At 37.8% G+C, this 72,089-nt stretch overlaps 1 protein-coding gene and 1 pseudogene across 2 annotated transcripts; one reads left to right on the top strand and one right to left on the bottom strand.

Moving 5' to 3' along the window:
* Window positions 1-34,433: 34,433 nt before the first annotated feature.
* On the bottom strand, window positions 34,434-35,301 carry LOC149218766 (uncharacterized). The gene has a single exon (XM_089386632.1). It carries the CDS (start codon window positions 35,247-35,249, stop codon window positions 34,434-34,436), a length of 816 nt encoding a protein of 271 aa, XP_089242758.1. The 5' UTR covers window positions 35,250-35,301.
* Window positions 35,302-37,957: 2,656 nt separating this feature from the next.
* LOC149218765 (ubiquitin C-terminal hydrolase 13 pseudogene) lies at window positions 37,958-38,597 on the top strand (annotated as a pseudogene). Its single transcript, XR_016249582.1, has 3 exons — window positions 37,958-38,103; window positions 38,212-38,320; window positions 38,529-38,597. The product of XR_016249582.1 is annotated as a ubiquitin C-terminal hydrolase 13 pseudogene (transcript).
* The last annotated feature ends 33,492 nt before the right edge of the window (window positions 38,598-72,089 follow it).

Genomic DNA, 72,089 nt, shown 5'->3' with positions numbered 1-72,089 from the left:
CATGGCACAATCTATGCCAGGAACAACAGGGCATACTAGGTGTATTCCAATTTTTTCTGTCAAAAATGCATCTACCTCAACTTCATATTTGGTGGCAATTTCACCACTTGCTGTAATTACCTTGGGACAAGTTGTAGGTCTTCTGAGATGCATGCTAACAACAGTATCACTTACTATGTTCAACCTTGAACCAGTATCCATAAGGACTTTCCAGTATTCATACTGGCTTCCAACTCTTACCTTCATTTTGATGCAATACATAACGTCTCTTTTTAAGCTATTGCATCCAAAATCTGTCCTTACTGGTTCTTCTTCCTCTTCATCTGAACTTTCTGACTTTGACATCATAGGATTTGTATGAGATGTCCAATTTTTTGTTTTCCGCGATATAGGATCTTGTGATGTGGAAGCTTTTGCATTCATTATCCTCAAGCTCAGATCATTGTGGTTTTCTATGCACAATCTCCGGTTTTCCTTTATTGTCTTTCTCAAGTCTTTAATTGCCTGATGGACAACAGGCAATGTCTGCGGCAAATCTTCACCAAAGTCTTCATTTCTGAATTGCCGAGTCAATGCTTCTACTGAAAATAGAGAAGCAGGAGGCACATACCCTTTATTAGTGGCCTTCTTTGAATCAGACGGTGCTTGCTTCAAATGTTCTGTCAACAATGATTTATACATGTTCTTTATCTGTGGATCATTGGCTGCCATCATTTGTGAAAAAATATTTTTGCTGGTTTCATCATAGTCAGATTTCATCATTCTGACTGCATTACATCTGCAAACATCTGGGTCACTGCAATCACAATCTCTACATTCTGTGCAATGAGGATCATTACAAAATTCATCTTCAGATGTTTCATCTGAATCCACAAAATTCAAATCATTTTCGGATTCTGAATCAGAAGATATAAGTTCATCACAGCTGCTTGGTAAATCAAAGAAATTAATTTTTCCTTTCTTGTTTCTATACTGTACTTTCTTCTTTGACTTATCTTTTTTCTTGTCTGGACAGTTTGGAGCTGTATGACCTTTCTGGTTGCAATTGTAGCAAATGATTTCTTTTTCTTTAGAAAACATTTTTGTATGTTTGTAAGGCTTTGTCTTGGAATGTTTTCTTCTTGGTTTTTCTTGGAAAGACTGGGAATTCTTCTTTTTGAAGTGTTTTTTCTTCCTCCTATGCCCCTCAAAATTACCAGCCTTGCCAAGGTGCCATTGTTTACAGAGCTGCTGGTAACCGTGCGGCTTTTTTTATGAGAAAGCCACTTTTTAATATGCCCGAATCTTGCTTTCGGCGATTTAATCAAATCCTGATCAGCACCTTTCTTTGGAGTCATAAGTTTGTACACTCTGCTTTCGGCTGAACACGAATGTTTGTCCCCTTTTCTAGTTCTATAAATATTTGGAACTATGAAGTAAGGCTCATTCGGGGAATTCAGGGATTGAGAGTTTAGAGGTCTAAGTCGAATTCTCTCCTACTCTGCATCTACGGACTACTAGTCTGATCTGCTTGCACCACGAGATAAATTCTAGTCTATAAATGATTTGAGAAGCCTGCGCATTAGTACTTGTTGCTAGTGTGAACCTAAAGTGGCCGAATCATAAGTCTGTAAGTCTGTTTTAATCTTGAGACTCAGTCTGCTTGTTGGCCAGGTAGCCAGTAGATCTGTTATGCTTCAGCTAACTCATATCTACTAAAAGCCACAACAGTCAATCTGAGGAAGAGATTTCCCTCTGTTTGTATTGCATCCTTATGAATAAATAAATTCCTGTTCAATATTCCACAAACTTGCTGTTTTAATAATATATGTGTGAAAGGTCCTGTAAGGATCATATCAGAGCCAAGTATTGTTTGAGTGGATTTTGTCTGTGAGATATTGTTTGAGTGGATCGCGAATTCGCTTGAGTCCTGAATAGCGTTTGTAGCTTGTTGTTTCCGTGTGTTGGCGTTGAAGGTGTTGAAGACGTTGGATGAGAATTCGTACTTCGGTACGCGAGGAAGCAACAATTTCTCCTACAAAAGAAAGTCGCATTTCTGTTTGTTATCATTCTGCAAGTTTTCACGGGTATTTATCTTACATCTATCATTGTCTAAAATGGATGCATCAGGTAGAAATTCTTCTGAGTCCATGGGAATGTTTGGATCAAAACATTTACTGAAAACAGATTGCAAAGGCATTGTTTGCAGTGTTTCGACCCAATCCAATATAAATTGGCTCAATTAATGGACAAAATATTTACCTTATGAAATCTCTCATTTTTTAATTAAATTTTGAAAGTTAATATAAATATATCTACTCCCGATCAAAAATTTTGTGGTGAAAAGCCCATCAACTACTGTAATTTTGAAAGTTAATATAAATATATCTACTTCCAATCAAAATTTTGTGGTGAAAAGCCCATCAACTACTGTATATCATTAGAAATTACATATTTATAATTACTGAAAACAGATTACAAACTCATTGTTTGCAGCGTTACGACCCAATCCAATATAAATAGCCTCAATTAATGGACAAAATAGAAATTACATATTTATAATTACAGAAAACAGATTACAAACTCATTGTTTGCAGTGTTACGACCCAATCCAATATAAATAGCCTCAATTAATGGACAAAATATCTACGTTATGAAATCTCTCATTTTTTAATTAAATTTTGAAAGTTAATATAAATATATCTTCTTCCGATGAAAAAAAACATCAACCATGGTAGATTTCTCTAGTAATTACTTATTTAGAATACTCTAGATAGATTTCTCTAATAATTACCTATTTAGAATACTCGCTGTTTACATCTTTTGAGAGAATGCAATATAAATAGTCCCAGTTAATGAACAAAGTTAATAAGTATGGACATTTTTTTCCCTAAGTTAAATGTGTGAAAATTTGTAACCTATGGGAAATATTTTTATCATTTTTTTGTGAAGGATTAGTTTACTATTAAAAAAATCACTTTTGAAGAGCGAAATTTGAACACAACTTTACTCCACGAGGAGTATAAAGATCCAGAAGGTCATAAAAATATTCTCCGACTGGAAAAGAGGAATCGAAAGCAGGAAAGTTGCACAAAATGTGCAATAAAGATACAGAAGGTCAAAAAAAAATTCTCTGACTGGAAAAGAGGAATCCAAAGCAGGAAAGTTGCACAAAATGTGCGACTTTTATCGCATTCCCATTCATAGTCCAAGGCCGCATTTGGAAAATTGCAACCATTCGATGGAGTGGGATAAGAAGGCTACCAAAGGCTTTAAAAGTTATAAATAAGAAGGCAAGTTCAAGTTCTTGGAAATGCAATGCATGTTCCTGGAAAGAGTCCAAGTCAGACGCGTTCAATTTCCATCTCCAACGGACGAAAGCAACTTTTATTGTACTGAGAGGGAAAAAAATCTGCAACTTTTATTGCATTCCTATTCATAGTCCAAGGGCACTTTGAAATTTGCAGCTTTTATTACATTCCTATTGATAGTGCAAGGCACTTTTAGAAAAGAGAACCACAGGTCAGGCGTGTTAAAATTTTGGATCACTGCGGCTGCCAAGCAACTGTTCTTCTAGCAGCTACCCGGATTACTTGTTCTCCTCGACCCCACACACACGACCAAATGATCAGGATAAAAAGGCTAACAAGTTTCCTACCGTCATTAGTCATTACTACCACTTCAAATTTACGTTGTTGTTTTATTATTGTCAGAATGTAGAGATGTGGTGGTGTTGTTTTAATATTGTCAGAATGTAGAGATGTGGTGGTGTTGTTTTAATATTGTCAGAATGCAGCCATATGTTGATGGCAATTCTTATTTCATCGACTATAGAATAGTTAATGTGGCCTGACATGCAGGCATTTAAATTTTTCCCTTTCAGTAAAAGCACGCCCATCGAGACAGCAGCTTCGAGAGGGAGGGCGAAAGTTAAATGCCTGCATGTCAGGCCGCATTAACTATTCTATAGTCGATGAAATAGGAATTCCCTATGTGGACGATTGCAATTCTCTGTCTTCTAGAAGCTGCACCAATTACTACTCCTCACGGAGGCATCGGTCGAAACCTCAGTCGAACCACGGCCCAATATGCTCTTTTATTTTTTTATTTTTTAATTTTAATTTATATTTTCTTTTCTTTTAATTTATGTTATGTTATGTTATTTTTTTTGTATTTTAAATTTAATTTTTATTGTTATTTCAATGGTATTTTAATTTTTTTCAGCATTCTTTTTGTTATTTTACTGAATTATTATAAAAAATTAAGTTTATAAGAAAATGTTATTATTCCAAATTTTTATTCAATTTTTTATAAAAATAGTTTATTTAATGTTATTTTTAGTGAAAATGTCGTGAAATATGGTTTTTGTTATTCAGTGTTTAAAGTTATTATTTTTTAATGACAAATATTTTGTGTGTAATGAAATATTAATTAACAATATATAAATATCTAAAAGACGAGTTTGGAAAACCTTTAAAAAATAAACATCTTAGCACGAAAAATAAGAATCATCATTTCAAAAAACATTGTGCACATTTAGGACATAAAAATTTTAAAGTATTAAAAATATGCTTAAAAAATGAAAATCACCAACATTTAAAAGAAATGCTCCATACTTGATATATAAAAATATTTAAAGTGTAAAAAATAAGCCCAAAAAAAGGGGTTTATGTTGCATCAACACTTTTCAAAATTGGCATGAAAATCACTAACATTTAAAAAAAATGTGCATATTTAGTACATAAGAAAATTTAAAGTGTCCAAAATATGCTCCAAAAAGAATGTGTATTCTAAATCAACACTTTTCAAAATTGGATGACGTTTTGCAACTCTAAAAAAGTGAGAACTCGGTTGGTACAGTTCTCGTTTGATAGCTTACTTTGTTTACAACGAAAATGATATATAAATGTTCAAGGTGTGTTAATACTGCTCCACATCAATAGTGGTATTTGATCATCAATATTCTTAAATGGATAGAATACAAATTTTTTTTAATTAAATTTAGATGTTCACTCTCAAACTTCAAGTGAAATGCCACTTATGGTATTTAATTTTTTTAAATAAAGTTTTGGTTTTAATTAACTCTTGGTTCGAACTCGTGACTTTATGGAAAAGGGATTTCATCATTAATATTCTTATTTTTTAATTAAATTTTCACTTGAAAGAAGTTCAGTGACTATATTTTTTATTAAGAACAACCCATATAGTTTTCCTATTGGCCCCACTTTGTGCGAAGACCTCCATATATGTTTTCACCAGTTTTAGACCTAACAAGACTATCAAACCAGGGAGGCTTACACTCTAGCTAAATTTTGTGTGAAAGAAAGGGAGGTACGAAGCTAAACTCTATGTTGAAGTGTAGAGATAAAAGGGTAAGGTGCATTTCTTCACAAAAGGTGGCCCCAAAAGAAAATATTTATTTTATGATTATGTTGGGAGAGCATCCTAGATATTTAGGCTTGGGTGTAATGATTTCTCTAGTCACATAATTTTTTTGTGTTAATTCAAGAGAAATGAAGCTATTTTTATGCATGAAAGACAAATATAGAGTCCAAAGTTGCTACACTTGGTTGTAAATGATAAATAATAAAGTTTTCGTGAATAAATCAACAACACCTACTAAATGATTATTTATATTCTAAAGTATGTGTAGAAGTGTAGATATAAAAGGGTAAGTTCCATTGCTCTGCACAAGGTGAGCCTAGAACGAAATATTAAATCTATAATCATATTGGAAAAGTGATCCAGATATCTACACTTCGGTGTAATGATTTGAATTTTTTTCAATACATAGAGAGAAATGAAGTTACTTTGATGCTTGGAAGACATATATAAATACCAAAGTAGCTACATTAGTTGTAAATGGAAAATAATAAAGTTGTCATTAATAAATTAACAACAACTAATAAATCATTATTCGTCTTACCTGGAAATAGTAAAATAATGCAATTATAGAAAAAACGTTAATAAGTTTAGGTAATAGCTACAAAATACTGCCATTTTGCATTTGAATATTTTTGTTTAGTCATGGGCGAAGCTAAAGTTAATGCCATGGAATGTCTAATTATTTTGTTTGATTTGGACATACTCAAAGAATCATGCATTTCAAATTTATTTATTTTCCACTTGTCTAGATTCTATTAGCTCTGTGTCATAAGTCTCATGTTGTAAAAAATATTACCAAGTCTAATGAAATTACCTAAAAAGGCGTGCATTTCTAGCATACAGCAATTATAAGATACACAAACGAGGACAAAGCATAAGACATATAGTAATAATGCAATTATGGAAGAAAATTTAAAAATTTCATGTAAACATTTCAAGTTATTTCCATTTTTCATTTGAATAATTTTGTTTATTCACGGTGAGCTAAAGTTAATTCCATGGAATCTCTAATTTTCTGCTTGATTCACACATACTCAGAGAATCATGCATTCCAAATTTATTTCTTTTCCACTTGTCTAAAATAATTTAATGATTGGTATCCTCCTATTAGTTGGATATCATATGATTGGTATATTTATATATGTACATACAACAGGAGGAGTTGGCTTACTCATTTCCGCTATCCTCGGTAGGGTTATCTGAAGGTGACTAGGTCATTGTTAGCTGCTTGGTGGTCATTCCCAGAGCTACAAACAAAAGAAGAAAACATAAAATTCAAAGAGGTGAAAGGATTTTAGTTCTTGAAGCCACACATCGAGACATTTCCTTCATGTTAATTGTGATGTTAATAACAATGACAATGATCACAATTTTTGCATGTTTAATCTCCATATCCATCTTTTTCATCATCACAGTGACAATGATCACAATTTTAATGTTCTTAATCTTTACATTCAACCTTTTTTTCATCACAGCTCAACCTCTTTCACTTGCTTACACTTGACTCGGTGTGTTTATCTAAAATTGACCACGTCACTATGAGTGGTTGGATGACCATGCCCACAGCTACCAATAGAAATAGAATAAATAAAATGTAGTGAGATGAAAGGATTTTAGCCTTTAAAGTTGCACATAAAGGCATTTACTTCATCTCAATTGTGATTTTCATCATAGTGAATATGATCACAGTTTTCACATATCTAACCTTCTTATTCGTCCTTTTATTCACCACATGTTAGGCTTTTCCACTTATATATGATAGCTTTATTTAGAGGTGATCATGTCACTATGAGTTGTTTCGTGGCCATGTCTAAAACTACAAACAAAGACAAAAAATAAAATGAAAAGAGATGAAAAGGTTTTAGCTCTTAATGTGACACATCAAGGCATTGTCTTTCTCTCAATTGTGATGTTCATCAAAGTTACAACGATCATAATTTTCTCATGTCTAATCTTTGTGGTTACATTTTTTATTGGAACACTTAAATTCATCTATATTTATCCTTTTTAACATTATTATCATGAATATATTAATAAATTAGGTTGGCATACATTAATAAGTGTCAAATTTCACTTAAAGACATAACCACCATTAAAAGGGAGAATGCTGCATATCTACATTATTATGATGTCTAGTGGCTTATATTAACCACATTTATTAATGTGGTTGTGACAATTGACCACATGCTAGTATATCATTGTTGATTATGATTAACTTTGTTAAATATTTTCAAGTTATGGTTGAGGAGGGTTTATTATGATCTTCATATAGTTCATTATGGATGGCCATGGTTATCTACATATCATTATAGTTTACTATAATAGATTATGATTGACTACGGTTAACCATGTTTGATCATAGTTTACCATGTTTGGCCATAAAAGAATTCAATGGTTGTAAGTTATTATAGTGAATAGAAACTTGTAGTACTTTAACACTTTGCATGCTCAATTTACTTGACATAAAAAAAATTAAACATAAAAAATGATATTTTACTATATAATAAAATTAAAATTAATTAAATAATATTGTAAGTTATAATAAGATAAATGTCGAGTTTGAGACCACATCACTGCAATACTCATTTCTTAGGACAAATTCATAGTGCATCATTTAAAATTGTCGAGGGTCATGGACTAACAAGAGTTGCAAGGTAAGCATTTCTATGTCATTTAACATAAACGTTCACATCCCACCATGGGACTACATCTAAGGATTTATGCCTTAACAATAATAGAGTGGGGTGTGGTTAATGAGAAGCGAGAGATGGGAAGTCTTACGATACATAACAAAAAATTTGATGTCACACCGTGCGAGTTTTATAAAGTGTCCTGACATAAGTCTGCTGCTTCAATTTTTTTTACCAAGTCTAACACAATTACCTAAGAAGAAATAAATTTCTAACATATAACAACCATAAGATATATCAAGACAATGCAATAGACCTACTAGTAATGCCACTTACACTATAACTATATTGTATTGATGTTAATTGAATTGTTATTACATATTTACGCTATTGTATTATTGTTAACTAAATTTGTGCTTCCTATTTCAGGGACAAATATTGCTAAGCCAACCAAATGCATGCAACTTGAAACATAAAATATAACATAGGCATGTAACAAAGGGAACACAAAGAATGAAAAAAATAGGAAAATATGATTCAATGTGAAAAAAATTGAAATTAAATGCTTTGCAAACAAAAACACAAAGCATTTATAGCATAAAAATAGGATGTACATTTTTTTCATAAAAAAACTATGGTTTTTATTATGTAAACAATGAATAAAAGTTACATTCTATATACACACTGAGTGTTTATGCATTGCTGAGCTATAACATGCCTGATACAAAGAAAACGTTTGACAAAGAAGGGTCAAATAATGAAACCCTAAGATCAAAAAACCCCCATGCCACAAAGAATAAAGAAAAAAATATATCCAAGGCACACAGGCCTCATAAGAAGAAGCCTTGGTATGGAGGCCATAGAAAATATAAAAAAAACAAAACAAAAATAATTCAAGGCTCACAAGCCCTCTGAAATCCCAAATATGGAGAAAAATAAAAACTCTACAATCCACCAACACATAGTGATGCTGGAAAAATTACAAAACTTGGGTTAGAAACCCATGCCAAGAGGCCAAGTAATAGAGTGGCACATCCATAACCCATCCACCAGAAGCAAGCCACAAAACCCAACAAGAGGCCAAGGAAGAGACTTTCAAAAGAAAAAGAAGGCGACCGTTTGAAGAAGGATGAACTGATATGAGTCAACAATGTAGCACAATCTAGATTAGAAGAAACTAGCAACATGAGAGGAGATAAGAAATACCATTGAAAACCCAAAATCATCACAAAAAACCCATTCCAATAGACAACGTCCAAAAAACCTGGCGTGAAAAGGCACGAAATAGAAGTTTGACCAAATGGCAACCCAAAAACCCCACCTCATCAACTTTCCATAGTGGTGCTTGTCGTAATAGAGAGAAACCCAAGAAACATACCTTGGTAATAGAAGACACATCCTGCAATGCAAAAGAAACTACGAGCCAAAAAAAACTCAATGATGACAAAGGGGCAAGGAAGGAAGGAGGCATGAAGCAGGGTTAGAGGAACTAGGGCTACACACCCCAATCCCACTCCCTCAAACCCACTCCTCCATAAAAATAGGATTTACTTACCAATTTGACTCTATAGTTTTCTTTTTTAGCTAACGACTTTACAAAATTTAATCTTTGTATTTTTCTACTTCACATTTTTTTACAACTCTACTTCATAACAATTTTCATAGCTCTTCGTATGATGTTAAATGACTAATGGGTTTTATAGTTTTTTATGAGATGTTAGATAACTAATGGGTTATGCAATTGCACCTCTACTTCTCAATTTCAAGTTTTATAACATGAATCTAAAATTGCCCCCCATGCAATTGAGGGGATATACTAAATGTTCAAGGTGTGTTAATATTGTTGCAAATCAATAGTGAGATTTGATCTTCAATGTTCTTAAATGCCTAGAGAATGAGTTTTTTAATTAAATTTTGATTTTCACTTCCATACTTTAAGTGAAATGTTTCCTACTCTCTTTAGGTTTTCTTTTAACTAAATTTTAATTTTAATTAACTTTTGGCTCGAACCTACCACTTCCAGGAAGAGGGATTTTATCATCAATGTCCTTATTTTTAATTAAACTTTCACTTGAAAGAAGTCTAGTGACCATATTTTTTATTAAGAAGAATGTGTATAGTCTTGAATAAATATTTCCAAGATTTTATTTCTAAATCTTGCAAAATACAAGACATTTTCCTATTCTTTATTATTACCTTTGAATACATTTTGTCACATAAATTGTCATTCGATTGCCACAAACATTATGAAATTAGAAAGGAATATGTGGAGCTAATGTCCATGCAGAAGTAACACATGCGCGAACGTAAATCATGTGTGGAGGTAGGAGGGTAAGTTCCACTACTCCACACAAGGTGGGACCAAATTTGAAATATTTTATTTGTAATTGTTGGAAAAGACACCCAACTATTTAGACTTAGGTCTAAATGTTAAATAATAATGTTGTGATTAAATTAATAAGAGGTAATAAATAACTTATTTATCTTCTTTAAAATTCGACCCGATTATTTAAAGTGCAAATGAACTAATAAAATAATACAATTATGGAAATAGAGTAGAGAGTGAAAAGGAGTATATGTTATTGGCATTGCAGATTCTACAATTTATATAAGGAGCCCATCTTTGCAAAACCCTTCAATTATTATACATAACATAAATTTAAGAAGAAATACTGAAATTTGGGTCTGTTCTTTATACATTAATATAATTAGACACAACAACCAATAGAGCCATATTAGCAAGAACTTAATCTAGATTTAAAATCAATGTTATACGTAGAACACACATCTCAATCTCAAAAGTCATGTTGAATCTTATATTCATATTGATCAACAACATAGCATTACATATAATATACAAGCCAAGAGTAGGATTTCAAAAACTCATGCTCAATTTATACTTCTAGCCACTGTAGAAAATCCTGTGGATTCACAAGCTAATGCAATTTGCTAAAGAAGGAGACATGAATCTACTTCTACTCTTTATAGTGGAAGCCCATAAACATCGAGCAAAAAATAATCAATAGAGGAAGATAATCAAAGGCACATAACACAATAAATATCCGGGGAAAGCCACAGCTCAATACCCCACTATTTGTTTTGTATTAGTCCAGAAAATCAAGATGAAATTACAATGCTTGTTCTCTTTAGAACAATCCCAGCACTCAAAAAATTTAATCTCCAACTCATAAGCAAGATCAAGGCCAAAGCTTAGCCTCTTCACAAGATCTCCAAGTCTATATTCCAATGTGTAATTCCTATGGAGGATAAATTGTATTTAAAGGGAAATAAAGCCTCTAAAATCTGCGCAATCCCTCAAGGATCAGTTCCTGAATGCATGCACTATCAGTGCAACTAAAAAAAATATAAACAAATAGTACACTATCCCTGCACTCTAGTCTCAAATGGGTCTTTCTCTAATTCGATATGCATGAGTTTCTGATGATTAAATATTCAATTAACTAGAGTAGCACTGGTGGAGTACATTAATGTCACCACTGACTGTTAACTCACTATTAGTTCTCTCAATTAGTTTGAGAACTGATTTAACTGAACTGACTCATGAAACTGACTCTTCTATTTTACAACTCACAATTAACTCATACTAGACTCCTAGAAAGTAGGGAGAACATACACATGACTTCCAAAAGACTTCCAACTCGAATTTACTAAGTTAAGTAAGTTTAATAAACTTAATTTCACTATTTTAAGTTTCTATGAGAATAGAATTGGAATTTAATTTCCAGTTTAATTCAAGGACAAATTAAACTGGAATCTCTTGTTTTCATTTCTCAATGCTCCCTCTTAACAAGAAAGGTATTATCGGCTACCCCAATCCTTTTTTTTTTTTGCATGTGGTTCATGAGCACCTTGGTTAGTGAGTGATCGCTACGTCCACGGAAAAATCTGGGCGATAGCTAGGCTAAATCGCCCCTCGGCCTACAGCAAGACCTGGCCCCAAGGGCTTCGGGTGGATTCGACCCTGTGACCTCCCGATGGCGAGGCACAGTTTTTGACCAACTGAGCTAACCCTTGGGGCTTCGGCTACCCCAATCTTGTCTCTGTGGAACTCGAATTTACATCTTGATAATTCCTTTGTCAAGATGTCAACATCTTGTTCCTCCTTGGGAATGTAATCTAACAACATGATCCACCTCAATACACAATCTATGAGATGATGATATCATATATCAATATGTCTGGACCGATCATGAAAAACTGGATTTTCAGAGAGATTGATACAACTTTGATTATCACAATAAATCACTGTCGGATCCCTCTGTTGACCAAACAAACCAACCAAGATCTTCCTCATCCAGATAGCCTCACATGTTGCCTAACTTGTAGCCATGTAATCTATCTCTGCCGAACTCAGTGCAATTGATCTTTGTTTCCTGTTGTACCAAGAAACTGATGCTGACCCAATACTAAATATCCCTCCTAATGTGCTCTTCTTGTAAGATGGACTCCCTGCCCAATCTACATCAGTGAAGCCTTGAAGCTTCAATCCATCTGTTCGTCTATACCATAACCCAAACTGAGTAACGCCTATGAGGTATCTCAATACATGCTTTGCCGCCTTCCAATATAGCCTTGTAGGCCTAACCACCACTTTACTAAGCTGGTTAACTACATAGCACATATCCGGTTATGTGTTCACCAAGTACATGAGTGAACCCACAAGCTGCCTGTAAATAATAGCTTCCACTACTTTCCCTGAAGTAGCATCCTCCTTCCTCCAGTTACTAGCTAGAGGAGTGTCCATGGGTTTACTGCTCCATGTGGAATCTCTTGAGTATCTGGTTGGCATACCTTCCCTGAGATACAAACAACTCCCCATCTCTCTGCCATACCTCCATGCCAAGAAAGTAATGCATGAGCCCCATGTCCTTCATCTCAAACTCTATTGCAAGGTCTTCCTTGCAATATTTGATGAGCTTCTCATCACCTGTTAGTATAAGATCATCTACATACAGTAAAATGATCAACAACTTACCTTCCACCACTATGTGATATAGGTTCACATCCGCTTCACTCTTCATGAAGCCCAACCCATTGAAGTAGCTATCTATCTTGGTGTATCAAGCACAAGTTGCTTGCTTCATCCCATACAACACTCTCTTGGGTTGGCACACATGCGACTCACGGTCCAAGGTTTCAAAACCTTCGGGATGCTCTATGTACACCTCTTCCTTAATCATGCCATTGAGGAAGGTAGTATTCACATCCGTTTGATGGATCTTCCAACCCATCTATGCTGATAGTGCCAAAATAGATCTGATTGAAGAGTACCTTGCAACAGGAGAAAAGGTCTCATCATAGTCAATCCCCTCTACCTGTGAAAAGCCACGGGCCACAAATATGGCCTTATGCTTCTCCACACTACCATCTGTAGCTTACTTTACCTTGTAAAGCCAACGAGAGGTCACAACTCACTTGTCCTTTGGTCTCAGGACCATATACAAAACATTGTTATGAACTATGGAGTCATACTCCTCCACCATCGCATCAACCTAAACCAGTTGTTGCACTACTTCCTGAAAGGAATATGGCTTTGTCACAACACATGCACCCATAAGTGCCATGTATCGAGTGTACCTTTCTGGTGACGTCCTTTGTCTGTGCTGAGAAGTGGGTGCTCCCACATTCTCCCGTGCATCATCCAACAATCTATCAGCCTCTTTAGTGCGCTTTCTTCCCTCTCTGGAAGACTCTTCCTGAGTGGATGTCTCCACTCTTTGAACCTCTCCATGTGGCTGCTCCACATCAATCTAAGGCCCCTCAACCTTAGGAGCTAAAATTTCCTCATTTGTATGTAGCTCAAGCTCCCTCTCAAGGGATAATCGCATGGTCTTCTCCTCATTGAACCAGATATCACTCTAAACCACTGTCATCCGACTGGTTGGCATGTACACCCGATAGTTGTGGGTTGTATCAGTGTACCCCACAAAGATCCCCAACTCTGTTGTTGGCTCAAGCTTATTCCATGCATCTTTGGTCACATGGAAATAAACCAATGACCCAAAAATCCTGAAGTGACCAACATCTGTCCTCTTACCGGAATAAGCCTCATCTGGTTTCTTCATCTCAGGTATCTGTGGGTTACGGTTCTGAACATAACCCGTTCTATTGCATGCCTCAACCCACAAGTGTAGTGGTAGGCCTTGATCATGCAATATCGCCCTTGCTGTCCCTACTATGCTCCTGTTCTTCCTCTCAGCAACCCCATTCTGTTGAGGGTTATGGAGTGTTGTCAACTCTCGTTTAATCCCTTCCACTACACAGAAGTTCTTAAACTCATTGGAGACATACTCACCACCATTATCACTCTGTAGAGATTTAACCTTCTTTCCAGACTCTTTCTCTACTAATGCTTTGAACTCACAAAAATTTGTGAAAGTTTGATCCTTTTTCTGCATAAAAAATACCCAACATTTATGAGAATAGTCATCAACAAATAAAACATAATACCCATGTTTGGTCATGGATGCTGTCGAGAATTTTCCACACACATCTGAATGGACTCTCTCTAAAATAGACTCTACTCGAGTGTCTCTGTCTCCAAATGAAGACTTGGTGTATTTTCCCAAAGTACAACCCTTGCATGTATCAACTTGCTCAAGTATACCTTTGGGAAGACCAGTAGAGATTTGTTGTAATATCTTCAAAGCCCCATGATGCAAGTGGCCCAATCACCTGTGCCACAACTTGCCGATGTCTCGGCACAACATTTTTTACACTTTTGAACTCAAAGAATCACAATCCTCTATCTTATAGAGATTCTAAACTCGAATCCCTATTGTCTTTACTTTACCTGTGGCTATGTGTCGAAGGAACACCTTTCTTTTTGAAAAGATAACATCATATCCTCTATCCTCAAGCATGGAAATGGATACCAAGTTTTTCATCAGTTCGGGTACATGCATAACATTCTTCAAGGTGAGTGGAGCCACATGCTCCCTATAAAAAGTAATAGTTCCCACACCAGTAACACTATACTTACCATCATCACCCATTCAATATGCATCTTGAGATCTTTCTCCTCTAGTTCACTAAATAACCCTTTGTCTCCAGTCATGTGGAAAGAAGCTCCACTGTCTAAGTACCAGACACTTCCCATCATTGAAGATAGCATGCATGCAATGAGGGAAAATTCCAATTTGAATTGGGAGGCCAAAGCCTCACACTTCGCTCCTCCTAAGGACTTCTCCTTGGACTTCTTCAACGGAAAATTTACAGCAAAGTGTCCCATCTTGTGACAATGAAAGCATTTAACTTTCGTCATGTCCTTCTTCTTACCTCCATGATAAGAATATGATTTGGAATGGGAAATTTTACCTTTCCCCTTCCCCACCTTAATCATTAGGACACAATTCTCTTCATCATCAGGCTTTGATGAAGATCCATCCCTAGTGTTCCTCCTGATCTCATCCTGCACCAAATCCAACCATAGTCATTCCCAATCTGGCAACTTCTCCCGACCATTGATAGAGTCCTCGTAACTATGCCAACTATTTGGGAGTCCAAGAAGATCAAGGCTCACTATATCCTCCTCAGAAAACATGATTCCAACACTTCCAACTTCATCATGACATTGAGTAAACTTGGTCAAGTAATTTGGAATCGTCTCGCCTTTCTCCATCTTGATTTTACAAAGTTTATCCTTCAACACCAACTTTCTCTGATCATTCTTATTCTGATACAAGTTCATCAATGTTTTCCACAGAGCGTGCAGGTTTTCCTTTCCATGGAGACTTGATACAATATGATCTCGAACTCCCTCAAGGGTTATTCACCTTAGCTTCGCCATACACGTCTTCCACTCAGCCAAGTTTTGTGCATCAATAGTTGATGGCTTAGGAATTGCTTGTTCAACAAATTCTTTCAATCCATTGTCCTCTAACATAGCCTCCATCCTGTCCCTCCAAGCTATCAAATTCGAGCTGTCTTCCGACACATACTCAAGCCTCAACCCATGTAACGCCATCTGTTGATCCTGAAGTATGTATTGCAAATTCGATTTTCACCTGTAATCTAGAAACTTAAAACCTCGAAATCTCCTCTAGAGAGTTGATTTTAGATCAACGATATCTCCCTCATCCAAACTCCGATTAGGCTGATTGTTTCTTTTAATTTGGGTATATTTTCCCAAGGAATCCAGATATGCAATTTGTTTCTGAAAATTTTGCACATAAATTTTCATATATGCTCTGGAATCTATCGGCCCAAAAAACATTCTTGCTCCGATACCATTTAGAAAATCATGTAGATTCACAAGCTAATGCAATTTTCTAAAGAAAGAGACAAGCATCTACTTCTACTCTTTACAGTGGAAGCCCATAAACATCGAGGAAACAATAATCAATAGAGGAAGAGAATCAAAGGCACATAACACAATAAATATCTAGGGAAAGCCACAACTCAAAACCCCACTATCTGTTTTGTATTAATACGGAAAATCAAGATGAAATTACAATACTTGTTCTCTCTAGAAAAATCCCAGCACTCAGAAAATTCAATCTCCAACTCATAAGCAAGCTCAAGGCCAAATCTTAGCCTCTTCAAAAGATTTCCAAGTCTCTATTCCAATGTGTAATTACTATGGAGGATAACTTGTATTTAAAGGGAAATAAAGCCTCTAAAAACTGTGCAATCCCTCAAGGATCAATTTCTGAATGCATGCACTATCAGTGCAACTCAGAAAAATATAAAACAAATAGTACATTGTCCCTATACTCTAGTTTTAACTAGGTCTTTCTCTAATTCAACATGCATGAGTTTCTACTGAGTAAATATTCAGTTAACTAGAGTAGCACTGGTGGAGTTCATTAATGTCACCACTGACTGTTAACTTACTATTAGTTCTCTCAATCAGTTTGAGAACTAATTTAACTGAACTGACTCATGAAACTGAGTCTTCTATTTTACAACTCACAATTAACTCATACTAGACTCCTACAAAGTAGGGAGAACATACACATTACTTCCAAAAGACTTCCAACTCAAATTTCCTAAGTTAAGTAAGTTTAATAGACTTAATTTAACTATTTTAAGTTGCTATGAGAATATAATTCAAATTTAATTTCTAATTTAATTCAAGGACAAATTCAACTGGACTCTCTTGTTTCCATTTCTCAATAGCCACTGTCATAGCATTCAGACCCATACACGATTACATTAAAAAAAAACATTATCTTAGAATTCTTCATAGTATTCGTGAACATACTTAGAATATATAAAATAGAATAGACTATACCGGAACAAAGTAATCAACCAACAAAACAACAAACTAGGATTCCCACCAAAGCATTAAGACTAGAGTTAAAGACAAGCTATGGAAACCCTAATTTATAGTGATTAAACCTTTTATCATGGATTTTGCTGAGATATAACACTGAGAATATTTTTCCATCTCATCCTACCAACTCACCCACATGTCATTCTCGAATGTTCCCTCCTCAATTCTCTGTCACTCCATTTTAGGAAATAACTGCAAAGTAAAAATTATAAAACCTAGTTTCTAATATTCCATGATGCCTAAGGTCTAAGTAAATGATAAATAATAGAGTTGCAGTGAATAAATTAAGAATACATAATAAATTATTATTGATCTGTGGAGGCAAGGCATGTGCATAAGGGAAGGAATGTGTAGAGGAAAGGAATGTGCAGATACTTAATCGAAAAAATAAATGCATTGTTCACAAGGGGGATTGGGATTTGGCTCTCAAGAACCATAATGTAAATAAGGTACCTTCAACAAAAAATAAGTCATAGCGACAACTTTTCATGAAATGAAACAAAAAATCTGCACAGAGAAAAGGAAAAACATTACTAATTAGCAACAAAGTATGCAAAGAGAAAAAATGAAAAGAAAAATCATGTTTATTCCTTTTTTCTTTTTATTGTTAGGTGAAAATATAACTGAAATTACATTTAAATATTAAATGATGTTGACTTTTTTTTTTTATGTTAACAATGATATTGTCCATTGAAACTGTAGAGGTTCCAGTTATTCAAAATCCACATAATAGAAAGAAAATCTCTAAGATTTATCCAAACTCAAACAAGAATGCAACAAATTACAAATATAATCATAAATATAGAGGTGCAATAGAAAAACACTTCATTTCATTAATCGAAAAATACTGAACTATCCTTACAAACATAATGGAAATAAGATAGCTTGGGCGATGGTAGCTTATCTTTGAGAAGATATGTGGTGGCTACATGCCTCTGAACTATGTTACAATGAGGCTCAAGGGCCTATGTATTATTGGAAAACATGAGAAAAACCTAAACAACCAAAATCCTAACCCCAGGAGATGTAACACCAAGAGTTTGTGGGCCCTGTTGGGGTTAGTTGGGCAGCCAACATCCCGGGGTTATAACTTGGTCATATTATCTATCTTTGGTGCATACGATACCTTGTTGGAAAGGCCTCTTCGAATACTACAAGTTTCGCTACAAGCCCCTGCTTATCGCTATGAGCTTGCCACAGACCCAAAAAAAATGTCATTTAGGGGATCAAAACTACTCCGGAAGTTTAGGACCCGAAAAACTACTAAAAGTAGTAAATGATGAAATGAATAATGAAACAGATGAAACTGACTGGGGTGTCTAGGTGGAATAGGTGGGTGGTCACCAACATCCACTTGGATCATTCCTCTTCCCTTAGGAAGAAATGGTCCCCATTGAGTGTAGAGCCTCCATGGGGTGACGAAATTTCTGTTGAACCTGGTCCCTGGTGAAGGAGTTGGCCTGCTTTGACAACTCGATATAGTTGTATCCTCTATTGGTAATTTTTCTTGATCTCTGTGTCCATGATATGATTAGTTGTGGCATGTTCGATGCAGTCTAGGTTGAGCTCTATTGGTGTGAGTTGTTCTGCAATGTTATATGTGTCCAACAATGGTGGAAAGTATTGCCAAAGGTGGTCTACATTGAACACTAGGTGCAAACTAAGGAAAGGTGGGATGCTGAGCTTGAAGGCATTGTCACCGACAACCTTAGTTATGGTGTATGGTCCATATCAGAGCAAGTGAAGCTTGCGATGGGGTCTAGTAAGGTGCTCCTTCTGCAAATGTAGCCAAAATTTGTCGCCCACCTAGAACTTGTGCGGAACTCGATGTTGATCATGGCATTTCTTGTACTTAGCATTGGCTCTATCCAATATATAATAGACGTTCCAGCGGATGTGTTGAATGCACTCAATGAAATTGTTAGCCCTTTCACCTTCAGACTAAACATGAGTCGAATCTACTTGAGTGGCTGCAAATGGTATGGCCACATCAATGGGGCATAATGGCTGAAATCCCAACCCCACCTGAAAGCAGTTGTGGCCTGTTGAGTTGTGGAGAGCTCTGTTGTACCTGTGTTGGACATAGGGGAGACTTTCATCCCATGTGCGTGGATACTTTCAGTTGTACATGCACATAATGTGTACAGTCATCATATTGACAACCTCTATTTGGCCATCAGTTTGGGGATGGAAATTCATGGACTTAGTAAGTTTTGTATCCAACATCGACCAGAGAATTGACTAAAATGCACTCAGGAATCTGTTGTACCGATCTAAGATAATGGACTCTGGGATCCCAAAGTGTACCCACACTTGCTCAAAGAATATCTTAGAAATGGCCTCTGCTGTGATACTCTTCTTGCAGGCTGCCACGATGGCCATCTTAGAGAATATGTCGATGACCATGAAAATGAAACCATTGTCATGCTTAGTAGAAGGAAGGGCCGACATGGAATCCATGGAGACAAATTCCCAAGGCCGACTAGGAGTAGGTATAGGATTATACAGGCCTTGGTTCTTGATGGTTGGTTTGGCGATGGCGCAGGCGGTGCAGGATCTAATGTAATTCCTAACATCCTCACGAAGTTTCGGCCAATAAAAATACTTCTGCAATACCACCACTTTTTTTCTCTACTCTGAAATGTCTAGTGACCCGACTGTAGTGTGCCTCCAAAATCATCTTGGCACGCTCACTTGAAGGAACACAGATGTGTCTCAGGTGGCATAACAATGCATCCAAAAGGTGAAAATTTGGAACTTGCTTCCCTTCCAGAAGTGTATGGTATATGTTGCTGAATTTTGGATCGCTCTTGTAATGATGCGGCCACCCCGATGTCTCATGCCAACAGTATTCGAGCACAACAATCAATGCTATGACTGGTGGTTGGTTGAGGCAATCAACGACATTATTGGTGTTGCCCTTCTTATATTTAATTTTCAAATGGAACTCTTGTAGATAGGTGGACCATTTATGATGGCGATCGTTCTGCAACTTCCCTTGTGTATTTATGAACTATAGAGGTCGGTGGTCTATGTGGATGACCATTTCCTTATCCAGAATGTAATGCTTCCATTGAAGGCATGCATGCATAATGGAATACACTTCTTTGTCGTAAGTGGGGTACTTTAGAAATGTGTCTAAAAGTGCCTCTCTGTGGTAAGCCAATGGATGCCCATGCTGAGTAAGAATCACACCAGTAGCATAGTCAGAGGTATCTATCTTAATATCAAATGGTTGTTGCAGGTCTGGTAATGTGAGAACTGGTGCAGAACATAGGTGATTCTTCAACTCAGAGAATGCTTGTTGTTGGGTTTCTGACAAAAAAAACTTTTCTTTCACTCTGCCCTTGGTGACTTGACTTAAAGGCCAAGTGATATGAGAGAACCCCAACATGAACCTACAGTAGAAATTGGCAAGACCAAAAAATTTGCAGAGCTCTGTTAGAGTGGTTGGGGTTGGTCAATCCCGAATGACTTGTATCTTGGATGGATCCACATCTACACCCTACTCATCAATGATGTACCCTAGATACTAAACATGGGTAAGGCCAAAGGTGCATTTCTCAAAGTAGAACACATCTTGTGTTGTCACAGGGTTTGAAGGACTTGTCAAATATGGTGGAGGTGCTCTTCCCAACTCTAGTTGATGATCAAGATGTCATCTAAATACACCACCACAAATACATTGGTGAAGGGTTGAAATATGTCTTCAATCAGTATCATGAAGGTTTCAGGGGCATTCGTTAATCTGAATGGCATGACCAACCATTTGAAAATGCCCACCTTGGATTTTAAGGTAGTATTCCACACATCGGAGGGTTTGATAGGCACCTAGTGATAACCTGACTTCAAGTCAATCTTGCTGAAATATTTGTCCCCCTTGAGCTAGTCCAGAAGGTCATAAATACATGGGATTGGGTACCCATTCCGGATAGTGATCTTGTTCAGCGCCCGATAGTTATAGAGCCTCCAGGTCCCATCCTTCTTCTGTACCAATACAATCGGGCTCCCATAGGGTGATGAGCTTAGCCTGATGTTCCCTTTCTTCAATAGTTCTTGAATATACCTCTTGATCTCATCGTTCTCCAAAATGAAGTGTCCATAGATCGGTCCATTGGGAAACGACACACTCGAGGTTAGATCGATGGAGTGTTTGACTTGACAGTGCAGAGGTACCCCTGTGGGTGAGGCGAAAATATCCCTATACTCCTCCACGACCTTGTCCATTTGCTACTGCTGTGCAGAGGAGCCCTGCCAGGAAGTCATGGCCACAACCTTATTCTTTCCGTGGGGGAGAATCATAAGGAAAACAAATTTCCTGGTCTGGGAAATGATCTTACTGCATTTCTATGTAGTGATCAAAGAGATGGTGGTAGGCAGGGCTACCTCTGGTATCATGTACAACTTATTAGCCAAAGTAATAATCACAGAGTGAGGTCTAGACTCATATACAACATATCTCTTTCATAAGTATGGTTGTCCTAAAAATACATCACAAACTTCAAGAGGAGAAACGTCACATAGTACCTCATCCATGAAGGGTTTGATGTTGTAGGGAAGGCAACACTGCTAGCTGACGCGAAGATCTTGTCCTTGGTGAAGCCACCCGATGGTGTACGATTGTGGATATGTTGTAGTCTTTAGGCCCATCTGCTTCACGACCTCTTCTAAAATGAGGTTCTTTTGCTCCCACTGTCGACAATGAAGTGCAACGGAGAACCCTTCACCCACATTTGTGAGTGGAAGAAGCATTCCCCCTCCTCTGAATCTTCAGGCTCACTCTTTTGGATCTTGGTGGTGGCCATGGTGGTACTAGGCTCCACATCAATGATCTGCTTCCCTTTGTAAGTTCCCTTATTCGATTGTGATTCAGAGTCAGAACCTGCGTCTGATTTAGAAGCCTTCAGCTCGGCCACCAATGACTGCTTGGCACGACACTCACTTGTATTGTGAGTGGAGCTCTTATGGAACTCACACCATTTTCCCATGTTATTCTTTGTCTTTGTGGTGTTTTTATTTGCTTGCAGCTTTGATGAGCTGTCTTGAGTAGCCCTGCCTTGGCTTGGTCCTTTGTTATGTGGTTTTGCGGTGGCTTTTCCTTACTTTGGATTTGCAGATCCAAAGTCCCACTTCTTATGTTTAAACTTTTGCTCAATCTTGACAGCATGTTGATATGTCGTGTTGAGTGAGGAAATTTCCAGGAACTCCATCTTGTCCTGGATGTACTTGTGTAGACAACCGTGGTACTTGAGCACTAAATTCTACTCAGTATCCTTGATACCTAGCTTCGTGTGAAGGGTATGGAAAATATTTGTGAACTTTGGCACATCTTGGCCCCTGCCTTGCCATGGCGTGGTCCACTTTATGTATTTATCTTCATAGCTCCCGATAGGGTAATATTGTTCCTTGATGGCATCTCAGAAATAATCCCAATTGGGTGTGGCTAATAGCAGTGAGGATTCACTCTCATCCTTTTGTTCACAGTAGGTTTCCCACTAGTCCTTGACGTGTGCGGTAGCTTTGAGAAGTGAAAAAGTAATCTTCTCCTGATTGGAAAAGTCATGAACTGAAAAATATCCTTCCAAAAGATTTAACCATTTACCTACGATGTCTACATCTATCAGGCCTTCGAATATGGGAATATCAAAGTTAACTTGTACCTTAAAAGGAGTAGCACCTCCAAAGTGGCTCCTAGATGAAGATGCATCGCCTGTGGGTAGTTGTCGAAGGATCTGGGCAAAGTTATCCATCATCGCATCCCTCTGTCGCTCAAGGGCTTCCTCGAGAAACATTTTGAAAGGATCTCCAACCCCCTTGTCTTTCTTTTCTTCTGCCATGGGTGGTAGTCAGGTTTTGCGAGGCTGATCTTGCAATGGTTCAAACAAATCAAGCCCTAACTCCTTATACCCTGACCTCGTTGGGGACATTCAAAGAAAATAGAGAAAGAGCAGACTGGTTTGATACCACTGATCCAAACTTAAATAAAAATGCAACAACTTACAGATATAATCATAAATACAAAGACGCAGTAGAAAAAAAACTTCATTTCATTAATAGAAAAATATTGAACTATGCTTACAAACAGAATGGAAATAAGGTAGCTCGGGCGATGGTAGCTTATCTCTAAGAAGAGATGTGATGGCTACATGCCTCTGAACTGTGTTACAATGAGGCTCAAGGGCCTATTTATTATTCGAAAACATGAGAAAACCATAAACAACCAAAACCCTAACCCTAAGAGATGTAACACCAAGAGTTTGTGGGCCCCATTGGGGTTAGTTCGGCAACCACCTTCTCGAGGTCTTAACTTGGTCATATTATCTCCATTTGGTGCGTACGATACCTTGTTGGAAAGGTCTCTCTGAGTACTACAGGTTTCACCACAAGCCCCTACTTATAGCTAAAGGCTTGCCGTAGACCCCCAAAAAACACCGTTTAGGGGGTCAAAACTGCTCTCGAAGTTGAGGACCCCAAAATTACTAAAAATAGTAAATGATGAAATGAACAAGGAAACAGATGAACCTAACTAGGGGGTCTAGGTGGAATAGGTAGGTGGCCACCAATATCCACCTGGATTAAAGATGCTTTGTTTGTATTGTGCAAAGGATATCTACAGAAGTTTTGGGAAGAAATGTTGAAGATCCCATTGAAGAGTGCAATTTAACTTTCTATTTGCATCCTTCATTATACACAACAAATTGTGTTCATAAGAAAATATTTTTTTCAACCACACTTTGTGTGATAAATCATGTTATCTACTGGAAAATTTGTTGTTTTAATAAGTTTCTTAAACCCATTGCAAAATGGCTTGTATGGTAGGAAAAACATATGAGATGGCTTGAGCATTCCATTAATTTACAATAGTTTATTTGTTGATAAACATACATTTTTTTTTAAATTTATAGTGGATAAAGAAAGTAAAAAAAGAGAGCAAGGGAAGGATCAAATAGTTGTAAAAAAAGAATAAAAGAAACTGTTTAAAAATTTAAGATGCATTTGAAAACTTGCTTGGACATTTGTTCTTGCTAGAGTCTATAAATAAGATTTTGTTGATCATCGTTAAGTGGCTCAAGGGAACTCGATAAACATACACATATGCGATGTGTTGGGCCTCAAATATGCCCATTTTTTCCATCGTACAATACCATTATTCATAACCTAAATTCCTATATTTTTAACTCATTTCATACCATAATTCCACAACTTGGCGCCAATTCATATCTTACACTTCGTGGTTGATTATCATTATTTTTCTTAATTTTTAAATGATTAGAGATGACTTTTCTATGATTTTCTAATGATGGTTTTGCCAAGTTTATTTACTGTAGGGATTCATTGCAGAAATTCTTCATAAGTCAATAAAACTAGTTGCTACAGGTTAAGTAGAGAATGGATGTAGATTAAAATATCAATTTGTGATCAAATGAAGAAGAATATTGTCATTCTAAGAGATGGAGCTTGTTCAATGTACCCTCATTTAGGTAACCTAGAAACCGTTTGTCAAAATTCGTCATCATGAAGAAGTTATGGTTAGCGCAAGTTTTAAGTACAGAATCAATGCCGAAATTCTGAAGTTAAGTACAAAATCATTGGGTTTGACGGGTTTTGGGTTCGCCATGGTTTCAGGTCAGCCATGGTTCCATATTTTAGGTTGAAGATTTTTTTTTTTCTTCAAGCTATATGGAGCTGCAATAAGATATTCTATATCTCAATCATGCTATGCATGGATCATGAGATTTCCTAAGACAAATTTGCCATAAACAATTCCAAAAACATCATTTGAAATGTATTTTTGTAATTTCGTTGGTATTTGGCTAAGATCATATCCTCGAGTTTTGGATCTCAAATTGTGAAAGCATGGTATATAGAGGGAGAGTTACACACAAGAGTTGTAGGTTACAAATAGAGGAGCTACATAGGAGAGGAAGCACAACTACAAGGCTGTTGTATATTAAACTTTTGTTTTTGGATGAATACAGAATGATGGAATTTTTGTAGCTTTGGTGTCAATTTTGTGAATTGAGCTTTGACCTGCAGCACATGGAAAGGAAAGGCCACCTAAACCCATCATGTTTTCAGTGTTAATTTAGATTATGTATGTATGAATTTTAGTATTTATTTCATTTTTCCTGTTATATTTGTATTCCTTACGAATGGTTTGAATTAGATTTAATTGTTTTGTCAATTCATTTCTACAATTTATTTTTGCATTTTAGATTATGTAATTGCTTCCTGATTTATGGTGTGATCCCAGGAATAGTTTTAAGAAGTGTGTTTTGTTTTAGTCAATAGATTTATATTTCATTTTCAAGTTGTTTGCTAAATAGTTTTCAGAATTCTAGCACTTCAATTCGTATTCTAGATTCATTTACGTTTTCTAGATCTGAGTAGAGGGAAACAATTTGAGTAGAGGGCAGTGAGTGCATTGTTGTTGGTTTGACTTTGCAGGTTGTGGAGTAAGCACTCAACCGCATTCTGTACTCAACCACATTTTGTACTCAGGCCACATTCTGTACTCAGGCCGTGTTTTGTACTCAGCTGTGTTCTGTACTCAGAATTGCTCTGATTTAGTTAATTATCAAAATCTAGTTTGGAAGCATGAGTTGTGTGATTCAATAGAGTAATTATCATAGTTAATCATTTGTTTATTTTGCAGTTTATGGAATTAGAGATCGTTTGTTAATAAATTTCGTTGTGTGAACAATTAGCTTTAGGCATAAATTTTATCTTTTACATGTTGAGTGGTTTTGAATCAAGTACCACTCATTTGAATAGATCGTTCATTATTTTCTCTGGTTTCTCAGTAAGTTTTAATTAATTCGTTATTTGATTAAATTTATTCCTTTGTTTATCAATGGATTAGTTTCAAACTAGGAATATAAATTCCGTAGTTAATTTAGGAGAAAATTTCAGATTTCATGTTGATAGTTTATGCTAGAAGCCCTGATCCTGCATTACCTGCACCTGTGCCTCTAAGTCTTACGACCTCGGATTGATAATTTAATGTTGGAATTATAACACATATAATTTCCCCAACATTTTTGGCGTCGTTTCTGGGAAGGTGCTAAAGGGATTAGAGCATAGTTTCTTTCACAAGTTGTTTTTGTGTGATCTTAGTTGCAGGGCAACTAGAGGGTAGAGAAGATGGTAAGATGTGAGTGAAGAGCCATGCATCCGCTTTGGTTTAGGGTCGCTCCAAAGTCTGGTTTTCCATGTAAGCGAGGAGTTCAAGTTTGGTAAGTTTTATTGCAATTAGTAGTTTTAACTCATTTAGTTTAAAATTTCAATCTCTGTAAAGATAAAACATTTTTGGGGTGTTGTAAGAACCCCTTTGTACTAATCCATGTTGCGAGACAAGGATCATCAACCAGAAAGAGAAATTCGAGAATGATTAAGAGTTTGAAGAATGTCCCTCGATGTAATTTCTCAAATCCTAGCAGTCGCTAGCATATCTACCTCCCAGGAAGAGTTCATCTTGACCACATTCAAGAAATTATCTATCTCTCGACAACCAAAAAAGGATTTAGAAGTCTCCCTTGATTCCTCTTTCCTATCTACCAAGGAGATCGAGAAATCATGTACCAAATCCAATGGAGAGAATCCAGTTGAACCTGAGATCGAAGAAATTTCATAATGCCTAGTAGAAAGCCTTCTATGCATTCCTGAGGCCAATTATCCAATTTTTCATGGCATGACCAAGGAAGACTTTCAGAGTGGTCCAAATGAAGAAATGGGCCAATACCATTAGGATTACATCAAGCATTGGTTCCAAATAACAATCCATTCAAATTACCACTCTCATCTTTAAATACTCTTTGTATTACATCTTTCAAAACTATTGTTTTTTCATGCTCATGTACCTTCTAAAGTTTATATGTTAAATCTGGGCATCAATATATCTTTGTACCTGATCTGCACATGGATTCATTGGAAGTTCTCCTTCACTTGAAGGAGGACATATTTTCTTCACTATAGTAGGAAAGTTAGTATTTTAATAAATAAATAAATGAAAATAGTAAAGAGAAAAATAAGTCCTTTTGTGAAAACTAGCTTGTCTGACACAACTGGACAAGGCCTTTTCTTGAAAACTAGGTAACTGGTGGGCAAGGTTCCCAATAAAGTTTGTAAATTTGTATGATTTCATCAAATCATGTATCTTTCAAGTCATTATGTTTATACTCGAGTTATTTGATGTGGGATCCCTTAAATCCCACCTGACAACAAGCCTTGTCCCATTGACATCAACATATTATCTGGGATCAAGGTTAGGTTTAGATAAGGTACCTAGGAGCCTGCGTGCCTTAATGGTAGGTGTCCTTGTCATCTACTATGGAAATACATCAATGTTTCTTGGTGGATGAATTTTGTAGTCCATTCGACTTCAAAAAATCCATTCATGGCTAGTAGAATGTAGCTAGTGCCTTGATTCCCATTGACATCAAAGGTGGGATATCTCGCATTGGTTAATGACCTCCTCAAGATTCGATAATCCAATGATTATTTCTTATGTTCGACATCGACACCATTTATTCACATATGCAAGATTTCACATGGGTTTGTAGTGGTTGATGACTATATCGTTTTGTGATCTCAAAACAGATTTGCAACATTTTGGATCTTTGTATCAACATTTGCATTTTCATTTGTAGCAGTACATTTATTTCAGAGCCATATAGCAGCCTGACCATTCATTTGCAGCAGTAGTCACCTTTCCTCAGTTGCTTGGGGACATACGACTCCTCAGACATGGGGGAGAAGGGGACCTTTAGTTCATCCTTCAGCCCTCTTCAGTAGGTTAGCTCAATAGTCACATCAACTCCATCCAGTTCATCTTCCACTTCATCCTGCAGCGTCAAACACATCAACAATAAAGGGAATACTTGAGGTAAATTTGGCTTAACATTCTCTAATTCATTAGAAGGTTTAAGAAACTTAATTATTAATCACTTCTCATTCCATGAATTTCATCTTTCATAAATAATTATCCTTCCGTTTTCCTTCCATTCGCCACTCATAATAAAAAGTCTTATACTCTAATTACAAGACCATTTAGAAGAAAATCCTTATGGTATATTAGTAAAGGAAGTCTCTATAGTGTCTTCTCCTAGAATTTTATTTAGAGGATGATTTCATTACTTCCATGAAATGATAAAGGAAAACCACCTATAAGCATTGGCCTCCTGATGACAGAGTATGCAAGCACCCATTCACATACTTACCATCTCCATCACCACCTCATTTCATCCATCATCTCTTCCTCATCCATCACTTTGTTGTCCTCAATTTGTATTGCTCTATAAATTAGTATGATATGTTAATGTGAAGAGTGTTGTTCCACAAGAACCAACACCTCCAAATATTCAAGTAGTGTTGTTCCACAAGAACCAACACCTCTAAATATTTAAGCAATCTTGTTCCACAAAGAACCAAAATCTACAAAACAATGTCAAGAATCTGTAATTGAGAAAGGGTTTCGTTTTCATGAGGACATGAAAATCCACAAGCATGGGGGGATGTTGGGCCTCAAATATGCCCATTTTTTCCACTGTCAATACCACTATTCATAACCTAAATTCCTATATTTTTAACTCATTTCATACCATAATTCCACAACTTGCCACCAATTCATATCTTACACTTTGTGGTTGATTATCATTAGTTTTCTTAACTATTAAATGATTAGAGATAACTTTTTTATGATTTTCTAATGATGGTTTTGCCAAGTTTATTTACTGCAGGAATTCCTTGCCAAAATTCTTCATAAGTCAATTAAACTAGTTGCTACAAGTTAAGTACATAATGGCTATAGATTAAAATCTCAATTTGTGATCAAATGAAGAAGAATTTTGTGATTCAAAGACATGGAACATGTTCAAAGTACCTTCATTCAGGTAACCCAGAAACAATTTGTGAAAATTTGTCATCATGAAGAAGCTATGGTTAGCGCAATTTTTAAGTACAGAATCAGTGTCAGAATTTTGAATTTAAGTACATAATCATTGGGTTTGATGGTTTCAGGTCTGCCACGGTTTCAAGTCAGCCACAATTCCATATATTTCAGGTTGAAGATTTATTTTATTTCTTTTTCAAGCTATATGGAGCTGAAATCAGATATTTTATATCTCAATCATGCCATGCATGAATCATGATATTTCCCAAGACAAATTTGCCATAACCAATTCCAAAAGCATCATTTGAAATGTATTTTTGTAATTTTGTTGGCATTTGGCTAAGATCATATCCTTGAGTTGTGGATCTCACATTGTGAAAGCATAGTATATAGAGGGAGAGTTACATAGAGGAGAGTTACACACAATAGTTGCAGGTTACACATAGAGGAGCTACATAGGAAAGGAAGCATAACTACAAGGCTGTTGTATATTAAACTTTTTTTTTTTTGATGAGTAAAAGATGATGAAGTTTTTGTAGCTTTGGTTTCCATTTTGTCAATTGAGCTTTGACCTGCAACACATGGAAAGGAAAGGCCGCCTGAACCCATCGTGTTTGCAGGGTTAATTTAGATTATGTAAGTGTGAATTTTAGTATTTATTTCATTTTGTCTATTATATTTTTATTCCTTGCAAATGGTTTGAATTAGATTTAATTGTTTTGTCAATTTATTTCTTCATTTTAGATTATGTAATTTCTTCCTGATTTATGGTGTGATCACGGGAATAGTTTTAGGAAATGTGTTTTGTTTCATTCAATAGATTTATATTTCATTTCAAAGTTGTTTGCTAAATAGTTTTAAGAATTCAAGCACTTCAATTCGTATTCTAGATTCATTTATGTTTTGTAGATATGAGTAGAGGGCAATGAGTGCATTGTTGTTGGTTTGACTTTATAGGTTGTGGAGTACGCACTCAACCGCATTATGTACTCAGTCTGCATTCTATACTCAGGTCGCGTTCAGTACTCATAATTACTTTGATTTAGTTAATTAGCAAAATCTAGTTTGGAAGCATGAGTTGTGTGATTTCAATAGAGTAATTATCATAGCTAATCATTTGTTTATTTCGCAGTTTATGGAATTAGAGACCGGTTGCTAATAAATTGCATTGTGTGAACAATTAGCTTTAGGCATAAATTTTATCTTTTACATGTTGAGTGGTTTTGAATCAAGTAGCACTCATTTGAATAGATCGTTCATTATTTTCCCTGATTTCTCAGTAGGTTTTAATTAATTCATTATTTGATTAGAGTTATTCCTTTGCTTATCAATAGATTATTTTCAAACTACGAATATAAATTTCATACTTATTTTAGGAGAAAATTTTAGATTTCAGGATGATAGGTTAGGCTAGACGCTCTGATCTTGCATCACCTATGCTTGTCCCTCTAAGTCTTACGACCCCAGTTTGATAATTTATTGTTGGAATTATAACACATATAATCTCCCCAACACTATGTGACCCTTTTGGGCCACTTCAAACCATGTTATTGAATAAAAGCATGATTTTGTTCCACTTCCTATATCTTTCTATAGTTCAATGTACTTTTGTCTATACTACTCACCCAAATGCACCTGGTAAAAATAGAAGTGAAAAAAGCAATTAGTTGCAACAAAAATAGCATGAAAATATGAAATATTTTAAGAAGAAATGCAAAAAATAGAAGAACATATAGGAAAAAGGAAGAGGAAAATAAGATGCAAAGACTCTAGAGAATATTGTGGCACTATCATCGCTCATTTCACCATAATTGACATATATTCCAAACAGATGATTGTTTTCTTGGCATCCTGTAACAAGTGTTTCAGAGTTTCCAATTGAATAATCTGTATTCACTTCTAAAAGTACAATAATTGTAGTATTTGGAGTAAGATGACGTTTAGAACACAAAATTTGTATCATATCAACAATAGAGCTTGGATTCAATCAGATGTAATGACTAGTGTCACCTGTTACATATTTTCTTTTTTTATAACCTTAATTCCTATTATACGAACATTGGTCCCAATAAAGAAATAGGACAAGAATTAAGAAAATATCTTATCACTTATGTCGATAGTTATTCTAATTTTCCCATGTACATTAATAAGATCAACGTGTACGACTTGAACCTTTGGTGGTGAGAAATATGTTGTAATAGAACCAAGGATATACAACACTAAGACATCTCCTTCAATATTGTTGTTGAATTTCCTATGAAAATGTCAATTATGGACGATGTGATCGTCATTTATTTTTCTTGGTTGTGAAAAGAAAAAGCATTTATCTTAGGAGTTCATATCTTTTCCTATTTTGAAAATGCTAAAATAAAAAATAAATAAAAAAATGTGAATTGTTTGTCCATATGACTAGTTTCATTGCCAACTGCTCCACTATTTACTTTGCGAGCTAACATATTTCTCATTCTTACACTTGTCAAAACTATATATCAACTAATATATATATACATATATACATATAGGGAATTATATCTTTTAAACTCTAATTGTGTAACTTAAACATATCTCATTAATCTACTTAATTCATTCATATGTAGTGTTAAAAACATGTAGTAATTTGATTTATATGCATATAAAAGATGAATTATTGTTAAAATTTACTCATTTGCATTCAAAAAGGTACACAATACAAGACTATTGAACTAGTTATTAGAACACAACCCCAATAAATGTTTCTTTTGAAAATAGACATCGAAATAATAAACTATGTAGTTCAAATGAATGTAACCCCAATGTTTAATTAACAATTGCTTCAAATTTTATGCAAACAATTTATCTTCTTAACATTGCCTAAATTGAATCAAAGTAATTACAGACTTCAACTGTTGCAAATGTCAAAGAAGGATGAGGCTTAAAAAAATCTATTTGAAGAAAATCACAAATTACTAACAACAAGGAGTATACGATGAAATATATATAACTATATGAGTTTTAAACAATAAACATTGTTAAATTCAATATATGTATAACAATGTTGTGTTGGCCCACAGACAACTCCCCTAGATTTTACGTAAAATGAAGGGTTCCCTACATTAATTTTTGAGAAAATTACCTTTTTGTCACTTGATTGCTTCGACTTCAGTGGTTTTCTACATCATCTTCTTATTGATTTGGGTGTATGATTATTTTGATCTACCCATTGGCTTCACTTATCTGAGAGCCTTTTAATCACATAAAGCTTGCTTGACTTTGAATTATCTAAGTGGTTTTATTTGATGAGCTTCTTTCGACGTTTTTCTAATGAATGGAATTTTGGCACATTCTACTGGTGATTTCAAAGTCTTATTGCTTTCATTATTTTGGCGCTTTCCTTTGATGACTTCCTCCTTTGAATTGTTTAATGAGTCTTGGTTGATTTGGTTTCCATATAGCATTTTTCATAATCCTTTTCCCTTTGAAAAATATGTAAATACTTATGTATATATATTAATATAAACTAAATTTTATATATATAATAGAAAGTAAATCAACTTATATGTAAATAAAATGTAAATACTTAATATTATATATATATATATATATATATATATATATATATATATATATATATATATATATATATATATATATATATATATATATATATATATATATATATATATATATAGATATATATTATTTTTTAAATATAGAGAGAGACCACTTAAATAAAGGTTCCAACAAAGGTTATATCTATTGTATGTATTATAAACTAATTTACATATTACAAAAAATCCAAAAGAAAAAACTAAGAAGGGACATAAACAACATATAACTATGTGGGGAGATACATAATGCATGGATGTGATTTTTAAAGGCCACCATGTTCATGGAAAAATTATACTATATAGTTTTACGGCTAAATGTAAATTGGGATTGTAGCATGTTGTGAATTATGAATGTTGTGTATTTATTTACAACATATATTACAAAGAAAAGTAAATGCATATCATACCAAACTTATATATATATATATATATATATATATATATATATATATATATATATATATATATATCTATATATATATATATATATATATATATATATATATATATATATATATATATATATATATATATATATATATATAAGACAGGTTTTCAGCGATAATTACATCAGAATTCATTTGTCAATGCATTTCGAATTAACAAGTGTGGTTCATCATCAGGACAAAATGAAAAATGACAAATGAATTCTGATGTGATTATCGCCAAAAACCTGCCTCAAAAATTTGATATGGATCACAAAAGCCTCAATTCAATAAATACATATATATTACAAAACCACAGTGAGACATCACAAGCTTGAAAAAAATAAAATTAAAACGTAGATTATTTTTCCATTTGAAATTATTGTCCTAGCCAGCTAAAAAATTGAAGTTTCAGCTTACGTGACTACTAACGGGTTTGAGAGGAATCACCTACACCTAAAATTAAAATAGAACCATGCCAACAACGCCTAAATTTTGCATTGATTTTCCAAAGCCATGCATCGTGCATAGAAAACCTAGTTTTAACCTTGGTGGTAAATGGAATTGTCAACACAGAATAAACTAGTTTCCTAAAAATGTAATGCATGCAATTTATATGCAAAAGTTAGCCACACACTCCTTTTGGTATCAAAACAAACACAAAATAAATGCCCAATATGAAGCCCCATACAAGATGTGGCCCAAGCCTAGGACCATTGAAGACCAAGCAGTCATTCAATGTTAGATTACTTGATATTCGAAGAATATTTCTTATTAGTCCCTGCCATCTAGCAATAGCTAGGGACTATAGGAATCAGTTTTGTTCGAGTTAGCATTAATTTGGAGTACTGTTTCGCCGAATACATTGGTTATATCAAGGTTTAGATCAAGGTTTCAGAACGTTGTGTGCCCTCCTCGCCAGGATAACCAAGGTGCTCTGGACTGCCATCTTATTTGGCCTCTTCCCGAGGCGGGAGAGGCCAAAGCTTAGACTAAGGGAAATAGGCGTGTATATTATCGCTGACCGTCAGAGGAATTTGGGTATTAATGTTAATGTTTCCTAGCATTAGTTTGGAGTGTTTGGAATTTTAATTGTCTTTACAATTCGAGCGGATTTGCAGGCAGGCGTATTTGCAGGCAGGTGTTCTGCATGCAAGGTTGCAGCTGTGCAGCTATGGCCGTGCTATAACCACCACGAAGACAGGCAGATGCGTGCCTATGAGAAATCTTTTCCAAGACTTACAAATACTGTTCAGCCAAATCCATGTACCAGGGATTGCGCCATCGCAGAGGTGAGTTAAAACCCTCGTTGTGCAGCTGTGGCCATGCTATAATCACCACGAAGACATGCAGTGCCTGATGCATGCCTATGAGAAATCTTTTCCAACACTTGCAAATATTGTTCAGCCAAATCCATGTACCAGGGATTTTGCCACCGCAGAGGTGAGTTAAAACCCTCGTTGTGAGAAGCATCACGTCTGGAAAGGCACGACCACGTTTGAAGACATCTGTGTTGAATTTCTCGGGCAATTCGTACATGAAAATCCTTCGACCTCTGCAACTGTCCTCAAAGTGCCAATTTTCACCACAGGATTCAAGATCCGGGTTGTTGAACAAACACTCGGATGTTTCGTTGGGGGATTGGCAGACTTCATCCTTCAAGACCAGAACGGGGCTCAGGGGAATTCCGAGCTCATCGTCTGAAGCCTCCAGCAGATAAATCAGATCAATCCCCGAGTCTGAAGCTAGGGTTTCTCGGCCTTCATGGCCTCTAGACTTGTCGTAGGCCGTTGAATCATCCCCAAGGTTTGAGGACGGATAAGAAGTCACGCCAATTTCTTCCTCCAGCCTTCTCATGACTTCATTTACGGCCTCCTCGCTAGGAACGTACTCTTCTTCTACTGCTGCTAGGGTTTTATCTAATAGCAGAGGATGATGAAACTGATCCATTTCTTCAACCTGGAAGCGTTTCCACTCCGGGACATCAGTGTAGTCGGGCAGGCACTCCAGATCTCGGCTGCGTTTTCTGAGCATCTCAGACATATGTTGAGCCATTTTGCAAGCCCAAACTCGCACAGTTTGAAGACATCTGTGTTGAATTTCTCGGGCAATTCGTACATGAAAATCCTTCGACCTCTGCAACTGTCCTCAAAGTGCCAATTTTCACCAAAGGATTCAAGATCCGGGTTGTTGAACAAACACTCGGATGTTTCGTTGGGGGATTGGCAGACTTCATCCTTCAAGTCCAGAATGGGGCTCAGGGGAATTCCGAGCTCATCGTCTGAAGCCTCCAGCAGATAAATCAGATCAATCCTCGAGTCTGAAGCTAGGGTTTCTCGGCCTTCATGGCCTCTAGACTTGTCGTAGGCCGTTGAATCATCCCCAAGGTTTGAGGACGGATAAGAAGTCACGCCAATTTCTTCCTCCAGCCTTCTCATGACTTCATTTACGGCCTCCTCGCTAGGAACGTACTCTTCTACCTCAAGCACTAGTCTCCAGTCGGTGATGCTCTCCACCGGACTTTTCATAAGTCACCTTTCAATAATGGCGGATGCCCAATTGCTTGTGGTGGATAGACTTTCAGCTTGGACTTGCTTCCTTCCTGACTGCGCATGCAAAGGAACAGTTTTTGCTTTATAAACACTCTCCAGTCGGTGATGCTCTCCACCATCTTCCATCTTAACACGCCAGGTAGCAGGTTTCACCACCCAGCTAAGTACCCTTTAAAGGATATATAAAACAGAGCCTTTTGAAGGATCTACTTGAATTTCATTTCTCTCACCTTCATTCTTGCTCTTTTGTTGATCCTCTTCTTCCAAATCCAGGATCCCTTCTTCTTCCATCACCTGATTCATCTCCCTGATGTCATCTTCATCGAAAACTTGACTCAATCTCGTCTGACCATTGTATGTATAAAGACTATCGAGCGATAGCGAGCACGAGGTAAAATGAGTTGAAGAAATCCCACGTTGAATCTTGAAGAAGCAAGGGCAGTGGGGAAAGGCCCATGGAGTTTTCCTCCCAAGCTCCCCGACTTCTACAGGACATAAGCTCACAACTCCTATGATGGGATCGATCAGCGGAGGTGTATGATACAAGCTCGCCAGAAACCACTGGTACCTGTCACAATTGTCCTGCTCTTCAGCCACGTTTCAATCATGCATTATGACACTTTATGTTGAACCACGTCGCTTGTTATGTTCAACCATTGCTTTTAACAATTCAAACTTTTGTTACGTTCAACCTTTTCTTTTAACGATTGAAACTTTTTCTCAACCTTCGCTTCTTTTTCTCAACCTTCGCTTTTAATGATTCAAACTTTTTCTCTGCAACTTTAATTTCTCCATTGTGCTACTGGTTGATAAATATTCTTCAAATAACAGAAGTGTGTCGCCCCTTTCTCCGTCATAATCGATTGGGGAGGAGTAAAGCCTCTTTTTGTTGAGGAAGACAAGGATTTTTTGGAAAAGGAAGAAAAATTACAAGATCTAGAGCATGAGCTAAGCGATGCTTCTCAGCAGGTAAGCAAGGAACATTTATTCTTTTTTGTGTTTCTATTGTACATGTATGCATAAGGTTGTTCTCAAAACTTCGATTCTTGTTAACTGGAAATTGAAACCAGTGTCTGAACTTTCTTTAAAATATGGCAGAATATTGTGTTCTGGAAATAGAAATACGTTCAGAATTATACTTCTCTAATTCTTCATTCTGTTTTGAATCTGGTTCTTGGAAATGTGCCTAGGACATGCTTTTTGTTTCTTGATTGTGAATAAAATGTGTCAAGGGCACAATTCCATGTCTAAGTTCTGGTGGCTTGGCTTCTGCTAATATGATAGCCTCAAATCAATATATCGCAGCTTGCTTGCTTCTTCTACTCGGGTGTTTAACTCCCTTGGATGGTTAAATACCTTCAATGTAATGGATGCTGTAATGAGTTTGTAAGTCAAGGTTTTGAGCTTTCCAAACTGATGGTGATCACTACAATTTCAGGTGGATCTACGACAAGTCCAACATTTGTCCTTCTTTCTAGTCAGTGCTCCTACTTTACCTTGTTATTTTGGATTACTGGATAGGTTGTCTAACTATGTCTCCACTAATCTGTTCCTTATACAACGATGGTTGTCATTTTAATATATTTTCTCTCCATAAAGCTATACATTAAACAGGTTATATAACAATAAGATTCTTTGATATAACCATAAGATTCTTTGACTTATATGCCTTCCCGAACAGATAGGCCTTCCTGAACATGCCTATTGACTTGATAGGTTTTGAATCAGTAGCAGTAGTGGTGGTTAATCAATTGTAGCTTCTAATATGATCAATATGAAAAAAATCCTTCTCAAGTTAGCCTTCTCAGTGTTGATATTTCAAAACGGATGGTCAAATATATTTATATGTATAAGCTATTGATCATCCATTCTCTGAAATGCAATTTCAGAAAAATGATTATTGCGCTGGTTGAGAATTTGGTCAGATTGTTCCATGCAGGATTACACCAGCTCCAAATTTGTATAAATTAGCACAGGCTCATCAAAACCCGGGTCTGGCATGCATCACACCTTGATCCCCACCCAATCTGTAACATGCTCTTCACTTCTATCAGTGCATTAATTTTCCTTATTAGCTGATCGATACATAGATTGCCTTTGTGTTGTACATAATTTGATGTTCTAATTTATATCTGCATGCCTGAAAAGCACAAAAGGTCATTCCGGCCTTGTAAGTTTTTGAATTCACTTTCACAGTTGTACTATGAACACATGGTATTGTCTTTTAGATTGTATAGCAATCTTTGTCTGCTGAAAATTTTAATCGGAGTCAATCGACTGCTCCCACCTCCTGATAAAACAAAAGATGATATACTTTTGTTTTTCAAACTGTATGATCCAGAGAGAGAAGAGCTCAGGTAATAGCTTTTGTTTATCTTGAATGTTCTAAATCACTTTGCCTTTCAATACAATGCCTTGTGGGATGTTTTATTGGGTCTATATGATTAAGTGTTGTTGTCTTTCAGGTATGTTGGGAGGCTTTTTGTCAAGGCTCTAGGCAAGCCAATAGAAATTATTACAAAGCTGAATGCCATGGCTGGTTTTCCACCAGATGAGGAAATTGATCTTTACGAGGTTAGTTGAATAAAGGATTTTACGAGGTTAGTTGAATAAAAGCTTTTGGATCCTGTGACACTAATTAGTGACGATGTCATGTGGTGCTGGCAAATTAATTATAAGCATTCTTATTCCAAGGTATCTGTGGATCCTTGTTGCACCTAGTTTGTTGGTTGTCTATGATCCATTGGTTAATTTTTTATGCATTGGGTGTTGTAATATGTAGGAAATCAAATTTGAACCAAATGTCATGTGTGAACCCATTGAAAAGAGAATTACTTTTCGATCTAGCTAGGTTAGTTCAGTTTTATACCATTGTTCTCAATACTTGTTTTATCATAATTGTATCTCTATTTATTATAGAAAGGGTCAGTGAGGGGATTTATTATTCAAAATTCATGCAATGCAGTTTGTTACTAAGTATGGTTCCCTCACTATATTATTTCCTATATTTGTGGTGATGTCAATCATGCAGCTTGAAGATGGGGACACCATTTGTTTTCAGAGATCTCTAGCTACATCTGAAGAGGATATACATCGATTTCCAGATGTTCCTTCATTCCTGGATTATGTTCATAATCGGCAGGTACATAATCTACTGGTAGCCCTGTATTTTTTCACACTTGCAATTTCTTGGACCAGTGTTCTATCATTTAATTTGTTTGCGGTGCATTTTCTAACCGATGTAATTAGTACTTTAGATTATATGGCACAAGCATGTATGTGGAACACTCAAAAACTCAGTAAGAGATACCACTATGTATCTATGAGATGTAAAAACAGACTAGGAATCAGAGATCTCTAGCTACATCTGAAGAGGATATACATCAATTTCCAGATGTTCCTTCATTCCTGGATTATGTTCATAATCGGCAGGTACATAATCTACTGGTCGCCCTGTATTTTTTCACACTTTCAATTTCTTGGACCAGTCTTCTATCATTTAATTTGTTTGCGGTGCGTTTTCTAACCGATGTAATTAGTACTTTAGATTATATGGCACAAGCATGTATGTGGAACGCTCAAAAACTCAGTAAGAGATACCACTATGTATCTATGAGATGCAAAAACAGACTAGGAATCAGAGATCTCTAGCTACATCTGAAGAGGATATACATCGATTTCCAGATGTTCCTTCATTCCTGGATTATGTTCATAATCGGCAGGTACATAATCTACTGGTAGCCCTGTATTTTTTCACACTTGCAATTTCTTGGACCAGTCTTCTATCATTTAATTTGTTTGCAGTGCGTTTTCTAACCGATGTAATTAGTACTTTAGATTATATGGCACAAGCATGTATGTGGAACGCTCAAAAACTCAGTAAGAGATATCACTATGTATCTATGAGATGCAAAAACAGACTAGGAAGCTTAAGGACAGGTCAACATTTTGGCCAAAATACTTGCCGACCTAGATTTCACAATTTCTAAAGAAAATGATGTTTATCTTGGTACCATTCAGGTCGACTCACCATCCAAATAGATAGCTTTTCTGAATATTTTTGTTTTATCTAAAACTAGCAGCAAAACTGCATATATCTATGTCATGTTTTGGTCTCTGTCTGGTTTGTTTATGTCTGTGTATGGAAGCGCTTGTGAAGCAACATGTAAAGCAATTAATTCTCTTTGTATTACTACACTTTCCTCTTAATTGACAATTGAGTGAATAATTTCAGTAAGGAACTGGAAATTTTCAATTATTTTAATAACATGTGAATTTGAAGCTTACACAAAACTCTGTTGTTTTTCTTTGCAGTGAAACTGTGCCCTCACTATCCCACTGGCTCTTGCAAATCCAAGCTATAAAGAATGATTCTGTTAGCGCTTGAAATTTCACCTCAGGCTGAGAAAGGCAAACTCCAATGCAACATCAAACCACTTAGCCTCGTAGCTAGCCCTACGGGGCAGGAGAGGGCTCTCTCCGATCTATCTCGGAAAATATCTTCAACAGGCAGAGATAACCAATAGAGAACACGAATTTTAGGCTTGTAAACTGATAAAAAGGTTTGATTTGCGACTTTTAGGGTTTCGGTGGAAAGTTGGGGAAAGGCAATTTTGGGTGCGGGGATTGGACACAGTTTTTGCAGGGGGTTCTTTGGGGCAAGGTAGGAGATTGTATTGATGCCTTTGAAAGAGTCAGATGGGAAAGAATGACTGGTGAGGAGCTAAGGAGAGCAAGTAAACACCTTGAATTCTCCTTAAACAGATGAAAACATTGATATTAAGCAAACTTAAAGGCAAAGCATAACAACCATGAATTCTACCTTAACACTTCATTCGCCTAATTTGCAGAAGGAAAAGTAAGAAGATGATTCACATAAAAAAAATACAAGTACAAAGAGAAACACACCATCAATACATGTAACCACAGGAATCCCAAAAAGGACTGCAAAACCCTGGTCTTCCTTTGCAAAAAATTGCAGAGATACAATGAGTAATACAATAGAAGCTTTCTCCCTCAAGAGTCCAACCATGAAAATGACCAAGAAAGTACATAATATAGGAAATATAACATCTTTCCTTGCCTCTAGGGGTCGAGCTCACTATCCTAGGAGCTGTTTCAACCAATTCCAAATTGAGCACTAAAATCTAGGCGGTCAAAACAACTTGCCTCTATAAGCTAGGAAACCAATTCATTCATTAAAGTTTTGCCTATTTCATGAATGAATCTTCTAGAAGAGATAAATAAGTGTCAAAGTATCATAAGATTACATCATTTAAATCAAGGAGGATCAAAATCCACTCCAAAAAGTCAAACCTAGTCAAAACTGCGTTTTGTTGAGCTGTAGGTGCATTTCTGTGAAAATAGCCTGATGCGTAGCGCCTTGAATCTCAACGCGTAGCGCGCCTTTGGGCCTGCTTTTGAGGCACTTTCTAGAGTCCAAATGAGGCAAAAGTGGGCTTGTTGGAAAGGTTGGGATGTCTACTTTCCAACTCAAGTAAAATTTGTTAATTTGGTGTCCATGTGCCCCTCCAAAATTGCAATCTCCCAAGACTACTTCCTGTGTGTCAAAAAGGTGGCAGAAAGTCATTTTTTGCTTGTTTTTTGACCTTCTGGAGGCTCAAAACTTGGTGAAATTTCTTGGAAATTGCTGAGAAAGTGTATTTTTGCATGAAAAATCCAAAAATGTTGAGTTTTCATGAAAATGAGTTGCCCATCTTCATGGTAGCGCGTGGCGCGCTACACGTTGAGAGCAAAAGCCTGTGTTTGGCACAAAAAATTCACAATTGACAAAATTTTCTCCAAATTTCTTGAAATTTGGGATGGGAGTCCCCAATCAAGTACCATGCTCAGTCAAATAGGCTTTGGCCAAAATTTGGAGTGGATCGGGCCTTTTCCGTCGTTTTAGTGCCTTGGCCAACCTCCTTGGATCTGGCGATTGTATTTTTGACATTTCTCTAAAACCATGACACCTGTGCAAAAAGTGAAGGAGGTTTTTCTTCTTTGGAATGTTTTGGAGAAAAACCTCTCTCATGTTTCCAAAATTCATCTTTGATTTCTCTGAAACATCATTTGAGTAAAACCTATCCCGATGTGTGGAACAAGGGATTTTGTCGAAATGAAGCGAAATGAAGGGGATAAGGGGCTTCTAAATTCTTGGGGAAATTTTTGGAAGTAGGGAGGGATGTTAGGAAGCAGGGGAAAGTGGAATCTCAGATATTGAGTGAGGGGAAGGGGTCCAAAAGGGTAAAACACAGGCCCAACCTAGAAAATTGCCAGGTTGTACCAAGAAACTAGGGTTTGCGCGAAAATGAGGAATTTGGGGGATCTCAATGATGGGAAGTGTTTGATAAGGTACTTTAATGATATGGGAAAGTGTATGAACATCAGGATATAATTTTTGCCGATGATTTGACCATCCAAGAGAAATTGCCTTCAAAACCCTAGGAGAGGGAAATGACCTTACCTAGGCGCAACTGAAGTATGAACAAGGTGTAAAATGACTCATTAGACACTGAGATGATAATGAAAACCCTATGAATGATGATAGACTCAGCTGAATAGTGACATAGATTGGCATTTGGGCAACTTTGAAAAGAGTGAGAGCAAACCCTAGACCTAATGCCTAGTGACCAAATTTTGCTTGAAGACTCACTGAAATGACAAAATTTGACCTTGACACTTCAAAATCACTTTGTAAGAGCATATTTGATCACTGGAGGAAGGCTAGAAAGACTGACACTAACATTGGCTCCAATGGGTATGGTAGCTCCTTGGAGGTGCCAAGAACCGCAAACCTCTGGGAGAGCAGACTAGTGCTTTCAACCATTGGGCAATGGAGTCATTATTTAACAAACAATACAAGACTTTGACTCATTTATTGACTGAAACTTAACTCAAGCCGACACAATTATGAAACCTACATGACTGAAAACTGACTCACAAATGACTCATGACTAACTTAACTAAAACAAGAACTTACAAAGCTTATTGAAGGGCAGCAGTCCATCAAGATTTGAAATCATGATGACAACCACCTGTGTTTCTTACAAGACAATATACATCAAACTATATCAAAATGCCAATGCAACCAATCAAGCAGATGCCTTCTTGATTGATTCTCCTGATTAGATCTCCTGGTCAACAATACAAACCTATCACTGGGCATCCAAAAACATAGTTGACCATGGCTGCAACAAAACACTGTAATAAACACTTTCATTGCTGGCTGCAACAAACTTTCTAGAGGATCGTAAAAAACATGAAGATTTGCCATTGCCACCTCCTGCTAAAACATCAAGGTGTCCTCTGTTTCAAATTCTGATCTGCCTTCATCATGCGCTTCGGTAAAAGTATGCTCATGGGCTTCAAAAACCTCTGAACCAATGGATTGGAAGATCTCTTCTTGGAAAAGCATTTCAGCACATGAAACATATGAAGAATATGAAAGGTAATCTTGTATGATATGATCTTCGGTAGTCAGACAATATGGTAGGTGATCTTCAAATGATATGACAGCCGGATTATCATCTTTGTGAAGGAAAACATTATCTGTTTGCTGATCTACAAGACAATAATCTTCTTCAACAGAGGAAGAAGTTTCCCCAACACTTTCCTGACTATGTGTGCATTGCAAATCTATTGTAGCTTGGGCTGTAACAAGACCTTTCAAAGGTAGATCTATCTCATCTTCAAACAAAGGAGACAATGCCTTTTGTTCTCTTATGCTTAAACAGTAATTATCTTCATATGATAGGGCACTCAAACTATCATTTATTACTGAGTTATTGAAAGGAGATTCATCACTTACTTGCACAAATATCTCACCTTGTTGTTCATGAACATCTGAATCCAAAACTATGTCTATGATCTCAACAGTAGAGCTCTCTTTGATGGGCTTCAGCACAAGATATTCCTGGTCATCATAATCCAAATGTTGTTCTGAAGTAGTTTTCCTAACATTATCACATTCTGCAATCTGGTCTTCTTCTGTGGGCAGATCTGAAACAAGCTCTTCTCTTTCATCATTTTCCACTATATGACCATCTTCAGCCTGCTGATTTTGATTCTGCTGCAAAATGTCCTGATCATCTTGATGGGAATTCTCTAAGTTTTCTTTATGCTGCTGAAATGGATTTTCGTAGAGGGCCTCCATGATTTCAACATCCATAAAATTATCATCTTCATAATATTTCTCAAGGCTTTCAATAAAAGTAGAAGCATGTTTGCAACAGTCATGAACCAAATTTAATGATAGATAAGAGTCCTTATATCGTTCAATGAACATAGCATGAAAATCCTTTAAACAGAAATACAGGCCTGTGGCAAATTTTCATACCAAGATTGGGCTTCACCTTCCAGAGTGGCCAGGAATATCTTCATCAAGAAATCTTCAGGAAAATCCACCTTCAACTTGCGAATATGCATGTGAAATCTAACCAGATGTAGAGCAGTGTCCTTCCTACCATCATCTTTAAATGTAGGCAAATTCCTTGACCAATCTACTTTCGGAATTTTATTTGGAAAACCAGGGATGTGATCTCGGCTCAAGGGAGCATATCTTCTTGTGATTCGGTCCATCTTGAAAATCTCACAGCTACTGATCTCTCTGCAGTGAAGTCACCATGAAGCACTGATCGCTGGATTCTTCAGTGAAAGGAGTCGCCAGGTGAATGATTTCAGCCTGTGAAAACTCTCAACTAATCATCCAAAAGTTCAGAGTTTGCAAATATACTGGGGTGAAATGCAAATGAAGTGCTATCTTCACAAGCTCACAGAGATCGACTGAAGCAGCGTTTATCTACTCGCGCTGATGCAAAGCAAGAGCATTTTCGAAGGCTACCTGGCATATCTTCAGACTCCGTCTAAGACTTATGAAATAAACACATTAGTCAGAAAACAAGTTTTTTTTCCCCAGTATGGTCGCCAGTATGTTAGCGCTTGAAATTTCACCTTAGGCTGAGAAAGGAAAACTCCAAGGCAACATCAAACCACTTAGCGTCGTAGCTAGCCCTACGGGGCAGGAGAGGGCTCTCTCCGATCTATCTCGGCAAAGATCTTCAATGGGCAGATATAACCAATAAAGAACACTAATTTTAGGCTAGTAAACTGATAAAAGGGTTTGATTTGCGATTTTTAGGGTTTCGGTGGAAAGTTGGGGAAAGGCAATCTTGGGTGCGGGGATTGGACACAGTTTTTGCAGGGGGTTCTTTGGGGCAAGGTAGGAGACTGTATTGATGCCTTTGAAAGAGTCAGACGGGCAAGAATGACTGGTGAGGAGCTAAGGAGAGCAAGTAAACACCTTGAATTCTCCTTAAACATATGAAAACATTGATATTAAGCAAACTTAAAGGCAGAGCATAGCAACCATGAATTCTACCTTAACATTTCATTTGCCTAATTTGTAGAAGGAAAAGTAAGAATATGATTCACATAAAAAACTTACAAGTACAAAGAGAAACACACCATCAATACATGTAACCACAAGAATCCAAAAAAGGACTGAAAAACCCTGGTCTTCCTTTGCCAAAAATTGCAGAGATACAATGAGTAATACAATAGAAGCTTTCTCCCTCAAGAGTCCAACCATGAAAATGACCAAGAAAGTACATAATATAGGAAATATAACATCTTTCATTGCCTCTAGGGGTCGAGATCTATCCTAGGAGCTGTTTCAACCAATTCCAAACTGAGCACTAAAATCTAGGCAGTCAAAACAACTTGCCTCTATAAGCTAGGAAACCAATTCATTCATTAAATTTTTGCCTATTTCATGAATGAATCTTCTAGAAGAGATAAATAAGTGTAAAAGTATCATAAGATTACATAATTTACATCAAGGAGGATCAAAATCCACTCCAAAAAGTCAAACCTAGTCAAAAGTGCGTTTTGCTGAGCTGTAGGTGCATTTCTGTGAAAATAGCCTGATGCGTAGCGCCCTGAATCTCAACGCGTAGCGCGCCTTTGGGCCTGCTTTTGAGGCACTTCCCGGAGTCCAAATGAGGCAAAAGTGAGCTTGTTGGAAAGTTCTGGATGTCTTCTTTCCAACCCAAGTGGAATTTGTGAATTGGGTGTCAATTTGCCCCTCCAAAATTGCAATCTCCCAAGACTGCTTACTGTGTGTCAAAAAGGTGGCAGAAAGTCATTTTTTGCTTGTTTTTTGACCTTCTGGAGGCTCAAAACTTGGTGAAATTTCTTGGAAATTGCTGAGAAAGTGTATTTTTGCATGAGAAATCCAAAAATGTTGTGTTTTCATGAAAAGGAGTTGCCCATCTTTAGGGTAGCGCGCGGTGCGCTACGCGTTGAGAGCAAAAACCTGTGTTTGGCACAAAAAATTCACAATTGACAAAATTTTCTCCAAATTTCTTGAAATTTGGGCTGGGAGTCCCAAATCAAGTTCCATGCTCAGTCAAAGAGGCTTTGGCCAAAATTTGGAGTGGATCGGGCCTTTTCCGTCGTTTTAGTGCCTTGGCCAACCTCCTTGGATCTCGCGATTGTATTTTTGACATTTCTCTAAAACCATGACACCTGTGAAAAAAGTGAAGGAGGTTTTTCTTCTTTGGCATGTTGTGGAAAAAAACCGCTCTCAAGTTTTCAAAATTCATCTTTTATTTCTCTGAAACATCATTTGAGTAAAACCTATCCCGATGTGTGGAACAAGGGATTTTGTCGAAATGAAGCGAAATGAAGGGGATAAGGGACTTCTAAATACTTGGGGAAATTTTTGGAAGTAGGGAGGGATGTTAGGAAGCAGGGGAAAGTGGAATCTCAGAGATTGAGTGAGGGGAAGGGGTCCAAAAGGGCAAAACACAGGCCCAACCTAGAAAATTGCCAGGTTGTAGCAAGAAACTAGGGTTTGCGCGAAAATGAGGAATTTGGGGGATCTCAGTGATGGGAAGTGTTTGATAAGGTACTTTAATGATAGGGGAAAGTATATGAACATCAGGATATAAGTTTTGCCGATGATTTGACCGTCCAAGAGAAATTGCCTTCAAAACCCTAGGAGAGGGGAATGACCTTACCTAGGTGCAACTGAAGCATGAACAAGGTGTAAAATGACTCATTAGACACTGAGATGATAATTACAACCCTATGAATGATGATATACTCAGCTGAATAGTGACATAGATTGGCATTTGGGCAAATTTGAAAAGAGTGAGAGCAAACCCTAGACCTAATGCCTAGTGACCAAATTTTGCTTGAAGACTCACTGAAATGACAAAATTTGACCTTGACACTTCAAAATCACTTTGTAAGAGCATATTTGATCACTGGAGGAAGGCTGAAAGACTGACACGAACATATTCAATTCGATTTCTTTCTGCCACATCTTCAAGGAACAGAACTCTCAAGCAGACCTGCTATCTAGGAGGGGGATCTCCTTGCTGCCTGGACTGATTAGTCAGTGCATTGATCAGGGATCAGTCATCAGTGAAGGGTTTTTTGTTTTTGTGTGAAGGTAGCTTCACTTTTTTTAATACATCTTGTGATAGGTGGAAGTTTGATGCTCTGTTTTTATTGGTTGGGGGTTTATGTTGCCCAGATTGTTGCCGCCTTGCAATGTTTTTTGTAATGTACATGAATCTTACACAAAACTCTCTTGTTTTTCTTTGCAGTGAAACTGTGCCCTCACTATCCCACTGGCTTTTGCAAATCCAAGCTATAAAGAATGATTCAATTCGATTTCTTTCTGCCACATCTTCAAGGAACAAAACTCTCAAGCGGACCTGCTATCTAGGAGGGGGATCTTCTTGCTGCCTGGACTGATTAGATGTCAATGCATTGATCAGGGATCAGTCATCAGCGAAGGGTTTTTTGTTTTTGTGTGAAGGTAGCTTCAATTTTTTTAATACATCTTGTGATAGGTGGAAGTTTGATGCTCTGCTTTTATTGGTTGGGGGTTTATGTTGCCCAGATTGTTGCCGCCTTGCAATGTTTTTTGTAATGTGTTTTTAGCTAGTTCCTGGCCCTGTTTTGGTCTGGTGGAACTTCTGATCTCTGACTAAATCTGGCAAAATCTGTTTCTGTTGGTAGAAAGTGCCAAAGAAACTCTGCACATGTGACATCTTTTACATTTATAAAAGGCTGTTGAAAGAAAAAAAGGACTGTTTTACAGATTTTGCTAGTCTTTAAACAATTACTTTTTCGCTTATTAGCGAAAAGTATATCATGTGCTTTCACCATGAAGGATTTTCAAAGGCATTTCCCCATTCCGCAAGGATATACATCTTGTTTCTAGAAGGAGCTGATAGTGATAGACTAAACAATCAATTTTCATGATACATTAGATTAAAAATATGTAATTTAACAAAGTAATATATATATATATACCTTACATTTGATTTTGATTCTTATAGATAGCCTAGAAATAAGAACGATGTTATCAATTTTCTAGACACCATTTGCAACTATATTGATTGACATTTGAAATGTAGGCTTCCACTTTACTCTTAGGATGCAACATATATTATTAGCTCAGGTTTCATACAAAGGGTCGTTTTTATGAAGTCATTAAGTAGCTTAATGGGATAGATATTTGCAAAATTTGTAGCTACAAATTTCGAAAAACTCAAAATGTCATTGTTCTGTCTGCATATTTTGTACTTTAAAGCCTTGTTGTTTTTGTAAAATCATTTGAAATCTTGTTGCATTCAGATTCGTTTTCGTTTCTCCATATGTTGGATCATTGCCACTTATTTCTTTATGTTCAAGCCATGAGCTCCCAGATTTTGAATGTGTTATGCCTCCTCCCATTGATTTATTTGAAGAATTAGAGAATGCTCTAGTGCATGGATCATTGTTATTAGTTTTACCCTAGATCCTTGTTTTCGTACAACTTATGAAGATAAGAAGCATGAGATTATGTTTTGCATTTTGATGAATTCTTGAATCTAAATTCCTCTATTTCTAGATATGACATGTTAACAATGCATACTATAGCAGGTCATCCTAAGTCAGGTGTCAAAGCCATACTTTGAACAAGTATTCTCTTCACGGAAAAGCCTGTATTCTGTAATTTGCTTTGTCATTAAACTATATTTCTTCAAAATCCTTTAATATGATGAATCTGCTACTTTAAATATTAACGAAATATCATCATGAAGACTCGACATGCATTGTTATTCTCTTGGCTATCCAAGCAAGTAGTATGTGTATTCTTGTTGCATTAGGCAACTTCTTCGAGGACATGGGCATGTTCAAATTTGATGGTACCTGTTTGAGAAAATCTATATCAGAAATAGACAGTGACCATGAAAGGTAGATTGAGCACAAATAATACGATCAATTTCTATAGAGGAGGTGATCAAAACAATGTGATATGTAGAGGCATTGACAGAGTGCTTGGTATAATTGACAGAAGCTACGTTCAACATTGTTCCCAATTCTCATGGTAACAATGATTTCTTGACCTTATGATGGATTTTGACTAGTGATAACAATAAATTGGGGATGATTTCTAGAATTTTTTGGGGTGTTATTTTAATCTATCTTCACCCTATATCATGAATATTTCATATGCTTGGCAGGGTGTGAGGTCTATTATTTTTGTAGCTAATAAAAGACAAAAAATTCAATCAAGATGCCCACTATAATATCATGGTACTTATGTTCGTAAAATTACACCAATTCAAAATACAAGGCAGGGACAACTATTCCATATGTCTAACAACACAATTGAACCTACTATCATGAAAAATAGAGTGGATATTGTAAGTAGCGGTCTCAGCGATGATTCGTTTTACTAACTGGTCCCACCCCGCTATCCCCCTAACCTCCACCTGGACGGACGAGGCAAAAAGGGCTTGGATTCGATCCCAGAGGCAGCGGCATTTAGTATGTCCATGAATCTTTAGCGCCCTTGTACAGCCTTTTTGTAGTGTTCACCCTCAGGTAGATATGCTATCTTCAACAAATTTGGCTGGTTAAAATGCTCTTCTTGTGGGCACAAGGGCCAAAATTAGATTGTGAAGCACAAGCCAATGTGATAGCACATGTTAGTGCTCTTACTGATTCTTATGTGAACCACATATCAATCTGTCTCTTAGCTTGCCACTTCTCAAAGAGCAGTTGCAAAAATACATGGGGCAGCTGTGATTGTAGCTGCAAAGGTGACCTTCTGTATACAATCCAATGTGATAGCACATGTTAGTGCTCTTACTGACGCTTATGTGAAGCACATATCAATCTGTCTCTTAGCTTGCCACTGCTCAGAGAGCAGTTGCAAAAATACATGGGGTAGCTATGATTGTAGCTGCAAAGGTGACCTTTTGTATATTAGAAACCATGCTACCTGCATAAGTAAGTAGTTCAGTCATCTGCATTAGAGTCTTATACATGGAGGCACAATAAAATAGAATATATCTAGTATTACGTAGTGTGCTTTATACGAAAAGGCTTTAGTTACACCTGTTGGCTTAACATGTCTTTCATACACTCATTACTTGTCATGTCTAGCCAATTGTTTATTAGGATAGCTTGGACCCAATCTACCACCAAGATGAAAATTGTTTATTAGGATAGCTTGGACCCAATCTACCACCAAGATTTCATTTGAGATCTGCCTCACCTAATTTCGCATTTACTTCTGCCGTCACATACATCATTTCATATGCCATTTGCCCCCCATGTCAGATAGATCACTTAATGCACCGATTGCTCACTTAACGTAAGCTTTTCGTTTTATGCCGATCATTAAATATTGGCCTGCTCCAATAAATGCTCCTCATATTGGATTATATCCCCTCTAATCTGATCTTCAAGTATTTCAGCTCCATTCCAAATCAATCAGTATATGTACTTACTTCTGCACGTGTCAGGAATCTACCCCGCATTCAACTCTCGCGATCTAGCACGCCTTTACTTATTTGGTTGTACAGTAAAATATTATAAAAAACCCAGTGCCATTCACGCTTAAAACCAACTTGGAAACACGTTGAACTCTTTTATAAATTGGCAAAAGCAATGCCTAATTTCTCGCTTACAAAACAAAACCACCTTCTGCACCTAGATATTGACATACATCTCCCCGCTTCACATAACATGGAATCCATTAGCATAAGCCAACTTACTCAACTCGCGGCTTTGTTTCTCTTAGCACTTGTTCTCATGGCTCTTCTGATTATTTACATTGTAAAGGTCGAAACACAAAGAAAAAAGAAACCAAGAAAACAATAACATCTTGAACGAAGAGCATATGAATCTACAACAAGTACTTGGCATGATTATGGAGTATATTTGAGTTATAGCTCACATATTTGTGGAGAGATAGTCAAAATTCTGAATCTTAGGCCTATTTTTGTATTATTTTACGCGTTTTCTTAATTCCCCGCTTCCTTCTCTGTTACAAGTCTACGACGGATGCTTCAAATATGCATTTGGATCTGCCATGGTGGTGCAACTCTCATTTTTTATGCTTCTATCGTCTCTGCTGGGATGCCGGTCTAATGTCCTAATTGTTAGCATTCGTGCTTGTCTTGTATTCTTCACATGTTACAGTCTGTCATAAGAAATGCTTATTTTCAAGGTCAAATGTAAGCTTCAAGGCAGTTTTCATGTTACTGGTGTCTTGAATTGATGATATGCTAGCATTAAGCATCGATTACGCTTTATGTAAACACAAATTCTTTGCCCCAATATAGTCATCAGTTGTGTGGTGTACCATTTATGCCTACCTACCTGAAGCATGGACTACAGGGGTACTTCTTAAATTTTCCATGGTCTCGTCAGTTGTGTGGTGTACCATTTATGCATACCTACTTGAAGCATGGACTATAGGGGTACTTCTTAAATTTTCCATGGTCTCGTGCATTCCTTTCATTAGTTTGATCATGCAATAATGGGCATTTGGAGAAGTTACAAGGTAGCTATTACTCCATTTTGGCTTTCATGCAATATTAAACAAATGTCAGAAATGAGGTTTTCAAATGTCATTAACTACCAGGCATCACACTCTTATGGTGTTAAGATTAGACTAAATTCGCTTCAAGCTTGACAGCTGGCTGGCTTCCATTCTTCTATTCCTTCTTAAGTGTGCATTGACTATGGATTTCAAATTCATCCTTGTGCAGTCCGTTGTCTTTTTCTTTAGTGAGTTTATCATTTTAGTCTATGGTTTATACTTTACTGTATATATGTATGGCAACCAAGAAACAGAATGGGACTGAACTCTGAGAATGAGAGGCAACACAAACATTTCATCATGCATCCGAGAATGAACTCAAGTACGGTCCTGGAACAGCCCAGTGAATTTAGAGATGGTAATGAGAACAAAACTTGGCCTCAGTTGCAACTTATGACTGTATTAGACACGCTTGTTAAGGCATGTGATGCAACTTCTATTGGCTGTGGTGCAGTTTTGGAATCTGAACAGAGTACATTGTTCAGTCTGCTCATCAAACGAACTAACTCACGAAGAGCTTGAGCTTGAGGAGACAGAAGCCTTGGAAGTATGCCAACACACCTGGTGCAGTTTTGGAATCTGAATAGAGTACATTTCAACATAATCCACTTATGTGTCATCAACAACTTAATCTATTGCTGCTGAATCCACTTATGTGTCATCAACAGCTTAATCTATGTGATGCAACTTCTATTGGCTGTGATGCATTTGGAAAAGACCTAAAGTTCAACTTGATGCAGGGACTTGCTGCCTCGCAGCTTCCCTTGTTTTAAGTCTTCATATCTTTTTGAAGACATGATTATCATTCTAGTTTGATTCTATTCATTTAATTAGTTGCACTTGTTCGTTTAAGAGAAATTGCAGAATCTAATACCCTGTAACCATTTCTTAGAAAAAAGGTATTAGTTATTGATTTAATTTTCTTGATGATTTTCATGTATCCAATGGACAAACTATGACAAAAATAGCATACCAGTTTGTCGAGATTATCCAAGGACTATGGCAGAAGGAGTGCGAGATAAGGATGAAATCTCAACAGTCTACGATTATCATTGGGGGAGGATCTTCTTTAGAACTGTATACTTTGAAAAATGTGAAGGGTATTCAAATAATTTGCTAGAATATATAGAAACAAAACCACTCTTTCTATTTTTTTAATCATGTATCAAGATAGGGACGTTAAAATCGAGGAGGAAAAATTTGTGTTATTTAAAGAAGGAGAAGGATTACCTTAATGTTGTAGCAGGCAGATAAATAAACGGATTTTATCTTTTTGGTGACAGAGACACTTAGATCGATATATTCTAAGTTTGCATTGAATGAATTTAATATAATTTATAGTTCAGTTTCCATAAGTTCATTGTTTCTTTTGGGATTGTGTTGACTTCCTTGAATGTGTTTTAGGATATCTTGGAATTTAAACAACGTCACTCATATGCTTATGTCTCTACGGGTATATGTTAATATGTCTATCTATCTATCTATCTATCTATCATCAGTTAGTTCTATTTTCTTTTGCTTCATATGACTATGTCTCTACGGGTATATGTTAATATGTCTATCTATCTATCATTAATTAGTTCTATTTTCTTTTGCTTCAGATTGCGTTATTTTCCTAACAATTGTTTTCTACAAAAATATAACTTAATTGACATATGATGGGCTCCTTTGATTTGTGAACTATGTTTTCATAAATTCGATCATTAAATTGTATGTATATGAATCCAAATAGGAATAATTCAATTGTTTTATTTTTTGAAATTGTTTTTACTATCTTTCACTTGTTATAAAGTGATGTCTTTACTTTACGCAAAATGAAAGACAAATCTGAATTCATCTTGGAAATGAAATCAATCTTATAGTTTAACATATTTATTTCTTCCATGGAATATTTAGCTTTTCCTTTCATTTATAATTTTGATGTAAAATATTTTAAATCAAGTTGAGAGTTATTTCACATTCTTAAAGTAATAAAAAGTATAGTCATGCTCTTGCTTGATAAATTTCCATTTATATTACATTAAAAAACAATTGTATTTTATCAGCACTTCTTTTGTGTAGAATTACAATTTATTCTCTTAATGTTTTATTATTTGTTTTATACTAATTAGGATTATTTGTTTGGTGATTTCCATTTATTGTATATTTATGTATAAGCACATTAACTCTCCCTAACTAGTTGTATATATTGTAACAGCCCTGGTGAAAAGTTCATGTAATAAAAGTTAATAAAGACAAAATAAGACCACGATTAAGGGACACTTATTCCAAGCTGAATGTTGGGAAAATGTATCCCAGTGGGTATTACTGGATGTGTGTTTTGGCTAAGGAAATTGGCAAAGACATTAAAAAGGCATTAAAAGGCATTTTGGCACATTTAATTATGAAAATAAAGGAAATTATGAGAAAAGGAAGGTAAAAGGTCACATGTTGCATGTGAGGAGGAAATTGAAGGAAAATAATGGAAAATGAAGAAAATAGAGACCTCATGCATAAAAAGGCTTCTAAGGATCGATTCATGGCTTTTATCGGTTCAAGTTTGGAGCTCTCTCTCTCTCTCTCTCTCTTGGTGACTTCGATTTTTCTTGGAGCACTCTAGTCTGGAGCAAGGAAATGAAAAATAAAGAAAAGGAAAGGAAAATCAAGCAGCTTCAACAGGAATACTTGCAGGTAACCTTTTGCATGTGTGATTACCTAGCTGGTTTGGACATGCATGGATTTTCATGTTGGTATATGGATGTCTTGTTGTCAGTGGCATGGTACTACCAGGATATGAAAGTGGATTTCAACCTAGCGTAGCCTTTTTCTAGATGCCATGATATGTTGGGATGTTTATTTTGGTTTTAGAACCTTGGAATTTCCAGATGGATTTCAGAATATGGGGCGAAGGTGGTCTCAAAGTTCATTCCCAATGGCCTAGGAATCCCTTGACCGGTTTTGGTGGGATACACAGTAAAGCCTGAGGGAGCAGTCTCTATTTAGGGCCTAGTGATCTGGGTTTGGATTGCAGTAAAGCCTAAGAGACAAAGAGACCGAAAATTACTCAAGGATAGTGATGGATTCCAGATGGCATTCCATCTTCTATTCAGTTGTGATCGGAGTACCAGTTTTTGGTGTGATCATGGTCTGATGAGGGTGGAGGTGGTTTAACCTCTGGATTCCCTTAGTTTCTCTTGGATTGTTTGTTATATGAGATCCAACATTCATGCTTGGAATATGGCACGGGGGTGACTGGATGAAAGAGAGATTTAGTTCAGCCATGTCTATGGTCGGGTGGTACATGGAAATCCTGAACCTGGTTGGATTTTCCTATGATTAATAAAAGCTAAGTTCTCTTACTTTTGCACTAATTTATATGTGGATTTAATGGTTGTCATATCTCTAATATTTATATGGTTTTATGTTGGTTATAAGCATGGCTGAATGGTTGGTTATGTCATGGTTATTTCATATATTTACTTGTAATTGTTGAATGGATGGATGCAAGACCTAGTTGATGTTGTAGTAGTTCAATTGAGAAGGAGGTGATCCTTTTGGTTATGTTTCATAAGTTGTTTCAGTCATTTATGCTCTGCCTTGTATCTTAGACCTATAGGTTGCATTGATGCCAAGTGTTTGATAGAATGTCAGTCCCGATTGGGGATGCTCAGGCCTAGTCCTGAGGGTTATTTTTGATTGATCAACATTGGTATTATGTTTTTAATGAATTCTAGAAGTTACAACAAGTTATGCGTACAGGCCAGGATTTTGGGCTAGAAAAGTGGCTTGAATCCTAGGGTTGCTGGCACAGAACTGACAATTCTGGTCCACAGTTGCTAGCAGGCAAGCCTGTGAGAGCCACTTTAGGTTGATGACCACTCCCTTGCCCATAACATGAGAGCGACTATGGCCTAAGAGTTGCAGAATAGCAGTGGGACCGAGGGACAAGATGTCTAAGTGACTGACTTGTCTCTTGAGGGTTCTGTTGATGATGTTGGATGACTGTATGTGATGTCCCATCAATTCCACTTCCTTAAGATGACATACAAGGTTGAATCTGATTGTAGTAGCATCTCTCCTCATGTTTACCTTGGTTGGCATGGTTACTTTGGGTAGACTTTTTGGGGGGGTGGTTGTTACAGATTGGTATCAGAGCATGGTTACACTCTCTTTGGGTCATATATGGTGCTATAGGTATGGGTGAATGTGTTGGTCATGTGTGCATGTCAGTTGCGTGTGTGGCTATTACACTTGCGTTCCATGTGCTTGTTGCACTGCATCATATTGATCATGGTAGTAGTAAGGTTATCACAAGGAACTTGATGTCCATTTTATGAAATGCATCGTCATGAGTATATGACTAGTTATACAATTATATGCAGCTTGATTACATCCTTTTAACTTGGGTTGCATTCTTGGTTATTTGATTGCATGCATTAGTCTTGTAGGTTGATTATAAGAATTGATCGTTTGTGCTCGACTACATGCGGTTATGCGTATGTGTAGTTCATTAGGCATTGCTTATGAAGGTAGATAGATGCATGAGGAAATGTGTATACTGGAGTAATGGTTTTTGTCATGCATGAGGTCATAGCATGCATTGTTGATATGGCCTTGCATTGATGACTGGACCCTAGTTAGTATGATGGTTATGCGTTGATGCACTTATTGGTATATGTCTATATGTTATTATGGTTATTTTGTACATGTATCACGTTGATTTGACAATCTTCAGAGAAGGTATCCTCCCTGATTTATGCTAAGGTGCGTTGATTTATGGTGATTTGGTTTAGCTGACATAATATGCCTTGCAGGAAAGAGATCAAATGGCTAGCAAGGTGGTAGACTAAATAGAATCTCCCTATGCATAAGACGGGAAGCGTGGTGTGGGGCACTCTTCTGACTTGGAAGACACATTGAGAATCCTGAAGGAAGAAATAAGGAGTTGCAAAGCAGACAATGACAAAATCATGTAGGCACAAGAGAAACAAGCAGAGTTTAATGTGATATTACTTTAGAGTTTTTCATATTTGCATCGACAGGGACCTCTTCGGATCAGCCATGGACATGAGGACATAACTAATGGGGCATATGGCAATAGGTCTCATAGTAGACATAGGTCAGATAGATATGACACTACCGAAGATGGAAGGATGTTGGACTCTCTGGATAGGAGGGGTGATAGACAAAGGTATTACTCTAGTTCTAGTTCTGATAGACATCATGATCATCATCATTATCATATGTACATGAGGAATGATAGGGGATACTTATCAGATGATTTCAAGAAGAAAAATCCAACTACCTTTGATGGAGAGATGAAGAAATCGCTTCGTTTCTTGGCATTAGGAAATTCTTTATATTGCATGACTACTTAGAAAACATGAAAGCAAGGATAACCCTTTTCAGGCTCAAAGGTAAAGTAGATATTTGGTGGGAAGAGGTGAAGAATGTCAAGGTTATTTGACTTGGCATGCATTTGAAAGGCTCTTCAAGAAGAAGTACTTGTCTGAGAGGTATTATGATGATAGAGTTAAGGAGTTTTATGAGTTGTGGATGGGTTGTATGACAGATGAGGAGTATACTAGCATATTTTTGGAGTTGTTGAGATATGTGCCTTACCTCAGAGAGGAGAAGGCCAAGGTTAAGAGATTCATTAGTGGATTGTCAGTTGGATACAAAGACCAGGTTGAGTTCAATGATCTTAGGTCTTTGGAGGAGGCCATCCAAAATTTGAAGCATTGCTATGAGTAGTCGAAGTGCAAAGTTGAGTTGAAACATGACTCGAAGAGAAACAAAAAAGATAAAGGAAAATGGCTACCAATGCGAGGAAGACCTCAAGATGCAAGTGAGGAAGATAATGAAGTTCCTTACAAGAGATTCAATATATCTGAGAAGGGACATGGAGAGCAGCAGGCTAGAGGCGGTGGTAGGGAACCATTGCAGTGTTAGATACGTGGTAAGGATCATCGTAAGAGGGATTGTCCGTAGTATCAGAGTGATGCTAGACCCAAGATCTATAGTGCTCAAGAGGTGCATATATTTGGTAATGTTGGTGATATAATTCCTCATATTTATGTAGTTGTGGACAACAGGCATGTAGATCATCAGAAATCGATCATTGAGATGTACGATAAGCTTTGTGACCAAGTTGTTTCTATTTTGATTGATCCTAGATCTAACTATAGCTATATTAATCCTGACCTAGTGGATAAGTGTGGTTTAAGAAAATAAGTGCATGCATAATCTTGGTTGGTACAGTTGGTTACAAGTACAAAGAAGCGAGTTCACCATTGGGTAAGAGCTTGTGAATTTGAGTTAAATGGTATGCCTACAACATCACATTTGAATGTATTTCCATTGGGTTCATATAGTATGCTTTTGGGTATGGATTGGCTATACCTTGACAAAACCTAAGAGGATTCCTTCAACAAGGCCATTGAGTGTGTGGATGATAGTGGGGAAAAGAGGACCTTGCAGGGAAAGAAGAAGCCTACATCAAGGAGGATGGTTACCTCTATGCAAGCTAAGCATAGTTGTAGAAAAGGTTGTGTGATGTTTGCAGTACACATTTCGAGTGAGAAGGGTAAGGAGGTTGAGGATGCCGATGTTTTGAGCAGGTACCCATTTTTGTAGTAGTTTCAAGATGTATTTCCGAAGGAAATTACAGAGTTTCCACCTCACAAGGAGGTAGACTTTTCTATTGAGTTAGTGCTAGGGGCAGCTCTAGCATTGAAAGCACCTTACAAGATGAACACACCTGAGTTGGTAGAGTTGAAGTTGTAGCTAAAGGAAATGTTGGAAAAAGGATACATCAGACCCTGTTTATCACCTTGGGGCACACCAGTGTTGTTTGTAAAGAAGAAATATGGTACTCTTATATTGTGCATGGATTACATGAAGTTGATACACTTTACCGAGGAGTGACGATTTGTTTGATCAGCTAAAGGGAGAAGTAGTGTTCTCTAATATTGACTTGAGATTGGGATACCATCAAGTATGCATCAAGGTAGAGGATATCTTCAAGAATGCGTTAAGGACCAAGTATGGGAATTATGAGTTTGTTGTTGTTCCATTCAGTTTGACTAATGCTCCAGCTACATTCATGTGTTTGATGAATAGTGTGTTGTGTCCTTATTTGGACAGGTTTCTTATTGTGTTCATTGATGACATACTGCTATATTCTAAGAATGAGGAAGGACATGTCAAACATTTAGGAGTAGTGCTGAGGTTGCTAAGAGAGCATCAGTTGTATGCTAAGCTTAGCAAGTGAAACTTCTTTCAAACTGAGGTACACTACTTGGGACATGTTGTCTCCAAGGAAGGCATTGCAGTAGATCCAAAAAAGATAAGGGCCACCATGGAATGGGTAGCTCCTAAGAATATAGATGAGGTGAGATCATTCATGGGATTGGAAGGTTACTACAGGAGGTTCATTAGGAACTTCTCATGCATTGCATATCCTATCACATCATTGTAGTGGAAAGGTAAGAAGTTTGAATGAATGACAAAATGTGAAGATAGTTTTGAAGAGCTTAAGCAGTTGTTGACATGTGCACCAGTGCTAAATATTACGGATCTAGATGCAGAGTTTGTAGTGTGTATAGATGCTTTCAAGAGGGGACTTAGTGGAGTTCTCATGCAAGAAGGACAGGTAGTGTGCTATGAGTCACGAAAAGTGAATGAGCATGAGCAAAAATATCCAATGCATGATCTTACGCTAGCAACAATTATACATGCATTGAATATGTGGAGACATTATCTTCTAGGCAGGAGGTTTACATTGATGAGAGATCACAGTGGGTTGAGGTATTTGCTTGACTGGCCGAATTTAAATGCCAGGCAAGCTAGATGGTTGGCTACCCTTTGATGAGCCCAAAAAATGGGTAACTTATTGGGCTCATTTTGCCTATTGTTCTTCATCAATCCACTATTTTTCATAGTTTATGCATGTTTTTTTATTATATTTATGTTAGTTGAACGAATGAGGATAGTCACTTGACCATGAAGACTAATACATGTGCATTGCAATTTTTTGGACAAATTTTGGAAGAAGGCCAAGAATTTATGAGCCAGATGACAACCAAGCATGAAGGAACAAGGGTGAGGATTCGTAGGAAGGGTGTATCCTGCACTAAATGGCCCCTTCCTTGAATTCTCCACCCTTAGCTCGGAGTTCAGCAGGCCACCGGAAAGGATTACCAAGGGCAGCCGAGTAGTTATGAGTAAAGTGACTGATCACTAGCAGTTTGAGCAGTCGAGCCCCTCGAGTTAAGGAGGGCTATTGAAGACACTCGTAGTGCATAAATAGGGAGGCTTCCAACCTTCGTAGGTTACTTTTTTGAACAGTTGTATTCTGCACTATAGTGCTGCTAGTTTTTCAACTCATTTTGTAGCTTCTGCTGTACAACTTTCTTTGTGACATGGTTTTTTTGAATAATGGAAAGCATTTTCATTTGGCATCAGTTCTGAGCTTTTTCGTAGGAGCCTGCAGCTCTTGGGGTTGGGTCCAACCCAAGTGCCAAGGCTTCTTTCATGTACTGTTATATGTTTTTAATGTCTTTGCAAAATAATTTTTGTTAAGTAGATTACAGTCTTGCTTGGTTACCTAGGTCATTGTTGTTGATTAAAAAGGTTTTTCATGTGTAGATTGATTTGATAGGTTAATAACAGAGAAGATCTTCAGAAAAAGGCCATCAAGCACCCTTGATCTCACCTCTCCCTCTGTGTGACCATGAGCTGAGACCAAGGTGTCCTTGTTGCCACCAAAAACACTATCTTTGCTTCATCATGCAATTATTAGTGGTAGATTCTCATTTGCAGAAGTGATACTAGTTGTGGTTACATGCTCAGATTCATGATTGCTTAGTTTGCATAGCTATTTCACATGATTTCATTGCAAATAAACTTCTGCTCATTTTTCTTGCTGATATTTAGGTCATATTAGGTTAAAGTAGCTAGGTCTTTGGTTTTCCGAGGCTTTGTTTGAATATGTTTGGAAAATAACTTGCAGAGCACATGTGATACCTCTTTGACTACCCCTACTCCATCAATACTGCCTGCTCTGTCCTCTAACTCTAATTCTTTCCTCACATTTGCTACGTTCCCTCATTTTGACCTAATTTCCATATTTGGTGAAATATTGCTCTACCCCTCCTTAAGCAAAATCCAGCCATCCTTATCACTCACCCGCTTCGTTCGCCAAGTCCTGTACCCCTCCACATTATCATCCAACCTCTGTACCCACTTCTTCACCTTTCTTCCACCATCAACTCTTCAAAATTCCCTTTCGGAACATCCTGTAGAACCCATGCAGACTTCTTGTAGAAGCTCACGAAAGTGGTTTCTTGAGATATGAATGCTATGAAACTCTCTGGAAGGGTGCTAGTGACCCCTTAGGCCCTCTTCCAACCTGCCCAACCTCCTGCAAGCACCTACTCCATTTCTTTTCACCAGTCAACCTCTGCATAGCCAAAATCCGTTAAAGCACATGCAAAATAATTCTGACAAATCACTCAAAAATGAAAAAAGATGTCTCTTTTCAGATTTCACTTCAGAAGTAGCTTAGAAACATGCACTTAACCTTCCAAAGAATCCATGGCATATTTTTTTCAATAGCTTTCATCCTTTTTCTTGCATCAGTACGGCTAGTTGGTAAAACTAGGGTTTCATAGGGTTTGCGTTCCTTTCCAACTTTCAACTTCTTTCTGCAAGTAGATTAGCCTCTGGTTGAGTTAGATTTCATCCATCATATTTAAAAGTTTCTTCTAATAACTCATAGAAGTTTGCTTAAGCTCCTAGCAGACTTGTGCCAGCTGATCAAGTGACAGTTGTGGCAAGAGCTAGTACTTGTGCATACAGCATCGTCTCTTCCAAGTTTGTTACAGACTACTCGGTTAATAAAAGTAAATAAGGGAGTCCCAGGAGTTGCAGCATTATTGTTGCAATACTGGAGACCACCATCCTTTTGGCATCATTGTCGGGGATCGAACCCGGGTCACTCGTGTGATTGGGGCTCATTTTGCCTATTGCTCTTCATCAATCCACCATTTTTCATAGTTTATGCATGTTTTTTGAGTATATTTATGTTAGTTGAACGAACGAGGATAGTCACTTGACCATGAAGACTAATACATGTGCATTTCAGATTTTTGGACAAATTTTGGAAGAAGGCCAAGCATTTATGAGACAGATGACAGCCAAGCAAGAAGGAACAAGGGTGAGGATTTGTAGGAAGGGTGTCTCCTGCACTAAATGGCCCCTTCCTTAAATTCTCCACCCTTAGATTGGAGTTCAGCAGGCCACCGAAAAGGATTCCCAAGGGCAGTCGAGTAGTTTTGAGTAAAGTGACTGATCATTGGCAGTTTGAGCAGCCGAGCCCCTCGAGTTAAGGAGGGCTATTAAAGACCCTCGTAGTGCATAAATAGGGAGGCTTCTAGCCTTCGTAGGTTACTTTTTTGAATAGTTGTATTCTGCACTATAGTGTTGCTAGTTTCTCAGCTCATTTTTAGCTTTTGCTGTACAACTTTCTTTGTGATATGGTTATTTTTGAATAGTAGAAAGCAGTTTCATTTGGCATCAGTTCTAAGATTTTTCTTAGGAGCTTACAGCTCTTGGGATTGGGCCCAACCCAAGCACCAAGGCCTCCTTCACGACTGTTATATGTTTTTAATGTCTTTGTAAAATAAATTATGTTAAGTAGATTACATTCTTGCTTAGTTACCTAGGTCATTGTTGTTGATTAAAAAGGTTTTTCATCTTCAGATTGATTTGATAGGTTAATAACAGAGAAGATATTTAGAAAGAGGCCATCAAGCACCCCTGATCTCACCTCTCCCTCTGTGGGACCATGAGCTGAGACCAAGGTGTCCTTGCCGCCACCAAAAACACTATCTTTGCTTCATCATGCAATTATTAGTGGTAGATTCTCATTTGCAGAAGTGATACCAGTTGTGGTTACATGCTCAGGTTCATGATTGCTTAGTTTGCATAGCTATTTCACATGATTTCGTTGCAAATAAACTTCTATTCATTTTCCTTGCTGATATTTAGGTCATATTAGGTTAAAGTAGCTAGGTCTTCGGTTTTCCGAGGCTTTTTTTGAATAAGCCTGGAAAATAACTTACAGAGGGCCTGTGATACCTCTTTTCCTACCCCTACTCCATCAATACTGCCTGCTCCATCCTCTAACTCTGATTCTTGCCTCACATTTGCTGTGTTCCCTCATTTTGACCTAATTTGCATATTTGGTGCAACATTGCTCTACCTCTCCTTGAACAAAATCCAGCCATCCTTATCACTGCCCGCTTCCTTCGCCAGGTCCTGGACCCCTCCACATCATCATCCAACCTCTGTATCCACTTCTTCACCTTTCTTCCACCATCAACCCTTCAAATTCCCTTTTGGAACATCCTGTAGAAACATCCTGTAGAAACCACAGAACATCCTGTAGAACCCCTGCAGACTTCCTGTAGAAGCTCATGAAAGCGGTTTCTTGAGATCCGAATGTTGTGAAACTCTCTGGAAGGGTGCTAGGGACCGCTTAGGCCCTCTTCCAACCTTCCCAACCTCCTGCAAGCACCTACTCCATTTCTTTTTTCCAGTCAACATCTGCACAGCCAAAAACAATTAAAGAACATGCAAAATAATTCTGACAAATCACTCAAAAATGCAAAATGATGTTTCTTTTTAGATTTCACTTCAGAAGTAGCTTAGACACATGCACTTAACCTTCCAAAGAGTCCATGGCATCCCTTTTTCAGTAGCTTTCATCCTTTTCCTTGCATCAGTAGGGCTAGTTGGTAAAACTAGGGTTTGATAGGGTTTCCGTTCCTTTCTAGCTTTCAACTTCTTTCTGCAATTAGATTAGCCTCTGGTTGATTTAGCTTTCATCCATCATATTTAAAACCTTCTTCTAAGAACTCATAGAAGTTGTCTTAAGCTCCTAGAACACTTGTGCCAGCTGATCAAGTGATAGCTGCGGCAAGAGCTAGTACTTGTGCATATAGCACCGTCGCTTCCAAGTTTTTTATGAACTACCAGGTTGATAAAAGTAAAGAAGGGAGTCCGAAGAGCTGCAACATTATTGCTGCAATACTGGAGCCCACCATATTTTTGGTGTCGTTGCCAGGGAAGTGTCAGAGTATTTGTGATTGTTGCTTTTCTTCTATTTTCTACTACAACCTTCTGCTAAGTAGTTTATTTCATTTCCATTCTGCAGTTTCATTCCTGCAAAAGTAGATTAGACCTTTCCTTCTTTCATAGATTAGCATTTCAATTTTTCAGTTTCATTTCTGCAAGCGTAGATTAGCATTTCAATTTTTCAATTTCAATTCTGCAAGCGTAGATTAGCATTTCATTCCTGCAATTTCATTTCAGCAAAATAGATTAGTCCTTTCCTGCTTTCATTTCAATTCCGCATTTTCATTTCAACAAGATAGCTTTTAGTTAGTTGCAATTCAATTTATTTCAGTTTTGCAGGTACAAGCAGAAAAAAAAACAAAAGCAAACAAAAATATTTCATTTCATGCCTCGTAGGAACAAAGACAATACCGGAAAATTCCTACCCAACACCCCCACCACATCAATGAGTCACCCTTCTCTCTTCTTTGGTGACAGTGATCCAGAAGAACCTATAGGTGATCCTCCAGAGATATACGAAGATCCTATAATAGAAGAAGAGCCAAAAAACATTCCTTTTGAGACCATGGCTGAAAACAGAAATGGTAGAGAAGATAAGGAGAGAATAGAAGGTGCCTTTCCCATCTGAGAGACCAACGGGGACATGAAGATGAAAAAAATAAGCCCCTTAGCCTTACCTCATTTCCATGGATTGACCACTAAAGGCCCTGATACCTTCCTGTTTGAGTTTGTTGTCCTTTGTCGAACTTATGACTATGCAGGAGATGAGAAAAAGTTGAAACTCTTTCCCTCTACCCTCAAGGATGCAGCACTACGCTGGTTCATGGGGTTACCTGGAAACAATATCACAACTTGGGCTCAGATGCAACAAGCCTTTAATAACAAATATCGGGACTACTGTAGTTCAAAGGAAACGAAGAGAGGGATCTTTCAAATGACCATGGGAAGTGATGAGTCTTTAGAAGACTACGAGGAACGGTTCCAACCTAGCTATAAACGGGCCAGGTGCACACTTGACCCCGAATCTCTGAAGTTGGTTCTGCTCCGAGGAGTCCCTGAAGACCTCCTAGATAACCTCCATTTGCTAGCTGGAGGAGAAATCTACCAACTACCTTATGATGATATAAAGACTGTGTTTAGAAACCACTCTAGGGCAGCCCAGAAACGAGGTAGGGGGAATCGACTCTCAGCTAGTACCACCTTCTCCAAGCATGAGTTTGCTAATTAGATGGAAGACCTCAAAAGTGAGATGAGACAAACCATTGCCATGCAATTGGATACTTTCCTAATCCAACAGAAGAAAGAGGAAGCTGAGAGGGCTTTGGCCATTTTTTGCCCCAGATGTATAAGGAAGCATCCTAAGAACGAGTGTCCATTACACTCAGTGGAGGTATGTTTCATTTGTGAGGAAGACCACCCCACGAATAAGTGCCCAACCTTACCTGGACTTAAAGACATGTACCAAGGGACTAAAGGGACCACGGAGTCACTCTACTTCCTTAACCAAAGGAGGCCACATGGGTCCAAACCTTACCATCAGGGGATGCAAGGGACGTCCCAAGCTTATTACAACCCCAACCAATCCGCTCATATGCCTTCTTGGCCCCCCCCCTGCTCATCCTTCCTAGTCCGCACCTCCTCCTTGGTCTTATCCATCTCAGTACCATACTCAACCTGCTGCTCATTCGTTTCACTCTCATACTCAGCCACAACCTCAGTGGAATGCACCTCAATTGGGGTGGAGGCCCCAATACAACTCTCCTCCCACTATTTTGCCTCCACCTCCTACTCAACCACAACCATTACCTCCTGCTCCTCCAAGACAACCCCAGATGCCTACTCAACCGAACCCGAACCCCAACAATAGACAGGCCCAGCAGGTATACACTGGAGAGACAACATGCCCTACCTATGCTGTGGAGATTCAGGAGATCAACCTATGATCTGGAAAGGTCCTTCCAGATTGCCAGCCTCCTCCCCTGGGGGAAGAGGAAGAGAAACAGGAAAGTGAACCCAAAGCCATTCCACCCTTTCCTGAGAGACTAACAGTAGCCACGCAACCAAACCTAGAGGAGACTGAACTTCTGGGAGAACTTAAACAGTTGTGTGTGAAAATCCCACTTCTCTAGGCCATAAAAGATGTACCAATTTACAACAAGTTGATCAAGGAGAAGTGTTTTAAGCACCTAGGCAGGCACAAGAGAGATGCCACGACTATCAATGTCATAGGACAACTGTCTGATCTGATGTTGGGGCAAATAATATATCCAAAATATTTGGATCCTGGGGGTCCTGTAGTTGATGTCCACATCAAAGGCACCATAATCCCCCACACCTTGATTGATCTAGGGGTTGCCATTAATGTGATGACCAGGGACACTATGCTTAAACTTAACCTTCAAAGTTCCTTAAGAAATACCTCGACAGTACTGTAGTTGGCAGACCACTCCACCTTGACTCTTGAAGGGATTGTGGAGGATGTCCTAGTCTCTGTTGATTCTTGGGAGTACCCTGCGGACTTTTTGGTCCTTCAGCCAAAGGAAAAACTCACTCGATACCCCCTCATTTTGGGAATGCCTTGGTTAGCTACTGCGGATGCTTACATCAATTGTCGAGCTGGGAGCATGACCATCAAGAATGGGCCTATGTCTAAACAGATAATCCTATACCCTCCTGCCCAACCTCTGCTAGAACATGACTTACCTCTCTGGTTGGAGGAGGAAGATGAGGATGAAGTCTACTCTGCACCAGTGTGCACAATGGAAGCCACCCGGGAAGGTCCTCAAACTGAGGATGACCTAATTGAGAATTTGATTCAAAATCCACCTCCCGGGGTGCTGCCATTAGAAGAGTTGGTGGAAGGTACACAAGCCAGCGCTTTAGTGGACCTCTGTGTGGCTGATCCGACCTCTCCCAGAGTTAAGAATGTGGAGTTTGGCCCTGAAAGAACCTTGAAGATCAGCTCATCCCTATCTCCCTCTCAGGAGAAGGAGCTATGTAGCTTATTGAACTGCCATTTGGAGGCTTTTGCCTGGAGCTATAAGGAAATGAAAGGAGTCCATCCGTCGATTTGTACCCATCACATTTACATTAAAGAGGATTGTAAACGAGTCAGGAAACCTCAGAGGAGAATGAATCCAACCCTTAAGGACATCGTTAAAGAAGAGTTGCAAAAGTTGTTGGATGCAGGATTCATCTACCCCATCTCGGACAGTGAATGGGTTTCTCCTCTGGTGCTTGTACCCAAGAAAAACGGGAAGTGGAGAATCTGTGTAGATTATCGAGAACTTAACAAAGCCACCAAGAAGGACCATTTCTCTTTGCTTTTCATAGATCAAGTGCTAGATGGGTTGGAAGGAAAGAAGTTCTTTTCTTTCCTAGATGCGTTCAGTGGGTATAATCAAATCCAAATAAGCCCGGAAGACCAAGATAAGACCACCTTCACTTATCCTTGGCGTACCTTTGCCTATCGGGTCCTTCCCTTTGGGTTATGCAACACTCCTGCCACTTTCCAGAGAGTTGTACTGAGCATATTTGCTGAGCTGGTTCACGATTCGGTGAAAATCTATATGGATGAATTTACTCCTTATGGGTCTAACTTCCAAGAAGCATTGTCTAACCTGGGAAAAGTTCTAACCAAGTGCATTGAAATGAACCTATCCCTCAGTCCTAAAAAATGTGAATTCCCGATGACTGAAGGGACTGTGCTAGGTCATGCAATCTCTCAGCAAGGATTACAGGTGGATCCTAACAAAATTGCTATCATTCGAAAGGTTCCACCTCCTCAAAAGGTAAGAGATGTTAGGAGTTTTCTACGCTTAGCAGGATATTATAGAAGATTCATTAAATATTTCAGTAAGCTAGCCTCGCCATTGTTTGGCCTCTTAGGGAAAGATGTTGATTTTAAATGGACTAACGTTTGTCAAGGAGCTCTGGATGAGTTGAAAGATAAGTTGGTGTTCGCCCCAATCTTGAGAGGTCCAAACTAGGCCCTACCTTTCCACATCCACACTGATGCTTTGAACAAAGCCATAGGGGTAGCCTTAGGACAAGTTGAAGAAAAGCTACCATATGCCATATACTTTGTCAGCAAAAACCTGTCCAAGGTAGAGATGAACTATACTGTAACTGAAAAAAAGTTCCTCACTGTAGTACACTCCCTAAACAAGTTTAGACACTACATCACTGGTTATCAAACATTCGTACACATTGATCACGCTGCGATTATATATTTAATGAATAAGCCTGATGTAAATGCTCGTATCATTAGATGGTTACTCTTGTTGCAGCAATTTGATTTGACCATTGTGGACAAACCAGGTAAGGAAAATGTTGTTGCTAACTTTCTATCTATATTGGATTTGCTTGCAGGTGAGGAAGGGACAGTGGATGACCAGATGCCAGATGAACACCTGTTTGCTATTTCAGTGCTCTCTCCATGGTTTGCTGATATAGCAAATTACTTGGTCTCAGCACAGTTCCCTCCACATCTATCCTCAAGAGAGGAGCAAAATTGTGAGGAAAAGTGCCCCATTCACTTGGATCAAGGGCAATGTGTTTAAACTTGGCCCAGATCAGATCTTGAGGCATTGTGTTAGGGAGGAGGAAGTTTTTGACGTTCTCCTAGTCTGTCAAGATGGACCTTGCGGAGGCCACTTTGCAGCAAAAAGGACTGCCATCAAAATTCTACAAGTAGGCTACTATTGGCCCACTCTTCATCAAGATGTCAGAAGATACATCAGCCAATGTGACCGATGTCAAAGGATGGGGAAACTGACTCCAAGGGCTGAAATGCCCCTCCAACCTCAAGTGACCTTCTACCATTTGAGAAGTGGGGCATGGATTTTGTGGGTCCTATCAACCCTCCTTCAAAGAAAAGGTCTTACATAATTGTGTGCACAAACTACCTGACAAAGTGGGGAGAAACCAAGGCAATCAAGGCAGCGACAGAAGAAAAAGTGGTTGAGTTTTTAAGGGAAAATATCTTCTACAAATTTGGCTAGCCAAGAGAGCTAGTCACCGATCAAGGAAGTCAGTTCACCTCTAACCTGATTGAAGACTTTCTCGCTCATCACAAGATCAAGCATAAAACTTCCACCCCTTATCATCCGCAAGAAAATGGGCAGGTGGAAGTCACTAATAGGGCTTTAGAAGGAATTTTGACTAAGGTGGTGAGCAGCAGCAGAAAGGATTGGGCAATTCGCTTGGTTGAGGCCACCTGGGCCTACAACACCACTTGGAAAACTACAACAGGTTTCACACCTTATGAGATGGTCTACGAGAAGAAGGCTCTACTGTCCATACAATTTGAGTACAACACATTGAGGGTGGCAGCTCAACTGGACCTAGATCTCAGTCATGTACAACGGGAAAGATTACTACAGCTAAATGGATTAGATGAATAAAGAATGCAGACCCTCCTCTACTCAAAAGTAGTTCAACTCCAGAGGAAGATATGGCATGACTGGAACCTTCATGAAAAACAATTCAAGTCAGGAGATTAGGCACTGCTGTATGACTCAAGATACAAGGATTTCAAAGGAAAACTGACGACAAGGTGGTTAGGACCATATATAATGGAGAAATGCAACAACAATGGTTCAGTCCTTATCAAGACCATTGATGAAGAAGCCATCCCCATGCTCGTCAATGGGCATCGACTGAAAATCTACAGGAAACCCCTTTCGAGGAAGGAGTTCATTGAAACTTTGGACAAATCAGTGCTGGTAGTGGAGTAGGGCCCTGTCTCTACTCCACCCACACCTTGATCATAAAAAAAAAAAAAGAGAAAAAGAAAAAACAGAAAAGAATAAAACGATCCCTAGGTGAAAACCTCTTAGAGGTGCCTGGAGCAGACAGTGAGGGTGAAAACCTCCTGGAGGCGCCTTAGCTATCTCATTAAAAAAAAAACAAAAGAGAGGAAAAGAAATAAGCCTAATTTCTGTGGAATAATTGTAGGTTGTAGGGAATGTATTGCAGGTTAGGAAGGTCACGCAAAACAAGGACAGGGTTCCACACCAGGCTACAGGACACCCTCACAGACACTTCCTCCATGACCACTTGGCTCTCCTAGGATTTGATCATATTCGGGGGCGGATTTCACCTTCTACAGGAAATTCTGCCTATTCTATAGGCAGTCTATGTCTTTTATAGGAAACATCCTATAGAACCTTCAGGCAAGCCAAAATCGATCTTGGAGGGGAATCTGAAGGTTGGAATCTATTTTTTAGGCCTACAGCCACCCCTGTTTCCACCCATCACCATATGGCACCCTGTTTCATCTCTTTACACCTCCATCACCCACCTGGTTATGTGTTCCTGCACAGTCATACAAGAAACCCTGTTTTCCTCAGATTGCCAGCAAGAATTTTTCAGCGAGAAATTAAGCGATGATGTCTAGCTCACCCTACTTGTCAACTCCATCTGAACTCATCATCAATGAATCTGCCATCCGCAATACAGCCCTGCTCGTTTAGCCTGCATTCCAGGAGGAGAAGCAGCTACAGGACATTCTACAGGAATCCTGTAGCAGCTGATCACTTTGGAAGACATACTCTAGAGGCAGGGATAGCCGAAATCAACAAAGGGAACATGCAAAAGGCTCCTCTTGGACGTGAAAACATCCTCGGCAGCCGAAACCCAACAGAACCTGTGCATGCAGCGTTGACAACTGAAGGATCGGGTCCCAAAAACCCATGCATACATCATCAACAAATGAAGGAATGGATTCTAACACCCGTGCAAGAGGTAGCAGCAAGCGAAGCAGTGGTTCCAAGACCTGAAGTCTGCATAACGCGTCCACGACCATGCAGGTAAGTGTCTAACCTCATTCATCAATTGCATAAACTATATTTCAAAAACTGAATGACTGTGAAAATGGTTCGGATTGAACGGGATTGTTGGCCAGTCAACTAGCCACCCTCAGCTAGTTACATAGCTTCGTGGGATCGGAACAAGCTCAGTTACGTTCAAAATTGCCGCCGAGACGTGCAGCCAACACGTGTGGAGTGTCCAGTCGGGGAGAATCATCGGGACTGGTAGTGGTGGCGGCAGTTAATGGCAGAGGGAAGGTGATGGCGGTCAGGGACACACAAAGAAATGATGGCCGTGACGTTGGATCAATGGTTCAGTCTGGTAACCTCATCCTCTCGCCACAAATTGCACCACAGTTAAAAGATACTCGGCTGAAGACTCTCACCACCCGCTGCTCATTTGCACTTGCAACGTCCTCGGCCGAAGTACGCGTCCTCTGCTCCCAAAAATTGTTAACCAGTCGTTCTCGACCAGTTTTTCAGCCTGTTTCAAAAATCTCCCGCGTACTAGGTTTGTTCAGAGTCGCAGTGAAATCCTACAGAAGCTAGCAAGAGTTCTACAGGAAGAAGTTCTACAGGAAGGAGCTCTACAGGAAATACAACACAGCTTTCTGGAGCAGGGAAGCCTGGACTTTTGTTCGTCGAATTTGTAGTTACGAGAGAGGTAGGCTCAAAAACACTCTTCCATGCATGGTATGTTTCGAAAAGGTGGTGAATTGAACTGTCTCAAATTGGGGAGTCCAAGAAACATCCACCTGTGAGTTGGAAATAGCAGTTTGCCTATGTGTTGCACGATATTTCTCAGTCGTTTTTGCGTCAAAATTCTCCTCCATAGTTCGTGTTAAAAAAGAAAATTCTCCTATAGGAAAGATACGCAACTGTGAGGGCTAGCCTATGTATGAAGAATTTGATATTTCATGTTTGTATGTATGCTGGGAATAAACGTTGAACTCTATACTCTAGGTGTGGAAACCCAATTTCTTCCTTCATAAATGGACAACCGAGTTCTGGGCATCAACAACCTTAAAGCCAGGGAATTGGTGCTAATTGAGAGTTGAAATCCCTTCTCAATGTTCAGGGGAGAAATCCATAAAACAACATTCCCTTTGCTGATCAAAGCATAAAACAGGGCACTCTCACCATGCCAGGGGGGTTTATTAGGAAGGAACCTATGGATCCCAGCAAGCTGTGTGAGCATCCAGAGGTAGTGGACCTCTTCACCCATGCCAATTGGATGTCCTTTTGTGACAAAATTCAGGGTCACGATGATGAGATAATGAAGGAATTCTTAATGTCCCTAAAACCTGAATCAAAGACACAGACCACAGTGAATTTTAGAGGTTTGACCCTAGCAGTTACCCCTGAGCTCATCAGTCATGTTACTGGTCTCCCATTAGGGCTCATGTGGAGCAAAGAAGAAAGGTCATTGAGCTAGGTAGCTAAGAAAGCATTCTTCCTGCTTGAGGAACATCCTACAGAAGACAAAAACAGGGTCCGGAGAGCCACCTTACCT

Source organism: Pinus tabuliformis, chromosome Q, assembly GCF_031772625.1.
Source record: "Pinus tabuliformis cultivar Carrire ecotype Pingquan chromosome Q, CPIR1, whole genome shotgun sequence".
Classification (NCBI taxonomy): Eukaryota; Viridiplantae; Streptophyta; class Pinopsida; order Pinales; family Pinaceae; genus Pinus; species Pinus tabuliformis.
Note: the sequence above shows the minus strand (reverse complement) of the source record. Positions and strands in the feature narration are given on the sequence as shown.

Coding starts and splice junctions, on each gene's coding strand:
- LOC149218766 (XM_089386632.1), bottom strand. CDS start 35,249: ATGGCTCAACATATGTCTGAGATGCTCAGAAAACGCAGCCGAGATCTG.